This window comes from Homo sapiens, chromosome 8 (genome assembly GCF_000001405.40).
Source record: "Homo sapiens chromosome 8, GRCh38.p14 Primary Assembly".
Classification (NCBI taxonomy): Eukaryota; Metazoa; Chordata; class Mammalia; order Primates; family Hominidae; genus Homo; species Homo sapiens.
In genome coordinates, this window is record NC_000008.11 from 137,129,123 (window position 1) to 137,201,211 (window position 72,089).

A 72,089-nucleotide genomic window follows, 5' to 3' on the forward strand; every position below is an offset into this window, starting at 1 on the left:
GTCAAAAAACGAGAGTTTTTTTATTAAAAGAACTAGAGATAAAACCAAAAAATAAGTTTAAATGAGTACATTTAAAATTTTATAACCACAGTGTGGTTAAAAGAATTAAAATAGTTCATACACGTTACTGCAGTGCCAAAGAGTAAGCGCTCAATAAATGTTAATTTCTCTAGAACAAAAGGAATAAAAGAAACAAAAATATCTACTACCACAACCACCAGACCCATATCACTATAGGCAATATTTATTTGGATATCTGAATGCATATGAAGAATGATTGGCTCAGCATTGCTTTGTGATCCCATTTTCTTTGCTTGTGTTCAATTTTCTCCTGGTTTATGTTAATCTTCAATGTTCTTATTACCTAAAGACTCCTGCTTTTATTTTCCAGGTTTTAAGTATTCATTATTTCATCTTCAGGATTTGCCTTTACCCAGTGAAAATTCAATCCTAGAATTCTGGCTTCGAGCCCACGTCTTAACTGCTAGGATATAGTATTATAATTAAATACTAGTTAACATAGACAAGGATTACTAAATTCTCATGTTTGTAGTTGCCAGCGTGTTAAACAGTTAAAATTAGTTAAGTGGAAGAAGTGATAAATCAAATATCATTTGATTCCATTTATATGAAATATCTAGAACAGCAAAACATAGAGATGAAAAGATTAGTGGTTGTCCAAGGCTGGGGGTATGGGGTGGAGTGGTATAAGGGGGTGATGGTTAAGGAATATGGGGTTGCTTTTTGGAATAATGAAAATGTTCTATAATTGTTTGTGATCATAGAAACACAACTGTGAATATTCTAAGAGCCATTGACTCACACACTCCGAAAGGGTAATGTGTATGGTATGTGAATTAGAGCCAAATAAAGCTGTTCACATTTGTGCACAGCATTTGAAGCAAAAATTATATATACACATTACAGAATTTTAGAGAGAAAAAATTCCAGTAATCTTATAAAAGCTTGAAACTAACAAATTATAAGTAAAATTATCATTAAAATTAAATAATAAGGCAAAAAGTCTAGTATATATTTAATTTCAGTAACTCAAAACAGATTAAATTCCCTTGTTAAAACTCGAAATTTTCAGAAAAGCTTTAAAAAATCTAGCTATATTTTATTTGACATAGATATTAACAAAAAAACTTCACAAGACATTTGAATAGATGAAGAAATATTCTAGACAAATATTAAGCTAAATAAATTAACTATAACAATGGTATTATTATACTAATATAAATGAATACAGAAAGTATTAAGACAAGTCTATTATTTAATGATAAGTGGAAAAATCCATCCAGAGTATGTAATAGCTGCAAACTTTTATGCACTTCATTTTTTCTTGGGAAAGACAAAAAATAAATCAAAGTAATAAAATCAGGATAATAATTCTGATCAGATACTTATCATCATTATAATGAGATCCTAACCCCTAAACATTCCAGGAGAAAACAGTGGGATTGGTGAGCTTGAGGGACTTTATATAGTGTGTACTTGGAAGGCCTCTGATGAACTGCAATTAAGCTGAGATCCTAAAGAAATGTTGGGAGGGAACATAGCGATATCTAGTTCATAAACATTGGAACAAGTGCCCTGAGGAAGAAAAGAGCTGCTATGTTAAAGAGTGAAAGATAAGGTCGGTGTGGCTAGAGAAGAAGACATAATAAGGGGATCGATGAGACACGTGGTCAGAGCCAAGAGCAGGTCATGAAGGGCATTGTAGGCAAACAGTGTAAGAAATTTGAATATCATGCTATTTTCTGTGGTAAGTCATGAGAGCATGTTAAGTAGGATTTTAAGTATGCCATGATTAACTTGGAGTTCAGAAAAATCATAGTGGTTTACAAATATCGCGGATTGCAGGAGTAGTTTTAGCACAAGGATTTGGAGACAAATGCAAGAGATAACAGTGGCAGCCCTTCGGGATGGTTGCTAGGTAGGGAGATAATGGTAGGAGGCGGGATTCAGCACATACTGTGAAGATAGTGTCTATGGAATTTATTGATGTTTTGGTCATGACAAAGAGAGAAGTCAGAGGAGATTTTTCAGCCAATGTACTGTGTTCGGTCTCTGTCATGGGTATTGGGTGCTGATGAGAATTCCTCACTTGGCTCTGCAGAAGAGCACACTGAGCCTTGTCTTTTGCTTGAACTCCATGCATATCAAGCTTGTGTCCAGGGTCGCCCTGCTTAACATGGCATGGACTGCCAACTTCACTCTCTCATTTCTTTTCAATATCAGTCAACAGGAATATATGTAGACATACAGTTATTCTTGCCTGGTCTTCATCTGCTATGGTTTTCCTTTGGGAATCCTCCTCCCTAGAGAAGCAATGCAGCATCACGGATCTACACAGTCCTAGGCTTCGGGTCCTTATTGTAAAGTCCTCGTTTAATGAGAGAGCAATCCTGTAGGTTAATGAAGAGCATCGGCTATCTCTTAGAGGTAGACCGTGAGAAACAAGAAACTCCTCTGTTTACTGTGATATGAATCCTATGACTTTAGGGTATTGTAAGAGACTGAGGAAAGTGTTTACCTACCTTCCTCTAGTGTTACAGATTATTTCTATGCAGATATAAGATATGGTTACATACATGCATTTAATTATCCTTGATTCTGGCCATCAGTATTCTGTGCATTTCCTTTCATTTTTTAATGAAATATGCTTTCATTTTTAATCTCATGCATGTATTATATTGAGAAAATGAGAAATACTGAGTCAAAATCGGCACTGAGGTTTCTGTGGGAAAAAAAATCACACACACAGAAAAAGTTGATATTCAAAAAGTGGTATTCAACAATGAGCCTTATGTAGCATCTAAAATAAAGGCTGGCCTGATACAAAACAAACACAAAAAATAATTATTTGTTTCAATAAATGGTTTGGAGTCTGCTAAAATTATTATCTGCATTCATTATGAATCAACATACTAGCCAAATTTGGAAAGGACAACGAAGTTTAAAATACATTGCATTTCTTGATTTTTAATTAAAAATAATTATTCATTCGGTGCAGAGACAGACAAATACACAACCTATTTTTAATTAAGACCAACTCAAATGCATTTTTGTAAAAGTGGACTGGCTTTGGAAAAAGGACTGAATTTTAAATAGACAAACTAAATGAAACAGACTATTACTCTTCTGGTGATAAAATATAAAGTTTACTATAAGGAAACACATTTTTAAAAATATGTTTTTTTAGACTTCCATGGATATTTTGATTTGTAAATACTCTTTCCACAAGGAATATCTGATATTTGATATCTTGCTAGATTTTATGTTTTATTTGATGCAATCTTCTCTGTATCTTATCAGATTCTTACAACAATCTTGTGAATTACGTTAGAAATTCTATTTGTCTTCTTTAATGTAAAACTGATTGGTCCAAAGTTAACATAGCATGTGAGTGGCAGAGCCAGGATATTAATACTGTAACCCTGTTGGTTTCCCCCCCCTCTAATTTCTTTACACTTGGCATGATACAATAGCATAGGATGTACTCTGGATTTTTCAGGACATTGCCACTGTTCCCACTTGAATTATTCAATCATATGCATACTTGAAGTCACATTTTAAGTTGGAAACTGTGGTAATTATAATAAACTATTAACTCCATGGTTTTTTCAAAATCATAAATAACTACAAAGTTTCCTGCAATATTGAGCAATCAAAGATAGAGGGAACTCCGTTCTAAAACAAGAAAAATAGGGGAACTTATAAACAAATGTCATCCATCTTAGTTGATCATTGGCTTCTCATGTTTTACTTGGAGAAATGTTCTCTCTACATAATTCCTCAGAAAAGACTAAAATTTAACGTACCAGCAACTGGATGAGATAAGCTGTAAGCTTTGAGTAATCACCCTGTCGCCTAGCTCCTCGATTCTAGAAGGCTGGAAATATTAACAAAAATTTGATTTACACATCAAAGTTCTTGTTTGAAATAGTTTAATATTTCATTCTATTAATTCAAAAATATTAATATTTATAATAATCTGCTTTATCTTGAAATCCAGTACATTGTGTTCCAAGGACATTATAATTTGTATTTTAACATGCTCTGTGAAGGACACAGATTAAATTCCTGATGTGTGGCATTAAACATTATAAAAGTGGCCTATATTTCTGCGAAAGAAGAATCCTCAGTTACGATTTTATTAAAAGAATAGAAATTTACAAATGCAAATCTAATATCTGGAAAGACATGGAGTAAATGCATAGGATGTGGCTCCAAGTGAGCATTAGGTATAAAAACAGGCCACCTTTTGAACCTGTGCATGAAAAGCAAGGACTCTTACTGCTCATCCATTCTGTGGAGGGGAAGAGGAGGCCTAGTAATTGAGAGTGTAAGACCTCATGAGGCTTTGCAAAGTGGGGAGCCATTAGGAACAATGACTTGACATCAGTCTCTTGCTCTTTGTGACAATAACTCTCTGAATATCTCCACCAGGTCATCCCAGAATACTTACACTTCAGTATCTGTTTGGTTTCCTCCACTTACTTCTCTTGGAGATTCTCAGTATAGACAAAAAGTATTTGTCCATTTTTTAGGAGCTCAAAAGATATTTTTTGAATGTATGGCATCTGAGTGAGCAGATCAAACGTGCTAAGATCTTTTTAAGAGTAAAACTACTTTAAATATCCATTTCATCTCTATCACTGAATAGTAATCGAGAACACTATGAATTTAACCTTTCTGCACCTCAGTTTTCTCACCTGCCATGATTAAGGTAATAATAACTCACTCAGGGACTTATTCTAATTTTGAAAACATTGTCATTTACAAAAGTCCCTAGATCAGTGCCTGGAATATGTAAGATACACAATATGTATGAATTTCTCTTTTTCTTTCAAAGGACTACTGGAGCCAGTCCAGGCTCTGAGGGTATGAGGGTGGCAGAGAGAGTGAACCCAAAAAGTGAGGAGGAGATGGTGAAGCAAGCTCTGAGGGCAACTTGACTGCCTGCAGTTAAACCTGCAGTGTCTCTAGGCAGGAACTGATTGTGCCACGGCGAATCAGTGAAGAAGCTGTTTGAGTAAGAAAAATCTTGGGTTATAAAACTCAAACTTGAAAATCAGAGAATGCCAATTAACCCCTGGACTTCTGGTGATCATGGTCTATGGTAAATAATGTTATTAAACAAGACTGGAATAGCGTATTGATTTCACATTTTGAGAGGCCTTGGATGAATTATACAATTGTTTAATTTTATGTGGTCAATAATAGGGAACTGATGATATTTCTAAAAAGCACTGTGAAACAACTTGATAATGCAAAGGTTGATTTCATTTCAGTGTGGAAGTGATAAATTAGGGGTTGGAAAGATTAGAGTCAGGGAGGCCAATGATGACAATTGTTTAAAAAGATCAATCTCCCTACAAAATAACCTCTTCCTGAAATCACATCCCTGTCTAATATATGCAACACAAATCTCTTTTCTCTTGAACATAGTTTTGATTTGTAATTTAGATTAACTTGGAAAAAACATTGTGAACCCAACTAGTGACTGTATATTGCATGTCACTTCCTTGAGGATTTTCTTTATCTTTAAAAAAAAATTTCCCAGAATAGCTACCATATCTTGCAGTTATTCAAGTTATTTTTTCCTGATAACTTTTATCTTCCTTTGCCTATTGAGCTCATTTTATTTAATAAGTTATTGTTTGAAGTGTTATTTATTGAGCACTTCCCAAGTGGTAAGTACACTACTAAACATTTTGCATACATTACCACATTTAATCCTCACAACAAATCTCTGGGTACTGCTTCCCTGTTGGAGACAAGGATGCCAATACTGAAATGTTTAGTTAACTTAGCCAAGGTCAAAGAGATTCTACAAGCCATTGGCTAAAGGGTAAAACTCATATTCTGTGGAGAACAAAAATCTGTAGTATCTTCCTTCTTGAAGCCTGGCCTAACTCAGAAAAATAAAGAAAATTACCTTTGAAATCAGAAAGATTCAAGTTTGAATATGTGCGCTCTCTCTCTCTCTCTCTCTCTCTCTCTCACACACACACACACACACACAGTTTCTATCTATAAGATCATTTACCTAAACTATTGGCGCCCTTATTAGTAAAATGAAACGAATAGTATCTGCCTAAGAAAGCTCAGGTTGAACTTGACCTAAAATAGCATTTGTAGAACAACCAGCTGGATTGTTCAAAAATGGCAAGTTCCCTTCTCAGCTCTATACCTCCTTTTGCGCAAAATCCATCGTATTTTAGTGATTAGTTAACACTTCTTCTCTGGTCTGGTCAACTGTTCATACCGAGATGGCAAGAAAGTTTTCCCATTAATCCTTGTGTTCCCAGTCCTAATTCAATGCCTGGAATTTAGGAGCTTGGCAGTCATTTAATGAACCCTTAAGTAAGTAGGCAAAGGCATAAATCACTTCTCTTCAATCACTTCTCCTAAGTCACTTCTGCTTCAATCACTTCTCCTAAAGTCTGTTGGAAATAATAAGGCATCCAGTGTAGAAGTTTACAGAAGAGCCCTAATGTGTGTGTGTGTGTGTGTGTGTGTATGCACATGGGTGTGGCAAAGAGACCATGGGGAAACTATCTCCAGCCATGCTCTAATGTGATGCATAAACCAAATTAAAGAAAATGTAAATAGAAATTAGACCTGTGGAAAACAGAAAGAATGGAATATGATAACCAAGAGGACTAGTGAAGCACCAAATTAGTCTCTACACCTCCTGGTTACCGTGGCAAAGAGTAAAACACAGTAAGCAACGTAATTCTGATTAGCAGGAAGAAAGACGCCTACTTAAATTTTTCCTGGCATCTAATTATAAAAACATGTGATAAAAGGGGCTGTCAGAGGTTGAGCTCAGAGGAACATAACCTGTAGAGAAGTAAAGGCTCAGAGCATCACAGAACATCTGTGAGAACCACTGTATACCAAGTGCAGCCCTCTCTAATCCCCACATTAAACTTGTTTCTGGCACATGAAACATTTACCACATCCACCTCTTACTCACATGCACTTTCTATGGCATGGGATCCACTTAGATATTTTTTCCTTTCCTGTATTAACTTGGCAAGGGATTCGACCATGCCTGACCAGTGCTTCCAACTCAAATACCTAGCATTCCTGCCCTGCTCAGATTCTCTTAGTCCTTCTCTCGCCTGACTCAAGCACCTGGCTTCCTTCTTCTACCAGGAGAGTCTTCTCACATTTCCTGTTCGTAGACTGAAAATACTTGCTGGGTTTATTTGTTCCTATAGGTGCATCCTCTGCAAGACTGAAGATAGTGAGACAAAACCCTCATCCTCATATTCAGCTCTATGTACCCAAAACTCAACATAGTGCCTGTCACAGAGCAGGTGCTCAGGAAATGTAGAGAATGTTAAACTGGGGAGTGTCATCTTGTTAAATGGCTGAAATAGTGCAGGACCTCATAAAGGAGACATAGTACTATCTAATGGACAATATACTTCAGAATGAGTCATGATTTCGCTATCAAAGGATGAATGTAAACTTAGACTTCAACGAGCACATTAGTCCCAGTTCAAAAAAGGAAATTGCTCTGCTTCATGCTGCTAAAGAATAAACTTCAGTTCCTTAGCCCTGCAGTTAAATCCCTGCATGAGAATATTAATTTAAAGCCATGATCTCAATGGTATCCATATTTTAAGAATCACACTCCCGTATCCATAAAAGAATAGTTGGGCATGGATCACTAATATATGTATAACTATTTAATATTTACATACCAGAATCACCTTATTAATGTAGTTCCTGTGCCTTAATATGTTTTGTACCTAAAACATATTAATATGTTTTGTACCTAAAACATATTAATATGTTTTGTACCTAAAACATATTAATATGTTTTGTACCTAAAACATATTAATATGTTTTGTACCTAAAACATATTAATATGTTTTGTACTCTGTTTTGTCTCCTTTCACATTGTGTCTGTTCCAGCATCCACAACTCTAGACATAACAGATTGATTGCTAAGAAATTTTTATTCCTTTTTGTTTTTATACCATCTGTTCACACAGCCTTGAAAGATCTTTAGTATTTTTTTTTGTCCAGTATCTTGAAGACATTTAAAATGTCACCTCCTATGTGAAGACTTCCTTCATCTTTTGTTTTAATTAATAAGTCCTCTGGGCTTTCACAAGCATTTTGCTTAGTTTACATTCTTATTTCAATATGCTTGATTTGTTTGTCCTACTAGATTTAAAACTCTTAAACTGTTAGAGACAAAGACCAAGATTTTAAAAGAAAAAAGCTTCCTGGCTTCTTTGTGAGCTCAAATACACACACACACACACACACACACTCACACATACACACACGCTATACACACATTCACAAAAATATGTACATATATATGGTGATATATATTATATATACACATAATATATATAAACACACATATATATTATACAAACACATGAGTGAAGGGTATATTACGTATTATGTATACAATATATATTATATATAATGTATTATGTATATTATATATTATATATAATGTATATAATATACAACATATGAGCTTTCAAAGTTGAGCAGGCTGTCAGGGGAGCATCTCTCCAACTTTATGCTTCAACTGTATGCTTCAAACTTTGGACATTTAACTCACATCCATGCACACATAAATTTTGTAGCTAGCCACCGATAAAATAGGACACTATGTGGCCCAATAGGGCTCCAGCTTAAGACAAGATATGACATAAATATAATATACATTATATTATATATACATTATATACATTATATTATATAATATATACATTATATAATGTATATATGTATATATACATTATATAATGTATATATGTATATATACATATATATAATGTATATATGTATATATACATTATATATAATGTATATATGTATATATACATTATATATAATGTATACATTATATGTATATATACATATATACATTATGTTTAGGTCATTAATATATTATATATTATATACATTATATTTATGTCATACCTTGTCTTATATTATATATTATATATATTATATACATAATACATACACATACACACATATTTACACATAAAATAGATATACACATAGCTGCGCATATACACATGTATGTGCATACACATGTACCCATATAGGCATGTGCATGTGCACATATGTATTCATGTGGATATACACACACATATGCACACATAGATACTTATGAACACATATATTTAGTAACATCAAAGATGGTTTTGCAAATCTAGTAACACCTAATTTTCTATAGTTTGCAAGTGTTGTCAGATATATTATCTCATTTACTCAATTTGGATTAATATAATATATATTATTATATATATTAGGCCTTTCACCGATGTGTTTGTATAATATATAAATATATAATATATATGATGTAATATATGATATATCATATAATATATAAATATATAATATGTAATACATTATAACATTTATATATAATATATTATTACATATATTAAATATTATTACATATATTATATATTATAATATAGTTTTCTATGTAATATATAATAATGTATATAATACCCTTCACCCATGTGTATCTTTGAGTTTCCAATGTTACACTATCATAATTTCCAACCTAAATTCAATAGTAAATAATGCTCTTTTCTTCTGCAGTCTCTTGCATTGATGTAATTTTTGGTATATATATGCACTGAAACTATTTATTTAAAACTATTGGAGTGAAAGCTATGGTGTGTTTTCACATTATCTTGTTTGCTATTTACAGCAATCTTTTAAAGAAGTTGGAAGAGGTGAGAAACTCCATCTGATAAGAAAACAGAATCTTTAAGAAGTGGACTTGCTGATGGTCACAGGGCTAGCGAAAGGTGAGCCTGGTATAAACAACATTTAGTGGCATAAAATGTAGTTGTCCTGTGTGTGAAAGTTCTGTAGGGAAGTAGCTAAAGTGGGATATTTATTATCAATAAAAACAATGCAGCCTCCCAATGGAGATATATTCATCCATTGTTAAATTTTGGTCTTGAATAAACCATAAGCTGTGTTTAAATGACTGATGAAGATATTTTCTATGGCTAATTTTATGAGACTTAAGTAAGTTAGTGGTCCTGAGCTCTAAGAAAAATTGCAAATATGTTCTCTTTTCCTCACATTAATTATGAGAAGCAGTTGGCTTAAACTTAGAATAAATAATTGGACTGTGGTCTGAGATACTCTACTAACCTATTGTGTTATGTAAGGTAAATTACCGGACCTTTCTGCAATTGAGTTCCCTTGCTTGTTAAAAATGGAAAGTTGGAGAGGTGCTCCCCTGACAGCCTGTTCAACTTTGAAAGCTCATATAATTCCATTATTACATTCAGCTAATGAAGTATGTGTGTTAGCTGAGAAGTGACTTCTTTTTCTTCAAAATGACTCATTTTTCCCAATAAATGATTTATCCAATCCATTTCCTAGGAAGAATATTTATTTTAGTCTGATGATGTACAGTATGCATTTTACCAGTAATACAAGTTTCAGTGGTTAATGAGCCATGACTATGTCTAAGCATGATATATCTTCATCTTCCCTCAACTTCAATGGAAGAGCACCTTGCTGTAATAGACTTAAAAAGGAGGCTGCCCACCACTTTTCCTTTCAAGGAAAGTTTCTTAAGCCTCAAATTCTAATGGGATTTGGCTCAAAATCAGAGGTATTTGTAATTGTATGTGTCACTTTTGACTCATGTAGCTGATTCCAATATGAAACTGAGATTACGAAACCCTATTCCTACTTATGATAAATGATGAGAAACACTGTATGCTTCAAACTTTGGACCTTTAACTCACATCCATGCACACACAAATTTTGTAGCTAGCCACCCATAAAATAGGACACTATGTGGCCCAATAGGGCTCCAGCTTAAGACAAGACATGACATAAATAATCTTTCTCTAGCCTGGTTTTTTTTTTTTTTTTAACTGTTTCCTTCTCCATCTCTCTTATGATCGCTCTCTTTTTGGATAATGCTTTCCTTCTTTGCACCCAGTGACATATTTGACTTTTCTGGCACGATTATATGTCTTCATCCTAGAACAGATTTGTTTTCCTGTTCACTCCTTACAGCCTGTAATTGAAGTTGCCCTTGGCACTGGTCAGCTTGGCTAGCTTCATGCTAGCCATCATTCCATTATCATGGAATAAATCATAGGGATTTATTCCATATCCCTATGAAAGAGGATTTGGTGACTACAACACCAAGGGAGCTTAATCCAAATTGTCTGAGTAAATGAGATAATGTATCTGACAACACTTGAAAACTATAGAAAATTAGGTAAATGTTACCATATTTGCAAACCACCTTTGATGTTACTAAATATATGTATATATGTGTTCATAAGTATATATGTGTGCATATGTGTGTGTATATCCACATGAATACATATGTGCAACATGCACATGCATATATGGGTACATGTGTATGCACATATATGTGTATATGCCCAGCTATGTATATATCTATTTTTATGTGTAAATATGTGTGTATGTGTATGTATTAGGCATGCATTTGTATGTGTATGCTCTATGTATGTATTATATATGCATATTTGTATCTGTATATGCTATATCTGTATGTATTATGTGTGCACGTGTTTGTATGTGTTAGTTATATGTGTATGCCATAAATTTAAGTCAGATTGTTGGAGCTGTCCTTGCTGAACAGTATCTACTGCCCTGTTTAACCTTATTCTTGACTAACATTAGCACAGCTCTATTCCATTTTTGATTTCCTGTCTCAGCTTATTTCTTTCTTTAGAGCTGCAACTACCTGATTCCTTCACTGAGACATGACCGTTTCCTGCTTTCTAAGGTAAGCCTTGATAGAGGGCATGAAGGCTTTTTAAAGCACTCTGGTCTCATGCGCTGGGAGAGACCATTTGATGCCACTCATAACACTTGATTAGCTCCGTGCCCCATTTAGATTACCTGACTTTTGCCTTGTTACTGCATATGTACAAATCTTTAACTCAGTTCTCCCTAACATCAGAATATTCCCTTTGCTATCCCAACCCCTGCCTTTGGCTAGAGTCTAGCCCCTGTACAAGAACCATGCTTCTAGCAACTGCCTGCATTGCCCTGGGTATTATCAACTCAGGGTTTCCCAATTGATCTCCACCTACCTGTTGGAACACTGCATTGTTTAATGTTCAACTTTTTTGATACTGACAGTCATTTGTGATTTAACCCTTCAGATAGCAGTGACAAAAAAAGTGACTACGATTACTTTTGCACCAAAGCACAAATTTGTTTGCCCCCAGTGGATATATTTTAAGACTTTTTGCAAACAGCAAACAATAGCAAGAAAGGTGAAAATGTTGTTTGATATGATTTTCTTCTAACCCACAACCACACATAAGTGAGAAGATATCACTGTTGAGATCATTGTCATTCTTGGGTTAATCAAAAGAGTAAAAGAATTTAAAAATTGCGTAGGACGCAAAAATAGAAATTGCTTCAGGTATGGGTTAAAGATGTAAATTGTGTATTTACTTGAATATGTAAATAAGGGTGAAAATGTAATAATTTTGTATTTCTGTTTTTCTAGAAATGTCCACATTGTATCTTGGATATTTCTTTAGTCACCTTATTCTGCTACTTAACATACTTCCTTTTAGCCTTACCTGCTAAAGCCTGCAAACTGCAAGGGGTTGCCCTGCCTTAGAAAATCAGAGCAGATCCTCAGATATGACTGTTTACTTTTACTTTCAACAGTTTAGATGTGTTAAGCACAAGTGGCAACCAAGACGTTTCCTAAACCTGAAATTCCCCTGTGCTCTTCAGCAAAATCAGAAAAATAATGAACTCTTAATAACAAAAATGAGATATGAAACACAAAGATTCTGCATTGAAATGAAAGTCTGAAAACCTTACAAAATAATTTAAAATGTTTCGAAAAACAAGCATGCAATTCCAACATTATAATATTGTGAAAAGTATATTAACACCAGAATTTAAAGGGGTGCTTCTCCTTTGCATCTGAATTATTTGGCTAACCCAAGGCAATCCACAGAACCCCTCCAAACTTCAGTTGCCTCAACTAGACATTTGGAATTATCATAGATACCTTTTCTCCAGATAGGGGCTGTCTCAGCCAATCTTGTATACTTTCATATCTGATTATGCAATTTCTACCTAATCCTTGTAGGAAGAGCAAAAGCTGAAATAGAAAGATTAGAATAGTTGTTTTCTATAGAAATGCAAGTCAAACTCTGATATGCTCAATTAAGATGCACATATGCACATCTTTCTCATTGCCACAATCTGGGCACACTTAGCCGTAAGGCATATTGGAATCCAACCAAGCGCATTAGAAATAGAGAAGTAAATACAGGAAGTACAGAACCTGGTTTTTTCTCTATTTCACATTCAGGCTCCTCTTTAATATCTCATGTACTCACTTAGCCAATCTTCTCTTGTCCCCAACTCATCAACCCCAAACCCACTACATCCACGTGTTGTCATTTATTCTTGAGAAATAAAAATAAAATCCTAAGCCTCCCAAACAGAAGAAGAGACCCCCTCTTGGCCAAGGGGGACCCACAGAGAAGGTCTGACGTGCCTTGCTATACCAACTTCTTCACTAACCACCGTTGGACATTTTATCCTAAGGGTTAAACAGAAAGTAGTTTTTTTTGTTTTTGTTTTTGTTTAAGTTTTTCCATTCCCCCTTCCTTTTTTGTGGTTTCGACAAACATCTGTCAGCATTACTTTCTGATAAAAGACCATGAGCTGTGGACTAGTTCTGGCTGGTTTAAAGGGGCTGCACACATGGTGCCTCTGTATCCTCTGCTTCACCTTTTGACATATAAAACATAATTTTAATGCATTTAAATGTTAAGTCTCCAACCCAGAGTGAATATGGGACACATGTAATATCACTGTTGGTTTACTATGCACGTGTGCCCCTGCTTTGTGAATATCGTAGCTCCTCCTGTAAGCTGTGGAATATGTACACTTAGCCAACACATTCTATGTAAATTCCTGTCTCATCTTTTCTTTTTCAAAGTGCTTTCAGTTTCTACCAGAGGCTATGCCTCCCAGCCTGCAGGTTGGCCAGCTTGTAGGACACAACTTCTTGTAAGAAATAAAACTCTCCACTCCAAATTCATAAACCACCTGATTCTTCAGTTGACATTATTAATTCCCTGAACACAAAGTTTCTTTGCCTGGCTAAATTTTACACATTCGGGGGGTAGGTTGCCTTCTCTATATGGTCTCATAACAATATATATCTACCTCTACAATGTCCCTTAATCTATATTATTATATTCACTGGCATTTTGTTTTATCTCTATTAGTAAAATGTAAGCTGCTTATGGGCATAGCATATGTCCTGTTCACTATCTTAAGTGCCTTATACAGTAATATACCACTATGCTTTCATTGTTCCTGCCTAAACTTATGTTGAAGTTTGATCCCCAATTTGGTGGTGTTGGGAGATGGGGCCTAATGCGAGGTGTTGGAATTATGGGGGCAGATTTATCTTAAATAGATTAATGCTCTCCTGAGGGTTTCTCTCTTTTCCTTGCTCTCTCACCATGTGATTTCTTTGCACATGCCAACTCTCCTTCCACTTTCCACCATGAGTTCTTCCATTTTCTGCCATGAGTTGAATAATCCTGAGGACCTCGCTAGATGCAGATGCCCAATTTTGAACTTTCCAGCTACCAGAATTGTAAGCCAATAATCTTTTTTTATTAGACTACCCAGTGATGTGTATTCTGTTATAACAATACTTAATGGACTAAGACATACACACAGTAGGTATTAAATAGCTAACTTTTGACTGAATTAATGAACACACACACAGACAGACACACAGACTCAAACACATAGTTCACATGCAATATGCAAAGAAATTATAGAAGTTATAACCAGCTTTGCCTGGAATTCCTTCACTTGTTAGAAAATCATGAGGTCATATGAATCATCTTAATTTATGAACAGCTATAAATACAACAACTTTTATTTTTATGCTGGAAGCAAATATACCTCCCAGTAGCATTGACAAAATAGTTACAGTTCTAATATCTGGAGTCACACATGCAATGACTAGATCTTAGTCTTCAGGATAACAATGAACAAGTGTAACTACATAACCCTTTGTAATGTAAAAAATGTCTTTTACATATTATTATTTAATTACCCCAACAATTTTATGTGATAGACTTTATTCATATCAATATTATCAGTCAGGATCTAATGGGGTGATAGAAATCATGCCAGTTATTTTAAAAGAGAAAAAATATATATAATTATTGTTAACCAGGTTTTGAATATTTGGAATGAAAAAAAACAGGAGCAAAAATAAAAAGTTGAAATTATTAAAACTTAGAAACTCAGAGGAGGAAGGTCATAGATCTGGGAATGAGACAGCTGGTGAGGTATACTGGCCAGCTAGTGCTGGTATCTCTAAGGGTAGGTAATGTGGCTTGTTTCATGAGTGTTAGAAACACTGCAAATTTGAATAAACTGCTCACCTCTTCATGAAGAACCATTGCACCAGTGACACTCACAAGCACAAGAAGCAAAAACAGGCATATAGAGCAAACAGGAAGGGATACACCTCCATTTTCTCCCCTTTCTTTTGGTCTTCCTCCAGAAGTCTCTATTGGCAGATGATTAAAAAGAAGCCAATTTTCAAAACAGAAGTTTAGTTGAGCAAGTCATAGCCCCAGCACCACAAAGCAGAGTATAAAATGATGAGTCTGCTGTCCAGAGACAACATGATAATCACTGGCACACAAATATGGTGTTTCAGACCATTGGAGATCAGAGAGGTTCACCCCAAATTTTGCAATAAACTTGCAATCAGCAATGTACAACATAGACTTAGAGTTCCATATTTTTTCTACACACAGAGTGCAAAATAATTAGAACATTCCTTATTCACCCTCACATCAAGGAAAGTGTGGTGTGTGTGTGTCTGTGTGTGAGCAAACTATGGTTTGTATTTGCTGACAGTATCTAACACTGACTAACAAAGAGAAGTCTAGAAAGTTCCATTACCTTTCTAAGCCTCAATTTCGGCATCTGCAGATGCACATAATGGGTTTACTATTGAGTAAGATTGTTTAGTGAATAAATATTGAGTATCCACAATATGTAGGACACTGTGCTATGTGCTATGAATAAAATGATAAAAAGAACAATCAAGGCCACCCTCTCCAGAGGTTAGAATCTTGTAGGTGCAGCAGGCATTAATTAACCACTCAAAGGACATGGAATAAATAGAGTATGTGACTGCAACTGAGATAATTGCTGTGGTGGAAAATCCTAGGCAAAAAGAATCATGCAGAGCAAAGGAAACTGATTTGTTGGGAGGTCAAGGAAAACTTCCTGGGGAAGGAAAGTTTGAAGTAAAATCGGTAGAGTAAGTATGAGGTGCCTAGATGAAAGGGTTGGGGAAAATGCAGGGGGGTGGGGGTGGGAGACTTCCATGTGGAAGGAGCAGCAAAATTCCTGTGGAAGAGAAAAAATGGCTCATTCAAGGACCTGAAAGAGGAACCATGGGGCTGGGGTCATGCCTTGGGAGCAAGTGAGTGATAAAGAGAGGAGAATGGTACAAGAGGAGCCTGGAGAGAGAAGCAGCAGTCAGAACCTTGAGTTAATAAAGGTGAGAGCTTTGTAAACTGCTAAGTGCTAATAAAATGTCTATATGATTATGGCTCCTGGGATAAAAAATACTGGAATTTTTACTCTTTGCCATTTAGAAAGTGGGTTACTGGAACCAGAAGGAAAGATTGAAACTGATATCAGAATTATGAAAATTTTCAAAATCCATGTGTATCTCCCCCAAATCAAAGTTGCTTCCCACCCTGTGCATTAAGGGAGCCAAGGCTGCGCAGAGGGAAAAGAACACCAACACCTTACTGTATATGTACTTTCATCAGTATTTAAAATGTAATAATATTGTGAGCTTAAAAGATTTGATTGCTTGATCACAGCAGCTTGTTAATTAAAGGTGCAAAGAGGAGAATGATTAGAGAGGGGAAGTTTGCACCTGAGGGAGAAATAGGATTAGTCTGCCTGAGAAATCAGATTAGCGTTCCTGGCAGCAGGCCAATTGCAAAGAAAGAGTACAGAAGCTGCAGAGAAATGAAATCTGTGTCTTTCCAAGCCCTCCGTGGGAGGACAGGCCTCCCCTCTACATGTCCAAAAGCAGGAAAAAACAAAGTCTTGCAGACAGCTCACCCCTGACATTGACTTGCTTCCCCAATATTAAATGTGTGTCTTGCTAATTGCTCTTGGTGGAGATAACTGTGTTTGGAATTTATTTGGCTCTGAAGTATGTGAGGTTGTGGAATCGCTGACATCACATGATTAATGAGGAAGGTTGGTTTCCACATCCTCTGTTGCAGAGATTGGAGCCTCATCTCATCGTTAGGGCCCCCTGGGTCTGCCTCACATCACAGTGGCCTGTGTTTCATTAAACGGAGCAGCTTGGTTTCCAGAGGGGTGATTAGGAGAGAGATGAAAAGGTGGGACAGCCTGGGAAGTCCGGAGTGCAATGATAAAATATAACGTGTGTACAATAGCCAAGAGGCAGTGTGGTAAAATGAAAAAGTGGGGCTTGGAAGCCAAACACGCCTGAGTTAGAACCTTGCCTTCTACAGGTAGAAGTCCTGTGACCTTGGGCAAATTAGCTTAACCTCTTTGAGCCTCAGATTGCCTATTGTAAAATGAGAATCATAAAACCTACCTTGAGGGGTCTCTAGAGAATTTTTAGAAAAAAAAGGGCAAGCCATTCCTGGTGTGGTGCTCTTGTTCAATAAGAAAAAGCTGTTGTTATCATAACAAAGTGTTTTCCCACATAGTCTTTAACCCTGCCTGAGACTGGCCCAGAAATCCCAGTCACGAAGGAATTTATAATCCTTGTTGAAATACTCTAACCACACAGTGGGCATTCTGCCACCAGTGTGTTCAGTAGGGCCACCTCCCAGAAAGACAGGGGACAGTCTCGGTTTCAGCTTTGGTGATTTCATTCAATATTCCGTTATCTCAGCCGTCAGTTGACACCCTCTGGACTCAGTCATTCACCTCCTAAGTCAATCCCCACTCCCCACACCGGTACCCAGCTTACCGCTCAGGCGTGGTGCATACTACTTGGCCCAGCGTGGCTCTTCAGCAAATGCAGTCGGCACATACACATTTTTTATACCATTTGCCCATGACCTTGTTCTTTTTTCTCCCTACACAGAATATTGGATCAAGAGCATACCTTGCCTTCCTTTCCCAGTTACTTCACTGTTAATGTTCTTATAACTCTCAGAAAGTCACACACAGATTCTGTGAAGAAGGTACAATTGTCTATTTTTGCCTTTCTCAATTCATTGTCAGAAAAAGCTGAAGCTCAGCCATGGCAAATCGCTTTCCTATGGCCAATGAGCTTATAAATAGTGATTGAGAGTTAAGTTTCAATACCTGAAACTACTTTAATGTGATGATTCCAGGATGCCTATACCATGGACTCCAAAAAGACTAATGCCACTGCTCACATCTTCATTGATCTGCTATCATTCATTCATTCAGTAATTCAGGCCAATAGTTAATTTGATTTCTTCTTTTCTCTTGTTCCTTACACCTGAACCATAAACCAACTTTGTCATTTCTACCTTCCCAATTGTGTGTATCCCAAAGTCAAACCCTTTTTATCACTTCCATCTCTACCTGGTCCCCATCACCTGCCACCTGGCTATAGCATTAACCAGTTAAGGGCCTAATGCCTCCCACTCCCACATGGCCCCTTATTGTCTATTCTGCAGAGTACACAAGGAAATTTGATGTTGCCAAATGTCTTAGTCCATTCTCCCACTGCCATAAAGAAATACCTGAGACTGGGTAAGTTATAAAATAAAGAGGTGTACTTGGCTCACGGTTCCACAAGTTGAACGGAAAGCATGGCTGGGGAGGCCTCAGGAAACTTACAATCGTGGTAGAAGGCAAAGGGTCGACAGGTACCTCTTACAAGCCTGGAGCAGGAGAAAGAGAGAGGGAGAAAGAAATGCTACACACTTTTAAACAACCAGGTCTTATGATAACTCTATCACTAGAACAGCAAAGGGAAATCCACCCCCATGATCCAATCACCTCTCACCATACCCCACTTCCAACACTGGGATTACACCTTGACTTGAGATTTGGGTGAAGACACAGATCCAAACTATATTACTAAATATTTGCCCAGAAGACTCAGTGGCTTCTTATGGTACTTGGAATAAACCCCAAAGTTCATATCACAGTCTATAAATGCTTCTATGATCTGGCCCCTGCCTCCCTTTCTCTCCACCTTCACATGGCCTTTCTTGCTGGCTCTACCCAAGCCTTATACTGGCCGCCTTGCTGTTCTATAAGCATTTTGTCTCTTTTAGTCATCACTGTATCTGTACTACTTACAGCATTGGCTGATGAGAAGTGCTCAATAACTCAATAAATCTTGTATTAGTACATTTGTAAAATAATATTAAAATGAATAAAGTAAGATTTCTGCCCATCAATTTTCAAGGAATTTACAGTCAGGTGGCGCAAGTAGGATACAACAAATTAAAATACAGCAATGTACACCGTGATACTATCTATAGAGGTTACCAGATGAAGGGCATAGAGCCCATGGTGGTCAAAAGAAAACCCTGGAGTGTGACACATGAGTCACAACTGCAATATTTACTACATGTTCAAGCTTTGGCAAGATGGTAAACCTCTGAGTAACTATATTTTGTAATCAGAAAATAAAATAGTACTTTCATTATTGCGTGGTTTAGAGGATTAAATTAGTTAATGAAGCACTAAGAACAGTGACTGTCACATAGTGAATACTTGATAGAATTAACTAGAAGTACTAGTTGCAGTGGGAGAAGTAAAATTATTATTATCCTCAAAGCATATGCCAGGGAACAGGGTCTGAGATTTCATAAAAATGAGTTTAAAGGTTTTGATCATCACTAACATCAGGTGCTCTCATAGCCTATGTCTGCCAACCGGGCCAGAGTATATGACAAAGAAAGCTGCTAAAAGACCCACATATTCATAGCCCATTGGACATCTGTTTCCCACATGCAGTGCTTCCTGTTTTGCAGGCTTCAGGCTGGTTGCCAGAGTTAGGGCAGCCTGGGGCGGTGGAGGAGTGGGGGGCTGTCCCAGGAAATGCAACTCTATAAGGGCAAAGCTTGATAAGAGAGTGAAAAAAGCCTCCATCCCCCTTTCTGACCCACCTTTCTCTCTAGCCACCCATACGATTCCTACATGTAAGAATCCAAACAGAAAGTGAATGCACAGGGTCAGTTTCTTTACATTAACTAGTGAAAATGACCCTGCCAACCTTGCAGGGTGATTATGAGAATCTCACTAAAGCTTGCTAACTCTAATGTTTTAAAAACGAGGCTGCTGTGGAGGAGGATGAGTGTCTGTTATGGAGAAATCATGAAAAGTAGTGCTGTGTAATAAATAATTTGATTGGCTCTTTTCCCTGTTTTCTCAAAGGGAGACTAAATCCTTGGAATTTCCTGAGTAATAAGAGCTGTTTTGTTATTCATGAGTACTGTGAGCCACACCTGAATTTATGATAAGAGGATGAATCAGGATAAGAACCTACCATTAAAAAGACTAACCATGCCATTAGAGGATTAGGGATTTGACCCAGTCTAACTGCCATAGAGGGTAGGACAACTGGAGAATTAGTTCAATTGTATGACAGGTTATACAACCAAGTATGCCTATTTAATGAAACCCCAATAAAACTCTGGATACTAAGACTTAGTGGAGCTTCTTGGCTGGTGAACACATTGATATGCTAGCAGGGTGATGCAAACTAATTCCATGGGGAGAGGGCACAGAAGCTCTGTATTCAGGACCCTCTCAGACCCCACTCTATATACCTCTTCATTTGGTTCATCCTGATTTGTATCCTTTACAGTAATCTAATCATAAGTATAGCACTTTCCATTCTAGTGGGTTACTGTACCAGTGTGAACACCCTGGATTTATGTTTCGTTGTCCTGATGATCCTACTTGTGGTTCACATGTAAAGTGGGGGCAGTCTCATTGGGGACTGCGCCTTTATACCTGTAAATATGAGGCTAACTCAGGGTAGCTAGCATCCAAATTCAATTCCAATACACAAGTTAGTATCAGAGTAAGTTGGAAGAGCACCGCTTTCAAGGTAGTCTACACTGGCCAAAACCTGTATACTTGTTTGCTGTGTGGACTTGCACCAATTATTTACCCTATCTGAGTCTCAGTTCTACAACTGGTCAGCCTGGAATAATGATGCCTACTTGCTGAGCTGTGGGCCATAGGAAAGAACATAAGGTAACAAACATAAAGTACTATACACAGTGCACTGAGTATAATAAATGCTTAATAAATGTTACTTTTGGTTATGACCATTGGATCTATCACACTGTATTACTCCAAGTTTCCATCACTGTGCTTACATCTTTGTGGCTACGTAAGAGATCAGTTGAGGGCCTAAGACATTAGGCAGTTTGCCATTGGGGCACAGAGCCCATCACTGCTGTTGCTAGTGGTGGCCTTTAATATAAATGGGTCAATGGGAAGATACACAGAGTTAAGACAGAAACAGTGGCAGACACAGTTTGGCTTTGGCCTTGGTGTTTTCTGTGAGGCAGGGTCAGCAGCATCCTCTCGTCTCTTCTACAGTAGCTTGCTCTGGCATCAGAAAACAAGCAAAACAAAAGGAGACAAAATGTTCTTTTTATTTTTTTTTTGTACACTCAATAGTTTTAACAAAGTTAAACTTCTTTTATCTTCATCTCTTCATGTGGCGAGTTGATGCAAAGACTTGATGCAACGATGTATTGCAAAAGGGCTTAGATTAAATGTGAAACCAGATCAGTTTCAATAACAATGTCAGTTATTATTATTGTAGGCTGATGCAGTGACCTGAATTTTTATTCTATAATCAGATACTAAAAGTCCAGATTAGTGGACAATGAGGTACTAAGACCCAGTTGGTGGGAAGACACCATTCCCCATTTCACTGCCCTTAGCACAGTTTCTGGCACATTGCAGGAACTGAATAAAAATTATGAATTGTTAATATATTTTAATCTTGCAAATGCACAGCTCAAATAGACTGCATAAATACCCACAATGATACCCTGAAAATAATACAATTTATTCTGTTTCTACGGGCCTTGAGAGGTTTTATGTTAGTACTGACAATTATAATATAAATCATATTTATCTGTCACATTATGAGCTATTAACAACATTTCTTGGAAGAAAATGAAAACTTCAGAAAATATGAATAAGCCTGCTTTCCATTTTTTCAGATTGACAGCAGGAATTTTACGCCTGGTTCTGTTCATTCATCTTGGGCTTATTACATTTATTTCCTAAGGGAAAGAGACCTAAAAAATATCAGGTTTCCTCAATACTATACTTTCCTACATTTCTTATGAGTCCAGTGAGAAACTAACTGGGGAAAGATCTCTTATTGGAAACAAGGTAATATGTACCTTTAATACTGCTTCATGGGAAAAAAATATACAAGCATTATTCATTCAGTCTCCTTCCAAGTGACATGCGCTGAGAGATAAGACTAAATGTAGATTTGTATGATGATAATAATAATTATTATACTGTTTTTCTGTCATCGTTGTGTTATACTAACAGAATAGGGGCAATCGTCCGTCTTATGTTAAAAGAAAACACAAAATGGAAGAGCAGAAAGAAAGAAGGACTTGGAGAATAAAAACTTGGCCTAAGGCCCTGATATTTTAACTCTTTTAGTCAATATTGAATAATCTATACAATAGGTAACTATGATAGACAAATAGTTTAAATACAACCATTATGGAAAGCAATATGGGGGTTCCTCAGAAAACTAAAAATAGAACTACTTTCTAATCCTGCAGTCCTACTGGGTATGTATCCAAAGGAAGTAAAATTAACATGTTTAAGAGGGTTCTGGACTCCCCTGTTCATTATTCCATATTCACAATAGCTAAGATATGGCAGCAACCTCAATGTTCACCATTAGATGAATGAATAAACAAAATGTGATGTATTGACACAATGGAATACTATTCAGCTTTAAAACGACAGGGGGGATCCTGTTATTTGTGACATCATAGATCAACCTGGAGGACGTTGTACTAAGTGAAATAAGACAGTCACAGAAAGACAAATACCACATGATCTCACTTTTCTGTGGAATTTTAAAGAGTTGAGCTCATAGAAGTACAGAGTAAAATACTCGTTACTAGAGGCTGCATGAGACAGGTGGAAGGAGAAAAGGGAGATGTTGATCCAAGGGTACAAAGGTTTAGTTAAACAGGAGAAATAAGTTTTATCTATCTGTTTCACAGAATAGTGACTATGACAAATAATGCATTGTATATGTCTAATTGCCAAAAGAGTCGATTTTAAATGTTTTACCACAAAAGAATGTATGAGGTGATCAATTTATTAATCACACTGATGTAACCATTCCACATTGTAAGTATATATTAAAGTATTGCATTGTGTCTCATAAACATATATAATTGTTATCTGTCAATTACAATTTAAATTTAAAAAATAAAAATAAATACATAAGTTTATATATGCGAAAATACGTTTTTTGAACCAAAGTAACCTGTATTACTAATGCACCAGTGGGTGGGAATGATTTCCCCAGCATCTCATAGGTTCATAAGATTGTTATTTCTTATTGACTCCTTTAGCACTACGTAATGTCTCCTTTTTTTTGTTTTATCATTTTCCTTCTTCAAAAACATGGTTTGTGTGAAATTAATATAGCTACTATAGCTTTATTTTGATTAATGTTAGCCTGGTATATCTTTATTCTTCTCTTTACTTTTAATCAATCTGTGTGTTTGTAGTTAAAGTGGGATTCTTTTAGACAACATATTGGTGTCATTTGTTTATTTCATCTACTCTGACAATGCCTGTTTTTAATCAATATCATTTCCAAATAAAATGAGTATTGATATAATTGGATTAATATCTTCTATATTTGTAATGTTTTCCATTTATTAAATGTGTATTTTGGCCCTCCCCTTTTTCTGATTTCTATGATTTTGATTGAGCATTTCTTACCATTTAGTTTTATCTTAGCATAGATAAGCCATACTACTTAAAAAATGTTAGGTGTTACCCTGAAGTTTTCAATGTACATATTTTACTAATTTAATTTTACCATCAAATAACACTGTACCACTTCACATTAGTGAAGTGCCATGAAAGAGAACAGTTTCAGTGCCTCCCTCCCATATCTTATGACGCTGCTACCATTTATTTTACTTACCTGTATGCTGAAATCACCCAATGCAATCATGTTATTATTACTTTAAAAAAAGTATCTTTTAGTTATATTTATTGGACAAATTAAATACTTTGTGCCTTCATTTTTTAATTTTAAGTCAATGTATACTTCTTTTTTAATTTTTGTGGATACATAGTAGATGTATATATTAGTGAAATACATGAGAAATTTTGATATAGGCATACAATGCATAATTACCACATCAGGGTAAATGGCATACCCATCACCTGAAGCATTTATCCTTTCTTTATGTTACAAAAAAAAATCCAATTACACTGTTTAAGTTGTTTAAAATTTATAATAAATTATTGTTTACTCTAGTCACCCTGTTGTACTGCCCAATACTATATCTTATTCATTCTACTTTCTTTTGTACCCATTTACCAACCCAGCCTCTGGTAACCATTCTTCTGCCCTCTATCTCCGTAAGTATAATTGTTTTAATTTTTAGCTCCCATAAATAAGTGAGAACATGCAATGATTGCTTTTCTGTGCCTGGCTTATGTTGCTTCACACAGTGATCCCCAGTTCCATCTGTGTTGTTGCAAATGGCAGGACCTTATTCTCTTTTATGGCTCAGATGGAGATGGGGAACTTGTTGGGAACTGGAGCAAAGGTCACTCTTGCTATGCAAAGAGACTGGTGGCATTTTGCCCCTGTCCTAGAGATCTGTGGAACTTTGAACTTGAGAGAGATAACGTAGGGTATGTGGCAGAAGAAATTTCTAAGCAGCAAAGTGTTCAAGAGGAAGCAGAGCATAAATGTTTGAAAAATGTATAGCCTAACAATGCAGTAGAAAAGAAAAATCCATTTTCTGGGGAGAAATTTAAGCTGCCCACAGAAATTTGCACAAGTAATGAGGAGCCAATGTTAATCACCAAGACAACAGGCAAAATGTCTCCAGGGCATATCAGAGATCTTCAAGGCAGCTTCTCCCATCATAGGCCCAGAGGCCTAGGAGAAAGAAAATAGTTTTGTGGGCAAGGCCCAAGGACTCTCTGCTGTGTGTAGCCTAGGGACTTGGTGCCCTGCATCCCAGCTGCTCCAGCCATGGCTAAAATGGGCCAGGATACAGCTTAGTCCTGGCTTCAGAGGGTGTAAGACCCAAGCCTTGGCAACTTCCATGTGGTGTTGAGCCTCAGGGTGCACAGAAATCAAGAATTGACATTTGGGAACCTCTGCCTAGATTTCAGAGGATGTATAAAATGCCTGAACGTCCAGGCAGAGGTTTGCTGCAGGTGCAGGGCCCTCAGGGAGAACCTTGGCTAGGCCAGTGCAGAAGGAAAATGTTGGGTTGGAGCTACCACACAAAGTTCCCACTGGGGCACTTCCTAGTGGAGCTGTGAGAAGAGGGCCACCATCCTTCAGACCTCAGAATGGTAGATTCACCAACAGCTTGCACTATGCACCTGAAAAAGCTGCAGACACTCAATGCCAGCCCATGAAAACAGCCGGGAGGGAGGCTTGACCCTGCAAAGTCACAGGGTGGAGCTGCCCAAGGCTATGGGAGCCCACCTCTTGCATCGGAGTGACCTGGATGTGAGACATGGAGTCAAAGGAGATTATTTTGGAGCTTTAAGATTTGACTGCCCTGCTACATGTCAGACTTGCATGGGGCCTGTCTTTAAGTTTACTAATTCTTTGTTCTTCTTGATACATTTTGCTGGTAAGAGACTCTGATGTATTCTTCAGTATATCAATTGCATATTTCAACTCATGAGTTTCTGCTGGATTCTTTTCAATTATTTCAATCTCTTTGTTAAATGTGTCTGATAAAATTCTGAATTCCTTATTTAGTTCATTTGGTGAAGTCATATTTTCCTGGATGATCTTGAAGCCTGTGGATGTTTGCAAGGTTCTGGGCATTGAAAAGTTAAGCGTGAATTGTAGTCTTCACAGTCTGGCCTTGTTTGTACCCATCCTTCTTGGGAAGGGTTTCCAGGTATTTCAATGGACTTGGGTGTTGTAATCTAAAAATTTTTGGTTTATGAAGTCATATCTGCATTAGGAGGCACCCCAAGCCCAGTGATGCTGTAGCTCTTACAGACATGTAGAGATCCTACTTTAGTGATCTTTTATAACAGCCGAAAGAATACTCTGAATTAGCATGCAGTGATTTGCTCTCTTATTTCACTTTCTTCCAAACAAATAAAATCTCTCTTTCTGTGCTGAACTGGCTGGAGCTAGGGCAAGAGTGACATAACCACACCTGTGTCCACCACCACAGGGATTATGCTGGGTCGGACCTGAAGCCAGCACAGTACTGGGTCTCACTCAAGGCCCACAGTAACCACTTCCTGGCTACCACCTATGTTCGCCCAAGACGCTAGTGCTCTACAATCAGCAGGTGGCAAAGTCAGGCAGGCTTTTATCCTTCCCTTCTGGTGGTTGAGTTCTCCTTGGCGCCAGTTAAGTCCATAGATGATATCCTGGAACCACTGCCTACCTAGAGATGGAAATCTTAGAAATCTAGCTAGTAGGCTATTCTGTTGCAGCTAAGCTGGCATGAAGCCACAAGACAAAGTCTTTTCCACTCTTCCCTCCCTTTCCACAAGCAGAGGAGTCTCTTTTTATGGCCATTACCACCCCATGCCTATGGAAAGTACTGCCTGGCTACCACTGATGTTGACTCAACATCCAAGGGCTTTTCAGTCAGGTTGTGGTGAATGCTGCCAGGCCTAAGACTCTTCCTTAAGGCCAGGGGACTTTCTTTCAGCCAAGGCAGGTCCAGAAATGCCATCCAAGAACCAAAGCCTGGAAGTAGGGATGCCAACAGCCCACTTGGTGGTCTACTCAATATGTCCAAGCTGATACCTAAGTTGTAAGACAAAGTCCCCTTTACTCTTCCCTCTCCTTTTCTCAAGCCTAAGGAGTTTCTCCCTGTAACCACTATATCTGGGAATTTGCTGAGTCACACCTAAAGCCGTATAGTCTCTGAGTGTCACCCAGGGCCCACGGCAAGTATTGCCTGGGTGTTTCTGCTGATTATTCAGGGGACAAGCGCTCTTTAATCAGCAGATAATGAATACTGCCATGATTGTGTCTTTCTCCTTAAAGTAGTAGGTTCCCTTCTAGCCCAGGATGTTTCTAGAAATGTCATCTTGGAGCTGGGGCCTGGAATGCAGGCCTCTTGACTCTATCTGGTGCCCTAGCCAAGCTGGTATCCAAGTTGCAAGACAAAGTCTTCTTTACTATATCCTCTCCTTTCCTCAAGAAAAGGAAAGCAGTATCTCCCAGATCTGTGAGCTGCTCTGCCTAAGGTTGGGAAAGGGGTGGTGCAGGCACTCCTGTGGTCACTCAAGCTGATGTCTCATAGGGTCACATGCCCTCCATGTTCACTGGCTTTAAGCCCAGCATAGCACCAGAACTTGCTCAAGAATTGCAGTTCTTGTGGCCAAGGCTGCCTTTCAAATTTACTTAGAACCTTAGAGGACTTTAGCCTGTGGTGGCAAGGCTTGCCGGAACTCAAGTTTCAGCTGCTGAGTTGAGTGGTTTCCCTCTTGCTAGGGCTGGTCTAAATACTTCTCAATGGGTACCAGCTGAGTTCTGCTGCTGTGGCTTTCCACTGTGACAGGGCAGCACTGAGTTCCAATACAAAGTCCACCCATCACCATGTTCTTTCTTTCTGAAGCTCACAGATTCTCTTTCTACACCACATACTTGCTGCTGGGGAATGAGGGCTGCAAATAAAGACTTTCCTTCCTATCACTTCAGTGCTTCTTTCTGTGATATGACGTTAAATCTAGGTCCTGTGATTACAAACCTGATTTTTGGTTCCTATGAAGGTGCTTTTCTTGTGTGGATAATGGTTCAATTTGGTGTGCCTGAGTGGAGGGTGATCAGTGAAGGCTTCTATTCAGCCATCTTGCTCTGCCTGCAGAGCAAGCTCCTATCTTTATTTTTTTCTTTCTCTGATACTCTTCCTTTATACAGATTTGTGTTTCTGACCTACATAATTTTCCTTTTCCTCGAAGAACTTTTTCTTCTTTCTTGAAGAGAAGATCTTTCAGCAACGAATTCTCTTAAAATTGTCCACAAAAGTCTTTATTTCTCATTCACTTTTCACTAATTTTACTGAATGTAAAATTATAGATTGCTGGGTTTTTCTTTTTCTAACAACAATATAAATATTTAATGAAGTGTCTTTTTGCTTGCATCATTTGTGAAAACAAGCCCTCTGTAATTCTAATTCTTGTTCCTCTACAGGTAAGTTGTGCCTCCACTGTAACCCCTGGATTCCCCTGGTTCCTTTCAATTGTACTCTTTGTCTTTGCTTTTTTTATTGAGATGGAGTCTCGTTCTGCCACCCAGTCTAGAGTGCAGTGGTACCATCTCGGCTAACTTCAACCTCTGCCTCCCAAGTTCAAGCAATTCTCCTGCCTTAGCCTCCAGAGTAGCTGGGATTATACGCATTTGCTACCAGGCCCAACTAATTTTTTTTTGTATTTTTAGTAGAAATGAGGTTTCATCATGTTGGCCAGGCTGGTCTTAAAGTCCTGACCTCAAGTGATTTGTCCACCTCAGCCTCCCAAAGTGCTGGGATTACAGGCATGAGCCATCATGCCTGGTTGCCTTTGCTTTTCTGCAGTTTGAATATAATATACCGTGGTATAATTTTTTTGCTATCTCTGCTGCTTGGTATTCTCTCAGTTCTCTCAATCTCTCTCTCTCTCTCTCTCTCTCTCTGTGTGTGTGTATGTGTGTGCATGTGTGTATGTGTGTGTGTGAATGTGTGTGTGTTTTACATTTTCAAATGTTCTTGGTCATCTTTGCTTCAAACATTTATTCTGTTCACTATCTTCGTCAGGCATTTCAATTAGACATATGTTATACCTTTTAAAATTTCCACACAGTTCTTGGATGTTCTGTTCTGTTTTGTGTTATGTTTTCTTTCTTACCGTTTGCCTTTTAATTTGGTGGTTTCTACCAACCTGTTTCAAGTTTACTAAGTCTTTCTTTGGTGATGTTCAGTCTACAGATGAACGCATTGAAAACATTCTTCACTTATGATACAGTGGGTTTTTTTTATTTCTAACATTTTCTTTTAATTATTTCTTAATTTTTAAATTTCTGCTAACATTACCAAACTGTTACTTTATGTTGTCTACCTTTACTGATAAGCCTTAGCACACTAATTAGAGTTGTTTTTAATATTCTGTCTGATAATTCCAACATCTGTGTCAGATCGAAGTTTGGTTCTGACAATTGCTTTGTCACTTCATACATGTTATTGTTTTTCTTGTCATTTGGCATGACTTTTGACTTTTTATTGAAAGCAAACATGACATACCAGCTATTAGGAACCAAAGTTAATTGGCCCTTAGTGTGAGGATTTATGGCTAAGAATTGAACTATGTTTAATTTTTATTTTATTTGAGGTATTAGAGCCTTCTAATTCCTCTAGTGTTCTTGTTTTTGTCTCTCTTCTTGATGTTGGGTTTCCCTAAATACTTTTCCTCAGAGAGTGTGTGTCTTGAAGCTCTTTCAGCTGGTTTATCCCCTGTGAATATACTGAAGTCCTATTGGTGTGGTGGTAAACTGGAGAGAAGAAGGGTTCTATAATCTTTTGATTAACTAATTGTTTTAGTAAGCCAATTTTCCTGGCCTGTGACCTTTACACATGTTTCTTAACTTTTGTTTTCATCCTGATATGAGATAGGATGTCTTGAGGGATCTGGAGCAGGAGACATGCTCTATGTTTAGGTGAGATAAGGTTTTGGTAAAGTTTTATAACCTAGAAATGGGCGTTTGTTATGGATAATACTCTGGACAATTCCCAAGAATTGGCCTTCGTCTGCCCATCCTAGAGTCACAAGCGAGTTTGTTTGGCTTCTTCACTATGAGAACCTGGCTGCATTCCTGTTGTCAGAACTTACAAAAGTGTGGTGATCTTCCTGAGTCAGTAACCCTCAATAATTTCTCATTGTCACAATTGTCTAAACTTGGACATCAGCAATTCTTCAAAATTACTATTTAAGTGTTTTTTTAAACAGCTTATGGCTCCAGCATCTTCTGTTCTAGGTAAGCAAATCTCAGGTATCCCTCTTTAAATTTACCTGTCTATATGCATTCCAGGGTGGCGGTTTGTCATGCAACCCCAGTTCTCTGATAAGTCCAGCAAAAGTTGTTTAATATCAGTTTTTCAGTTTTTTCTTTTAAGAATATGAATAATGAATTCCAAGCTCTTAACATGTTGAAATTGTGCAGTATATGAATTACATCTCAATAAGACTATTCTTGAAACAAACTAACAAACAAATATGATGAACAGAAAACAGTTACAAATATGGTGGATCATTCTAATTATATCAATAATCTTAAATGATAACAGTTGTTGTTTTCATTATGTTTATTAATTTTTTAACAAGTATTTCATGGCAGTCATACTGATTTTCCATTCACAGTGATAAGATGAAGTTTATACTCTTTTAATAAAAAACACTTAACTAAGATGTCAGTAAAGTAAGGAGGAATATAATTTAGGTAGCATCATAAAGACTGTGCATACATTACTAAGTTTGGGACACCCTAATTCACATCAAAGCAGCCTCCTCCCGTTAGACTGGCCTTGAAATATGGCCATTCTGGAACATTTCCCATAATCCTGTCCACTTAGAACAGCTACTCAGAAACCAGGACAGTCCAGTTGGAATATATAGCCTCCTCTGAGCTGACAAGGCAGTTCCATAATTCATCCAGTGTTAGAGCACTGTTGTCTCATTCCTGCCAAAGTTGCCAGGGCTTCCTGTGGCAACTAGGCCTGGAGGTTGCTTCTGGGGACATGAAAGCATAGGTTAATAAGACTGAGGCTTCCTTTGCTTTTCCCCATCAAAGTTCCCCAGTCTCATGCCTGAAGGTTGAAGCCATCAGCAGGAGCATAATTTCCAAAGCTTGACTTTAAAGTCCCAGTGCTAGATAGGAATGTCTTAGTGCACTAAAATCTCACCAGTAATTTCTCAGAACAGAAGATACTTTTTGGCGTTTTGAATATTGTGTTCTGCCACATACAAAGTGGGAAATAATGTAGGGTGCAGTAAGAGGTATGAGTCTAACAAGCTGAGATATGTTTATGTAGAACTTTATATTTTGTTAATGAGAAATGTGATATTAAATTTGGCAGTCTTTGTTTTACATTAATAAAAACTGAAGTACTTAGAAACTGATCATATTAGAAATATGGATGTCAAAGGTGTAGCATTCCAGGAGAGCATGATGTTCAGACAATATCACTACATTGAAGGAATTCCACAATTAGGAACTGAACAAGGCCGTGGTAGGACTGGGTAAGTAATTTCTCCCAGGATGCATCAATTCAAGGGCCTGGGAGAATTGTGCACTGAGCCCCGATCTAAGTCTGAGGAAATTTTGGTTGTAATGGGAGTGTCAAACCTGAAGACCTGGGACCGGTGGAGAAATTGCTGACTGAAGAAGCTTGGTTGCGACTCAATGGGTTGCATCTGGGCAGCTGGATGAAGGAGGAGCTGCAAAGAGTTGAAGAGTGGCAGGCAATGACAAGCAACAGGTCATGTGGGGAATTTCTATGGTAGTGTATTGCAGGCTCTGGAAATACAAGGTTTAAAATCCAGCAGGAAAGCACAGATCTGAATCTTGGTTTTACCTTCTTACAGGGGTCTAAAGTTAAACACTCCCAGAAAGGGAAACTAAGTCAATGTCACTGAAGTTACTGGGCATGTTGGCTTTCACTACCAGTTTTTGTTTGTTTGTTTGTTTGTTTCCATGAGACCTTCATTCATGGGAGCTAGACCCCACCCAAGTCTGCTTTACCCAAACCTCTATCCCTCTTGTGAGTCACTTTCTCAAAATCTCCTATGTCTAAATGGACCTTGAGTTTTATGACTTAGAGCAGAAGTCAGACAAGAGGGGCCCACCTGAAAAAGACAGCTATTCTCCAGCTCTGTTGCCCCTACCTTTAACCTCTGTCACCTTTACTGTAAGGAGAAAAATATGATATTCCGGTTATCCTCAGACCCAAACACATTTTTCAGCACAGTTTACCCAGAAATGCAAACCTTCAAGAATACACATATTTAAAATAAAATTTGACTTTACCTACTCTTATTCTTTGGAATGTTTGCAGGGAAGAAAATAAATTTCCCTAACTCATGAACAATTCCCATCTGTATTTTCTGAATATATTATAAAGGTGAAGATAAGCTACCATTTGCTAAGAATGTACTACATAACATACATAGTTTTCTGTGAATCACATGTATTTTCTCATATAAACTTCGTAACTCTTGAGGCAGATTCAGAGACATGAAGCACCTTGCTCAGTTACACAGCCAGTAAATGATAGAGGCAACAGTGCAACCTACACAGTTTAGCCAGAGACAGGATAATTTCCTTGTGCTGCCTCTCTGTAACCAGAGGCATCGGTTGTTGAAATGCACTACTGTTTGTATTGGAAAGGCTCCCTGTCCATGCTGCCAGAAGAGGACCACTCAATTACACTTCCAGTCCAACTGCCATAAGCTGCTTTGCCATACAAACTGAGGAACAGCCAGGTGCTCAAGAATTACAGAAGGTAGTCATTTCACCAATAGCTTTGACCACCTCCCAACAAAGCATTTATCTTCCTCTCCTCAAGTGCCAAATGTACACCCCATTTATTTTTTGTAACTTGTCTCCACATTATTGCTTCCCGAGCAGAGAGACAGGACAGAGGCTCACATTTGTGCAAATAACAGATGTGTAAGGAATCCCAGCATATCTTGGGATCTACAAGTAACCCTGCATTACTGGAGCAAAGAGTAATGCTTGTTTGATTATTAAATTATTTTAACATTATCTTGACTTCACCACCACCTGCTGAATAAAAGCTCCACGAGATTAGGCACCTTGTCTACGTATTTAGGGCTACGCTCTGCCCACCCTGCTTTCTGACCTAGAATAAAGCTTGCTACATAAAAAGTGTTCAATCAAACCACACAATAAATGAACATAAGCACCAGGACAATGGTGGGCAACATAGTGGATGGCGATAAAGACTGTAGTCCGTAGAGTTTTAATAACAAAAACATGATACTAAGATAAGGAATTTAGGTGGATTCTTCTATAAACAAGTAAGCAGTCACTGAAAACTGAAGGAAAGTGGGGTAGGATGATGTGTGATGATTCTCTAAGGCAAAAACTAGGGTAGTCTAAAATACATCTCCTAGAACATTCTTCCCAGTCAGATGGGGCCACAACAGAGGTTCTCGCCAGTTTTGCTACTGATCTGCTGACTCACTTCACTGGCATGAAGCAGTATTTTGGCTTGCAATTGTTCTACCTTCCCTGGATTCTCATTCAGCTTTTCTGGCTCCTATCTATGTGTGTTTACCTCCATGATGATGAGACCCTGGTTTCTTCAGGATACCCATGTGCCAAGACCAGTGGCAACAAGAATAGATACAAATTTCAGTCTATTTGTGTGCTGTCCAGTTTATGCTCAAAGGGTTTCATCCTGCTCAACATATTCCCTTCCTGCCTGCCTGCCTGTGGACTTTAAGCTGTAGGAAAACTGCTCATAGAGATTACTTAACTAGACCCACAATAGCATAAGCCAAATTCTCTGTAACAAATAAGTGTGTGTGTGTGTGTGTGTGTGTGTGTGTGTGTCTTAGTGTAGTGGTTTTGCTTCTCTGTTTGACGCCTGACTGATAAGGATTATTAGTTTAAGTATCAGACAAAGAGTTTTACAGCAATGTAAGATACATACGGGAGAGGGAGGTAATTCTAGAAGGTGAGATCTCAGGAGCCACGTAAGAATTTTGAACTGAGAAATGAATTGATTCACTTCAGCTTGACTGGGTATTATGTTCAGCCCTGGAGATAAGTCAGTGAATACAACATGGTCATGTTTTGGCATTGGTGAATGTGATCAATGGGAAGGAAGTGTCATGTGTAACACAGAACATGCCAGGTAACTATTGATAGAGTAAAAGCTGAGTTAAAATGCCCAGAAAAAGGGCCACAGAATCAAAAGCTAAAAGATAATGAAATATAGAAAACAAAACATAGCGAGCTTTCTTTTTCTCATAGTAAATTAAGGAGGAATGTGTGATATTCTAGAACATGTATACCCCTGTCTTATATAAAATATTGAGGTGCAAGAAAGACATATTTTATATCTTTTCCAGATGCTTACAGTACTACCCTGTCATCTTCAGTGGGGTCCCTGGATCATTAAGGAAGAGTTACATTCTTTGGAGATGCGCCTGATAATTATCAGTCAGAAAAGGCAGGTAGAGGGCCGTGGAAATGAATTAGCACCTCCTGTCACTAGGTGGCCACTTTGCAGTGATTCTCTATATTGAGGCCACCTCTATATGCCAGGGATTCAGTGGTTTGGAAATTAGACTTATTAGGCTATTCTGCAATGACATGGTATAATCTGGCCCACAGACAATCATAAACTACTGTGAGAAAAGACTTTTTTTTTTCTTTGTTTTTGGCAGAGTCTCACTCTCTCACCTAGGCTGGAGTGCAATGGCACAATCTTGGGTCACTGCAACATTTGCCTCCTGGGTTCAAGCAATTCTTATGCCTCGGCCTTCTGAATAGCTGAAATCACAGGTGTGCACCACCATGCCCAGCTAATTTTGGCATTTTTAGTAGAGACAAGGTTTTGCCGTGTTGCCCAGGCTGGTCTCAAACTCCTGGTCTCAAGTGATCCGTCCACCTCAGCCTTCCAAAGTGCCGAGATTACAGGCATGAGTCACTGAACCCAGCCAGAAAAGATATTTTTTAATTTGTCTAGATTCAGTAAACAAAAGGAGAGGTGTTCTTCTTCCAATTGTTCCTCTCTGGAAGACTCAGACATCTCATGGCCCATGGTAAACACATAACATATTTTAGCTGTAATTGTTGTTGTGATTATAATTAAAACTTTATTTAAGGAACGGAAAGTTAGCATTTTTCACAAACATTCTAAAAATAAAAGCAGTGTAATAGAGTGGAAAGAATTTGGGTTTTGAAATTTGAAAGAGAATATGGTTCAAATCTTTGCTCTACGTGACTCTGAGCCATCAGGTCTTTCCTCAGTGTGAAGGGAATGCCACTGACGCTGTTGCAAAGACTTCAAGCGCTATGGAACCTCCATGCATTGTGGAACCTCCACACTTCCTGTGGAGTTAACATTAAACATATTTTTTTTTCCTTTTAAATCTTGATCTTCCCCCCACATCCCTATTCATTTCCCCTTTGGAAAAGTCACCTCTCTGGGAGGCAAATTCTCATCTATAAAATGCTTACATGAAGAAGTTTTAAGGACTAAATGGGCTAATATATTCATATATAAATGATCCACAAGCACTTAATTATATGGCTCTGGGTCAGTTATTGAAGCAAGTATCTCATCCTTTAGGAAGAAGGAAAGCATTATCTTCTTATTTGCACAGATGGGAATATTCAATATGTAGGTGCATTTACTCCAAGAATAATGGCTCAATGGCCTTCTTTGATGAATTAAGGAGGTCAGTGGAAGAGGTAGCAGTATAAAGTAAAATTGTTCCCAAAATGTCATCACAATGCAATAGTGAGTTTTATCAACTTGTTGAAAATTTCATGTAATTTGGGATGAAACAGATAGCCTGCTAAGAAAAACAAAGTTAATATAATTGTAGATATGGGAAAAAATGAATATCTCTTTTAATATTTAATGGTTTCTAATCTGAGGAGGAGAGTCCTTTTAAATTAGTCATCAGCACAGCCTTAGAAATAACAATGCATTGAACCACAGTTTTAACATCATCTGGGATATGGAAATGAACATTGATGTGCCATCCAGATCCTTCTTTCAGGAATGACAGGATTAGTCCCTCAGCTTCTGGGAGTGCTGTCCGTGGAAAGCTATGTGTTGTCAGCCCCCTGTGGGAATTGTCTCAGATGGAGAACACAAGCTTTCTCAAAATCACGCCACCTTCCTTGGCCATACCATATTTAATGACTGATGGAGTGAAGATAAAAGTAACAGCTCCCCCAATCCCAAATCAGAACAACTCTGAAGGGTCATCAAAGCATCAGAATCTCCCTTAGATTGAGACCTCCAATGAGATTACTTCATAAATTCACATTTCCTTTTACCCAGTCCTGCTTTCTCAGTTACCATGAGTGTAGTTCATCCCAGAAATACTACCTAATAATCTTTCTGCATGCTAATGTCTATGTAACAGTCTACTTCTGAAGAAATCCACAACTGGCGCTGGAAATGATCTGAGAAAGCTGATCCTGGGATAAGAGTTGGAGCTGTAGCACCTACCCTCTGCTGACAATGAGGATCCCATCACAAATCAGGACTTTACAAAAAGTAGCAGTGCATTTATTAAAGGTTTTGTTGGTGTTGAAGTGGAATGGCATGCCATTAGAAAGCAATTCATTATCTGGTACAATAAATATGTTATTTGAAAAAATATGGGGAAAATAGCCACTATGAAAACAGTGAAATTGGGAATCTATAGCTAAGCCCAAGTCTTGCTTAAAAAAATAAATAATAAGAAGTTGAGATTGTTTGATCAGCAAGTAAGAGCTTAATTTGAAAACCAGAGGGTCTCTTTGGAACACATAGAGAGGATCTCATCTCCTGCAGCTGTATGGCAGAGAAAGCTGCGGACATGGTTAATTGCTTAATTGTAGGAGTAGTCAAACTCCAAAAATAAGCTCCCAACTAGGAACATCTTTTATGCCATTCCAGAATCCTGGTTATGAAAGAATGAGATTCTGATACATCTTAGCTGATGCATGAAAAAGTTTTGAATCTGTATGTTCCCCTGAATCTTCTGATCCTGCAGAAGTACCTACTGTCCTATTGCTTGAAGATGATAAGAAACTTCTTCCTAGAAGGACAACATGTCCTCCATGTAGATCTTCCCTCAACTCCTCTCCTGGATGTTAGGCCAATAACTAGGGTTAAGTCACAACATATTCTGATGGGACAAATTGGTCCTTGTAAAGGAAGAAAGGGGCTATGCATCAAATAAACTGTAGGACCTAACGAACACCCGCTGACAGCAGTTGGCAAAGGTCACATGGGTTTGGATTCTGAGGGTGCTATAAAAAGATAGGGTGCAGAATTTAAGATTAAATAGAGGGGAATTTACCAGTTTGGGAAGACTCTTCCAAGTCATAGAGTTTAATATCTTGGCAAAGTCCCCAGCAGATAGTGCAAACATGCTACAAGGGTAGTTCTAGATGCATGGTAAAATTGGTGGCTCATATAAGTATCTTGAAATGCCTGAATTGCATTGCAGATGGTTCTAGATAGGATAAAAAGGATGATACAAGTAGGCATCATTAAGAACATGTATTGTGTAATATTGGAACCACCATTGCTCCCTGACCCCTAACAGATGATTATGTTCCACAGAAGAGCCTGGAAGACGTATCATTTACCAAAATAATAAAGAATGCACAAATAGGAAGTACATCACCACCCTGAGCATTTCAGTAATGGCTTTCCTCTTTATGTCAGGCACATGCTACAAAAAGGGCATTGAAGAATGAAACTCACTCCTAGAGATGGGGTTAATAGTATCGTGATACAAATGAGGCCAGGTTGTAGTATTTAACCTTCAGATATCACGTTGTTATGTGAAGTCAAGATTTTTTTTCAAGAATGAAGGACTTAATTCCTCAACTTCAAGTCCAAAGATATATTTCCTTCCCAAAGTGACCTGCCTCCAGTGAGTTTTAGATATGGAAGTATAGTGGCTGAGCCTCCTTACCTCATCTTGGAACAACTCTAAATGATCATTTGAGGTTTAAGATTTCCATGGGGCTGGCTGAGGAATGCACTGAAACTGCACTGAAGTTCAACTTCTCCTCCTGCCTGAACATACTTTTTAAATCTTTATCTCACAGTCATTAATTCCATAATCATAAGAATTCCTTAATATAAAGCTCACTCATGGAAATCTCTCTGTCCCCCAGGGAAGCCATTTGGTAACAAGTGTCACTTAAATCTACATTGATGGGGCTGTCTTATCTTACACGTGTGTTTTTGTCTTAGTTTTTCAACTCTCTAAAGAACATTTGTACCTCTGTGTCTCTAAAGACTTATTTTTTAAAAATTTATAAACAATGTAAATACGGTGCCATTCTTAACTCTTTTCTTCATGTTGATTTTATCCGTTTATTTTTTACTATAGTAATAATAAAGTTTAATATTTGATGAATTATCATTTTATGCAGGGTACTATGCCAAAATGAAAAAAACTTGCCTTGGGTCCTCATGCATCCCCACTATTTATAGAGCTTGAGCATTCAGGTATATTACAACCTCTCTGAGTTTCTGTGTATTTAACTTTAATTTAACAGAGAATGCCTCCCTCACAATAATGGAGGGTTTACATTTATATAGCAAGAAACTAGGTACCTTTTTAAATGGTACAAGGGACACCAAAGAACTGTCAGTGTCATAGGCATCGGTTACTCATGAAAGCAACATCAGATCCCTGGGCAAAACAACAAATACAAGAAGGCATTCATATTAGTAATAATCCATAGAATTATTTTAAGTCATTTCTCATCCATAGCTAGGATATGAGCTTTGGAATCTGGAAAAAGTTAGATTTGACTTCTACCTCTACCATTAATTTCTGGGTGAATTTGGAAAAATTTAGGTTGACCCTTTTGTGACTGATTTTTTAAACCTATAAATCTATAAATAAATGCTATTTATTTCACAACATTTTTGTAAGGACTGAATGAGGTAATATATGCAAAGTACTTAACTAGCACTTACACATATGTATGCTAAGCACTAAAGGAATGAGAACAATTATTGGTTTTATTTTACTGATTGCTACTATTTCCATAAATCTTTACTCCATACCTATGAGATAGATGGGAATGAGATTATTAGTCCCATTTAGGACAAAGAACAAGAAATAAAATAAGTTTCCAGTCATATAGCTAGAAAGTGGTGAAGCTGGGTTTTCAGCCAAACTCCTTCATATTCCTATATGTGTCATGTTCATTCCATTAGGCCTGGTCCTATAACAGACTTGGGATCTAAACGATACTACTGAATAGGAGTTCAGGTTATGTTGAGTGTTAAGGCGTTGGGTGACAAAGGTGTAAAGAGTCTTAGCTCTTAACTTTCGGAGAAAATTTTAGTTTCTCAGGATTCTCTATCATCCAGCCCAGTGTTTTGTTTAATGCCTCAATCCCTTAAGCCATAACCTGACTTCTGATTCCACAGGAGTTTCTTACATCAACCTTTTTTCTAACTGAGCAATTGCTCTCTTGTTGATGCCTTTTGAGGAATATCTTTTATATAGAGTTGTTTGGTATGACCTGACCTGGGAAACAAAACTCCCTTCCCAACCAAAAGAGGAAATAAGGAAACAATAACACGTCTTTGATTGCAGTTTACATGACAGGGGTTATGATAATGATGGTTAATATAAACACCGTGTGTTAGAGAGGAAGGAAGGGAGGGAGGGAGGGAGGGAAGGAGGGAGGGAGGGAGGACAACATACAAAGGCCTAGAGTGGGAAATAAACAAACAGTTTAAAAATCCTTTCTTAATGCCTGTTATTTATTTTCCATCATTTAATGAAATGTCATGGCATTAAATCTTATAAACAGGCTGTTTATAAGATTTCATATGCTCCAACCTGCTTAAGAGAGGTCTGCTTATGCCTCTTATCCTAGTATAATTATTAAGAATGACCCTTTTCACTCTCACAAAGGTCCTCTATTGGTCTAAAAGTTCTATGTTAACTCCATATATCCTTGACCAATTGTGTACTATGTTTGGTAGTATACAATTGATCAAGAAGATATGAAATAATTAAAACAACAGATTTCAGCCTTCCTGAGTCCTTCATACTAGTGCAGCACTTCTTAAATAGCATCCCTTTTAATTAAGACACAAGTAAGGGCAATATAATGCTTGTTATCTGGATTGTTTTTGGCTGTGCGCCTGGACACCAACTGCTGTTGCTGCTGCAAACCTTCATGTCCACAGCAGAAAGGAACCTGCCAACTCACCTAAATGTGGCAAGCCTGGAGGTCTGCAATGTACAACCAAGAGTCCCAGGACATTGATATTTTTCCTCCTACCAAAGGCTGTGTTTGTGGAACGAGGTTGGAGGAAGGATGTAGTAGGACTAGCTCTCTAAAGTCAAACTCAGAAAATGTCTCAGTCACTCTGCTTAAGTCTGTGATTTAGAACTCCAACTGCCTTCCTCCAGATGCTATTTTGGAGAGTTCAGCCTGATCATCAAAGGTTGCTTCAAAATTTAAATATGATTGCCTCCTTTAGTTTCACAAGCTAGTCTTCAAATGGTTGACCTGAGGTGAATCTTGTTTTGCCTTCTTTCTACAGAAGATGGTAGAGAAAAACCACAATGGAAGCCATGGGCTTTATTTAGGTTTTATCCACTATGAAATGTAACTGCTGAGGGCCAGGCATAGTGGCTCATGCCTATAGTTTAGCACTTTGGGAGGCCGAGGCAGGTGGATCACTTGAGGTCGGGAGTTTGAGACCAGCTTAGCCTACAAGACGAAACCTCATCTCTCAAAAAAAAAAAAAAAATGCTGGACATAGTGGTGCACACCTGTAATTCCAGCTACTTGGGAGGCTGAGGCAGGAGAATCGCTTGAACTCAGGAGGTGGAGGTTGCAGTGAACAGAGATCACACTGCTGCACTCCAGCCTGGTTGACAGAGCGAGAATCTGACCAAAAAAAAAAAAAAGAAAAAAGATAAAAGTAAGTGCTGGCTCTCTAATCTATCTTTTCTGCTTCCAGCCCTTAGTAATATTCATTCATGTTCATATTCTCTTCTGTGGTTGAGCAAATATTTTCTGATTTCAAAGAGGATTGAAGGGAACTGAGATAAAGACACTTGCACTGCTCCCCACACCCAGCTGCTTAATCTTGGATATGCTATTCCTTTAGCATTTAGATAAGTTTCCCTTATTTAGTCCCACAGTCAAAGCCTAGCTCTCCAGGTTTTTCAAGTAAAGTTATCCCACAGGCTTCTTTGAGTCCTCCTGAGTGCAAGCTATCCCTTCCATTACATCCATCAAGCAGCCTGCAGGGGCAACATCTCCAGTAAATGTGTCCAACACCTCTCCTGCTTAAACCCTGCAGTGGCTCTCCACTGTTTGTGGTGTGAAGCAGGGACTTAGTCTGGCACCCCAGGCCTTTGAGCCACTAAGACTATTGCCATTTCTGTGCTGATATCTACCTCCTCTTGACATGGGCTTCATGCTCTGGCCCACTCATTTTTCAGTGTTCCTTTCCCTAAATACACACTGGGGCTTATTCCTCCACTTTTCTGAAGATGTCAGTCAATGGGAAGTATAGACTAAGAGCAGACGTGATGGCAGGGGAAAAGGGCAAAACATCCAGGTTAGGCAGGAGAAGTTACATGAGTAAATTCAGGAAAATCATGTATATAAAGAAGACCTTGGGGGTGAAAGTTAGAGAAGGAAGGAGGGCTGTCATCCCTCTTGTGAATTCTTGTCAAGGTCACTGGTCAGTAATGAATCCATGTTGACTCCCTCCACCTGTGCTTTTGTGTCGTTGCTACACAGAGGCTTGGAGAAATCATCCACCCTCTCCTGGAGCCATGTGATAGGAGCTCAGAGCATTGTGACTGTCTGAGTCTAGAATTGCTCTGCCTCAACAGTGTTGGGACAGTCTAAAAGTGGGACATAAACCAGGAGTCAAAGCTTTCTACTTCCCCTGGCTGAGAAAACCTCTTGCTCCCCACTAAGGGACAGATCCTTCTCATTCTCTTAGACTGCATTTCTTCCTTTCTCTGAGAAGGCTTCTTTGATTCATCTTTCAGCAAAAACTGCACATTTCCTTTGAAATGTCTTTTGCACATTTAATACAACAGTATTCACACTCAATTGCAAAATAGCTTTACATTTCTCCTTTTCTGCTGGAGCATTCAGGCAGTAGAGGATCAACTCACTGCCTTTTTTCAGTGCCTAACATAATGTCTGGCTGATACGGTTTGGCTGTGTCCCCACTCAAATCTCATCTTGAATTGTAACTCCCATAATTCCCACGTGTTGTGGGAGGGACCCGGTAAAAGTTAACTAAATCATGGGGGCAGTTCCCAGTTCTTGCGGTAGTGAATAAGTATCATGAGATCTGACGGTTTTTATAAGGGGTTTTGCCTTTCACTTGGCTCTCATTCTCTCTTGTCTATCCTCATGTAAGACATGCCTTTCACCTTACTGTGAGTCCATTAAACCTCTTTTTCTTTATAAATTACCCAGCCTTGGGTATGTCTCTATCAGCAGCATAAAAACAGACTAATTCACTGGCAAACTTGGTGCCAATTTAGTGCTAACTATATGAGTACACACACACACGCACACACACACACAGAATTTAAACCGAGGTCTTAAGTTATCTAAAGCATAAACCTTTATTCTGTATTGTATTTCATTATTTTCACTGCTATTTTAGGTATATATATTCAAGTGGAGGAAATAGAACACACATGCGAGAGAATCACTTTCTGAGAGAGCTGAAGACTATTTGATGGACCACCATAAATTTCATCAAAGGAAACAGAGCAGAGAATTGACCAATAACAAACAGCTGGAAATGAAAGAACTGTGGGCAAGGTAATGACGAAGTAATTACCCTGGGTTTAACTCAAGGTCTAAACTTTTCTAGTTTATCTTAATGAAACACTATGCTCTGCCTACGTAAATCATATATTTCTATTATATGATTAGTAATAAAATGACTATTTATATAGCTGAAAAAAATGTCTGGCAGCAAGTACGTGCTGATGGGGATAGTTTGGGGTCCAGACAGATTATCTGCATTAACAGAGGAAGAGAATCTGCAGCATTTTAATGAAAATTTGAAATGAAACTAAATTAGGTATTAAAATGAAGTATAATTTCTCAAGCTAAGAATAGGAAAATAATATATTGAGTGGAGCTCTTTATAGCTTAGAGACATAAGAATAAAAGTTTAACACAATTAAGTTATTCTTGATGTTACTCTTGAGCTAGAGATATCATCTCTTTCTTATCCTAATTGAGTTTCTCTATCTCACTTCCATTAATAACGGTTAGACTGAGATACTGGTCAAGTGGAAAAATGACCATAAATGTTCTCTTATTCTGTAGAGGATTAGGCACTTCCAATATGTACAGAACGATGATAATATGACCCTTGTTGACCTAGTCTTAAAGAAGAAGATGAATAGAAGGAAAAAATTTAAAAAATAATATGTTCTAACTCTTTAAGTTTTAGATACAAAGCCAGCCTATTGAGAAACCTTTTATTAAGCATTATTATGTGTGAGATATTTTGCAAGTGCTGTGAACAAAAATCAGTGAAAAACGAATAAGCAAAATACAATAAAATGTTGTCTCTACCCACCCACCTAAAAACAGCAAAGTAGGAAGAAAGACACATAAAACAGGGAAGAAATGATACAAGTGCTATATGTTGTACAAGTCTAATCAAAATGTGTAAGATGTTCTGGAGAATCCCAAATTTAGAAGTATCCAGCTTTTCCAAGGTGTAAAGTGAAAGAAGGGTGGCGTTGGAACAGATACCTTAAAGGATAACCAAGTATTTGAAGGGACAGTATATACCACCCAGAGTATCTTCTGACAATTCTAAGAAAATATGCGTAGTGGGTAACAAAGCAACATATGTCTTGGGTATGTTCGAGGAATCTAAATGTCATGGTGAGTCTAGAGTCATGATGAGAGTGGGTGTGGAAGGGGCAGTGCAGTGACTCATCACATCCTGTGTCACTTCTCTATTTTGGGTATGTGGACAACCACTTCCCAGTCTCCTTGCAATCCGATAGAACCACATGACTATTTCTAACCCATAAAATCTGAGCAGGAGTAATGTGTGCTCTACCTGAACTGTGACTTTGAAAAGCCCCTTTTCCATATGTGTCTCCAGTACATTTCTTCCCTTAAGGCAGTGAGCATGGGAGCCTTCAAAATGAGGGTATCAAAAGGTTAAGGCAGGTTGGTTTTGAGTCACCACTTGAAGGACTGTTGCAAAGAGAGTCATCTACAACAGAATTCATGTAAACTGTGTTGTTAGGTGGTGCTTTGTGTTAAGCCATTGAGACTGAGGAATTGTTTGTCACTAAAGCATAAAGTTGTCCTATCCTGACTAATAGCAAGGGTGGTGGTGAGAGTTGGACCCAAAAAGAAAGGCAAATGATATATCATGTAACAATTCAATAAACTCTCCTTTGACTTCTTAATGAGAACTAATTATTTTATCTGATGCTTCCCAAGCATCTCATTGGTTTTCTATTCAGCACTTATTTCCTTCTGCAGGCCCTATTGTTCCTTGTTGGTCTATTTTTCTCATTATGTTATACAATAACATCATTCAAGTTATGTCTAGTGTAATAAAAATTCCCTGAATAACAAATACACTAAAATTTGAATACCATTCCCTAAGAATATATAAATATGGAGCATGACAAGAACTTTTCTGGATTGCAAAAAAGGAAGGTGGAACAAAGTAGCACCAACCCTACGGTCTCTGCAATTGGAAGATTCAACAAGGATTTCTACTTTTAAGTGAAAATTTAACTTCTCAAGACAGGTGTCTTTTTTTTTTTTCATAGCTGTATTCAGGTATAATAGGTATAACAAAAACTGCATATAACTAATGTACACAATTTGGTGAGTGTGGGCGTAGGTACACATTCAATATAACCAAAATCCAGGTAACAAACATATTTATCACTTCCAAAAGTTTCCATGTGTAGCTTTGTAAAGTTTTTCTTTTTTTTTGTCTTTTTTGTTTATTTAATTTTTATTTTTGTAAAAGTTAACATGAAATCCACCCTCTTAACAATTTTTTTAAGCATCCTATACTTTCTTGTTAACTATAGGCTCTATGTTGTTCAGCAGATGTCTGGAACTTACTTACCTTGTGTAACTGCAACTTTATACCTACTAAACAACAACCCTCCATATTCCCTTCCCCCATCCCATGGTAAACAACATTCTATTGTGTATTCCTACAACTTTGACTATAGTAGATGTCTTACATAAGAGTAATCCAATGATTTTTGTCATTCATTGACTAGCATTTTGGTGTCTTTCAGTGTGTTTGTATTTCTTCTTTTAGCAGTTATCATAGTCTCTGTACTAGGATCAGGGTCTATAGAGGAGTTGAAGGTACAATGGCCCTACTCTACAGAAGTTTGAATTCCCAGACTCCAAAGTACGGTTTCTAAAGCACAGATGCAGTCTCTGTTACTTCCACAAGTAGTATTTTAGCCTAATGTGGATCAGATTGAAACACAGAAGCAGCCATGTCCTGCAATGTATCAGATGACCCCATCAAAGTTCCACAGATGGTCTTTAGGAGGCCAGCCATACAATTATTTGCTAAATTAGATGTTCGTGTGTATAGGCATGTATATTTGGAAAAGATATTCAAAGCTTTAATTGGGTATTCCAAAGAATGGTCCACTTTGCCATATTTTTAAAGAACTGCTGATGCAGCGGGAGGCAGACATATATATAAACTTCTTTCAATTTAATGTAGTAAGTGTAACAATAAATATAAAGGCATTTCTGTAGTTTTATAGTGGAGTGAGTGAGGGCTTGAATTACTGTGTAATCAAAGTTTATTTTGGGGGGTCTGACTATGTTTTATATGTGACGGTTCCCTTATTTTATTAATGTACAAAAATTTGAATGATAGTTAATTATATCTTTTGACAGTTGGGCAGATTTGCAAATAATTAATTTTTAATTTATTTAGGAAGCCTAGTGATTATTAGACTTCTTATCAATTGACAAGCCAAAGTTCTTACAGGGAGAGCTCTGCTCTGTAAGCAGTGAACTCCCATTGCCCAAAACATTCACAAAACATTGTCAAGCTTCAACTAAAGATGTGATTGTTTTGACTTTTTGATAGTGATAGATCACCATACCAAATCAGACTTATTCTCTGCTTTGTGTATCAGGTTTTTCTGAATGCAAATAGAACATAAAAGAATTGATCAGTTAATTATCAACATTTTGTATGTCAGAACAGGGGAGGAAAAGCCATGTATGGCTTCCCACACCTCAATTGATAGCATGTTCATTCCAGTCATTTTCTCTCTCTCTTTCTTGGGTGCCTCATGTTCAGTTTATCAGGAAATTATCTTGTTTTTACCTTCAAAATATAGCCAGAATCTGACCAATACTCAATATAATCAAACAAAAACCTACAAGTTTTCCTTGATCTTCTATTCCTTTCCCCACCTCCACCCCACCCATCAAAACCTGTGTTCTGAATCTGCTACTTTTAAGGATATGCCAGAGTTACCAACTCCATCCATGTGTCCTTTTTTCCACTTCTATCATCCTGATCCTGGCCACCATGACCTGTCACGTCCATATTTAAAACTGACTATTGTCCATTGCATATAGACATGAATAGAAACACATCATGTGAAATGTCTGATATAGTTTGCCTGTGTCCTCACCCAAATCTCATCTAGAACTGTAGCGTCCATAATTCCCATGTGTTGTGGGAGGGACCTGGTGAAAGATAATTATATCAGGGAGGCAGTTTCTCCCCATACTCTTCTCATGGTAGTGAATAAGTCTCATGAAATCCAATGGTTTTATAAGGGGAAACTCCTTTCACCTGGCTCTCTCATTTTCTCTTGTTTGCTGCCATGTAAGATGTGCCTTTCACCTTCTGCCATGATTGTGAGGTCGCTCCAGCCACGTGGAACTGAGTCCATTAAACCTCTTTTTCTTTATAAATTGCCCAGACTCAGGAATGTCTTTACCTGCAGCATGAAAATTGATTAATACAATGTATATCTACTTCAATGACATTCCAAATGACTTATAATAAAATCCAAAGTACTGCCATAAACTTCAGGGCTTGCCTTGATCTGTACCATTATGTCTCCTCTTCAGGTGCATGTCATGGCAGACCCTGTTGTGCTCAATGGATTTCAGTCATGGTGGTGTTTCCTGTGTTTTTGAATCATTGAACATGTTCTAACCTTAGGGCTCTTGTACTTGGGATTCATTCCCCCTGGAAGGCTCTTCCTATATATTATACCATAGCTCACAACTTTTCAGTTCTCAGTGGACTGCACTATTGAAAATACTTCTTCACAGACTGTCCAGCCTAAATTATTTCTGCTTTCACCTGATCACCCGCTCTCATATTAGTCTGCTGTTTTATAAACATTATTGCTCTGAAAAACTTGTTTATTTATTTCCTACTGTATTCATTGTCAAATGAAATTTAGGTCCCATGAGAACAAGGACTTTGTCAGCTTTGTGCTGCTGAATTACTAGACAGTAAATGCCATACATGTAGCACAAAAATTGTTGCATGAAAAAATGAGTTACGTTGAAGGGTAAAGTATGGGGGTAAGAAAGGAATTAAAAATACTTAAGGGGATCTTTTGGGTTTTAGTTCTGACAGATAAAGATCTTGGAAGTCATTCCACCTGTTCTCATAACAAGAAAAACAAAATGAACAAAGTGAAAATGAATGAATTTTCTTAGATTCATCAGAAAATTGAGATCACTGGGCAAACAACCACCCTAAATCTAATGAGGCAGATGGATACACAGAATAACAGCTAAGATCAACTTACCTATAACAGTAGCTTCTCGTCCTAGTAACTGCTAAGTATATGTAAAGGCAATTTTTACAAATGTCTACACCTAAGTGTGGACTAGTTGGAGAATTAAAAACTGCTGGGGAACCAATCTTAGGGAGGCTTAACTACATATCCCAGATTTTACCTTCAGAAGCCCTACCAGATTTTCATGACGATGATGATCAGAAAAACAGCCTCTTTCTTTTTGGGGCAGAAAAAGGAATAAACAAAAAATACAAAAAAAAAAACTGAAGCCTCAGGCATCTATAGCTACAGCAAACATTAAACACAGCCCAACTTCTAGCCAGATTAACATAAAAACTTATACTAAAAATCTAATTACCTCAGGTCCTGAGGGAAGGATCGATATAGGTGGTGCAGAGAATTTTTAGGGCAGGGAAAGGACTCTGTATGACACTTTTAGGGATATGTGCCATTACACATTTGTCAAAACCCATTGAACTGTGTAACACAAAGAGTGAAACTTAAACTGTAGACTTTAGTTAATAATAATGCATCACTATTGGTTCATTAATTTTAACAAATGTAGCACACTTATGCAAGTTATTAATAAAAGGGAAAACTGGTTGTGGGGGGTTGTATATGGGAACTCTCTGTACAATTTTCTTAGATTTTCTGTAAAACTACAACTGTCCTAAAAAATAATGCTCACTTATTAAAACCAAAAAAAGACTCCCCAGGATTTGGGTCTGTAAAACTGAGGAAAAAATGGTGAAATAATTTTGGCACTCACAGAAAGAGTCATAGAAGGAAGGAGAATGCATACATTTATTTACAGACCCTTTTCTGCACTGGATGCTTCAAGAATCAGAGCACCAGTGATTTCAGATCTAACAGTTAAATTGCCAAGATGATGTAATAGTACTATAACTCCTTTTAAGTTATTAATCCTGGAATTTCACATATTTTTGTGAGTATAAATGCACTTGCTCTCCATTTAGTGCGGATGTTTATAACATATTCTGGAAATCTCAGTGAATGGAGAGTGGTAGACTTTTTTAATGGAACATGACTAGCAAAAGCTGGAAGGTTGTGTAACTTGAGGGGGACACGATCCAGGAAGCTATAATAAAAACAGCTGGAGATAGTTGTAGAGGAGAGGAGGCCAGGAAGAAATAATCCCACTCAATGAAGAGGTACAGCACTGTGGTTTGGGGGTGAGGGCAGCAGAAGGGAAGGAGCAGCAGTCGGTTCCCCAGCACGAAGATGTTACATTCTCTATCACAGAGATGTTGATTTCTATTGTACTAAAATAGGTGCAATTATCTAAGGCCACAGCAGCCTCCTCGCTCAGATATTCAGGAGATTTGGAGCGGGGAGGTCATCTATTGATATCATGGCCCCATTGTGCAGCTGTCTGTCTATGCAGACAACTCTGGCTATGAACAGCTACAGGTGCAAGTGCTGGTGGAGATTGTCGGAGGTGATCCCTGAGGAGCTGTGCATAATTTACTCTGCCTCAGAAGGCACAAGCTAATTTTGAACAAACCCCTGTGCTGTCATCTACTATAACAGACCCAATTTAGATTAATCCTTGAACTGGGATTCCACGTGCATAAGACAGTCTCCAAAACAAAGAAAGGCAAACCAGAGACATTAATAGTATCCAGATGATTGCTTAGGTTTAATGCGAAGCTCTTTTTAAAATGTCCAATTTTTAATCTCAACTGTGCAAACAAAGCCTCCATCAAAGGATTAAGAGCCTTAAAGAGGCTTCTCCCAGCAAAAAGAGGGCCTGTATTTTAAACAAGGGGTGCCCATCCTTCTTGCCTGTTTTGACCAGATGATTTGGCTGCTAATTATACTTTAATTAGAAAGAAAAAAACAATTCAGTGTGTTTTTCTTCAAAAGGCAGGGAGAAAATAAACCTCAGATAACTGTATTATCATGGTTTTCTAAATAATGGACCAATGGCTGCTTCTTGAATTCACTTATGATTACAGAATTACATTTAAATTAAATAGGACTTCAGTTTGCCCAATTTATCCCCAGATGTATCTCACTCAGTTGTTATGTTCCATTTACTGTATTATGATAGTTAATATCAGGGGTTTGAGATTATTACATTTCTTAGTTCCAGCTCCAGATTGTGACTTTGGATAAAATATTTCATAGTTCTGAGTCTATACAATGAAAATTATGATATAATTTATTTCATAAAGTTTGTGGGAAGATTGAATGTAATATGCATGAAAGGCATTTATTGCTAATCCTGTACATATACACTTAGGAACTCCTCAGGAAACCTGCTGCGTGGTAAATGTCTTGATAATATGGTAATGTAAAAGAATAACCTTTTCAGAGGTCGTGGACTGGAAACTAGAAAGACCTAGGTACAGGCCACATCCTGGGGTTCCCATCCATGAGAAAATGGCCTCATTGCTATCCTGTTCTGACATGCTGTCCTCTGTACTTTCCTCTCTGGTTTTTCTCATTGGTTGCTTCCTCAAATTCTTGACACTTTGAAACCCAGAAATGTAATTATTAAACAAGTATTTATTGAGTGTTTATGACGTATCAGGCCAGGTGTTTGTCATTGGTGATACAGTACTAGAAATGATAGATATTAGTACCCTCTTGTGAGGCTTACAATATGTTAACAGAAAAAGCAATCATTTCTTGATGTCAATGCAGCTTGTGTTTTATGGCAAGAACTTTACATGTGTTATTAATTCAACTCATTCTCAGGCAGACATTGCTGTAATCATCTCACTGTTGAAGAGACTAAAATGTAAGTAACTTACTCAAAGCTACAGCCTGTAGATAACAGAGACTTAGACCTCCATTGCTTTGATGACCTAATAGGTTTGGAGAATACATCAAGTCTTCAGGTTTTGATATAATGAGTTTTAGATGCCTATTGGACATTTAGTTGAAAGCTTCAAACAAGTAGGTGGGTATATATACCTGAACCTCAGAAAAGAAAGCTGGAAATACAGCTATAAGTTATCAGCTCAAAGGAGGAATTTGGAGATATGGGAATGAATGACTTCACCTACAGCTGAACAGCAAATAAGGGACTTATGCAAAATATCAAACGTCCTTCTCCATCTCCAGATATTTTTAGTTCATTGGTTTACAGTGGGAATGGGAAATGAATTAACAATTTTTAAAATTTTTCGTGTCATTTGAATAGAGGTAGGATTGAATGCTACTGACTTAGAAACACAATGAAAAAAAATGAAAAAAAAAATAAGGCTCAAAACAGTCCAGAGTCTCAACTCCAACATGAAAATTAATGTAGAAAGAAAAAGGGCATCAAAGAGACAGATGAGCAGTGGGAGGAGGTAGACAGAATGCCAATGATGAGAGTGGGAATTCGAATAGTAACATTTAGAAGTACAGAATATGGCACTGAGTGGAAATTTGGGGAAAAGAGAAAAAGGCATTCCAATTGTAATGAACTTCATGAACCATAAAGAAAAGATTGAGAATGTATAGGAAAGGCCTATTCAGATCAATCGGTCACTCAACACGCTTAGGTCTTGACAGCCACTGCCCGCAGACAGACTTCAGCCCATCTCCTGTTGGCCATATCTCAAGGTCACACCAGGTTTCCACCCATAACGCAGAACCAGGTGACAGTTAATTTAGGTCATTGGATACTGTCTGGGAGGTTGAGATCCATCTACTTTTTCCAATCATCAGTTTAAAGAAGCTGACATCACTGTAAATGTCTTGCAACGCGCTGCCACTGATTGAGTGGTCGTTCAATAGAATTCTCCAGATTGATGATTGGAATAACTCAAGAAGATCTCACCCTGAATGCCTATGGAGAGATGTGCGGGATCAAAGTTGTTTAGGGAAAGGGCAATTTTTGATTCTTCTGTTTATCTGTTGCACTGCATAGAGTGTTGTGCTTTGTATTTTTTTATCATATTTGAAGTCACAATTTTTTTCATAAGATAGGTGTTCCCTAAAAAGGCAGAGTTAAAATGTGCTGATTATATAGGTAATGAACACAGTATGTACAAATAACCACGATTTAAATCCCAGTTATATCACTCACTGGTTCTGTTATTTGGGGCACATTACACATATTCAAATGCTCAGTTTTCTGATGTGAAAAATAGTGGTACCAGTAGAACAAATATTACAAGGGTGTCAAGAATTCCTGGCATGAATTAGGGCTCAATCAATGTCTATACTATTATAATACTATTGTTGTCAATAATGTTTCTCTTTTACCTTAGTTACCAGGAAGTTTGGGATCAACTATGTTTTCTACTATGTATGCAACCCTGAGTTGTGACAGAAATATCAAGTGTAGAAGATGAAAGGTCTCTGCCCTAGAGGAACATATACGCTGGTGAAAGGTGCAAACCTACAAAGAGATAACTCTACATTGCTGGTGCTGAGTACAACACAGAGTTGCCAGGCTCTATAAGAACATTTATTTACTCATCACAAAAATAATTTTCAGTGCTTCTCGTGTGTTAATGCCCCAAGTACCCAGCACATAGTAGGTACTCAATATGCAGCCTATGTACTGAATGAGCGGTTAAATCTCTATCCTAAATTATTCCTTTAGGGTATGTAAAAATCCTACATAGAGCACAGCTTCTATGTCCTATGCCACATTATATCTAATGAATTAACATTGAAAGTGCAGCTTTAGAATAGAAAATTTCTCACTCTAATTTGTGTCAACACTTTCCATTTCATAAGCGTAATCCATTGATTTGATCAAGTAAGATATCTCAGGAGGTGCCAGCTGTAGAACTCCTTCATCAATTTTTTTGTCTTAACATGAAAATAATATGGAAAATTAAACCATAGAAGAAAAAAATACTCTGTCTCTCATTTTTCATTTGAGCTCATTCTGCTCAAGTGAGATAATTCCCTGTGTCTGGAAGGCACACTTCTCAATCTGACTAAACCAAAATGCCACCATTCTTCTTCCCATCAACTTCTGAGTCCTCATTTTTTCTCTTGTCCTCCAACCAGAGCAAGGATTTTTCCCCTTCATTTAATTATTCTGAGTGTCATCTTGTCAGTAGCAGTGTGGAGATTCCCCTCCTTTGAAATGTTGGCAATTATTACTAACAGCATCACCTATGATTACCATTATTAATTGGTGGGAGTCAATAGAGCCAGTGACATGAACATAAGACCAAGAGTTGAGGCTTGACATGCAGGCTGACTCTCAACATAAACTCTAATGACTTGTCTGGACCCCAGTCCCAGAAATTCCTAGAGTTTACGAGCACACTTCACCTGGGTGCATGAACACAAATCCAGACCTGGACTCCAGGTCCCTTTGCTGCTTTGCTAGGTTTTGGTTTCCGTGATCTAGTCTTCCCTTGTTTGGCAAAAAGGTGGAGAAACATAATTGTCATAGACTCTTGCAGAATGGGAAGCAAACTGGCCTAGCAGGGGTTGCAGCCCAAGGAACAGAACAGTGAGGGGAGAATTGGAATGACACTTACCGGTGGAGATACATTAAGGGATAGTTATGGTGGAAACCCTGGGAGCCCAGCACCTCACCCTTGGATGTCTCCAAACTTTCAAGAAATAGTCAGTATCATTAAATAATCAAGTTTAACTAGATTTCTTACAGGTTCCTCCGCTGTAAAATGGGATAATAAGATCCGCAATTAAGTGTTCCATATATCTCACAGGGAGATGATAAGAATGCCATCAGATGAAGATTCATAAACAATTTATAAGCGTAATGTGTAATTCCTGATTACTCTTATCCCTGCTGCAATTGACTATATCATATAGTTTACGAGTTTGGGTGTGTACTATCAGGGGCATGTGTGTGTTGCGTGTGGAGGACTAGTTGGGATTAAACATTCTGTGGAGTTCAGTTAAACTCCGCAGAGACTTAGGCAAGGGGCATCTATGCTAATTGTCATCTTTACCCCCACTGGAGCCTTCTTCAGCCAGAGAAGGGGCCCTCCCTTTAACAGAGCAGCCCAGCTGATGGCTCCGATCTTGCAATCCAGTTAGAGGTAGTGGGCAGGAATTAGTGCTAATCAGTCTGTCTCTATTTGCTGAGCTTTTACAAAAGGGCGGGCACTGTACTAGCTCTATGTTGTGCCTAAAACACTGTCAATCCACAAGCTGATGAATGCTGACCCCCCCAAATGAAGTACCCATTCCTGCTTCACAGTTTTTCAGGGGATTTCAAGGCCAGGGGGGAGGCAGGAAGCAGCAGTTACCACAAAAATGGCTTAAGACTATCTCAAAGCTAAATAATAATGTTATATTTATTTATCAGGGTCACACATTTACTCACAATTTACTCAAATGTATAAATAAATAAAAACAAATTTATTTTGTATTTAATCTGATCTTCACAAGGCTTATCATCTGAATAGTAGAGAAATACTTAGATTTCTTATATTTTGATAAAAATGAATCAAATTTTATCATTTAATCATTTTTTTAAAAAAAGTTTATCAAAAATCCAACCCCTTCTCCCTGCCCATCCTTTGATGGTGGCTTCTTCTTGTGATGGAGCAAAGAAGAAGCCTGCTGATCTCTGGTGCTTCCGCGGGATCCCAGCTTTTGTCTGATGTGGAATGGCTGCTCTGGGCTCCTCTGTGGACTGATGGAAGATGAGGTGTGCTGTTGGCTCTTTGTGATGGTGTTCTAACACCCAGGACTGGTGTTCATAGAACTAGCCATATGCCTTGATCTTAAAGTCTTGTTACACTGTAGCCTCTTCACTTGGACCTCAGCCCGTCAGTTTTCAACACCTCCTTCAACACCTCCAACTCTTCCCTGGCTTTTCTGAAAACCTGATGTACATGCATGCATTGTCAGTCATTCGAGGCATCCAGGAAAACTGCTTCAGCCACTCCAGTCATCACTTCCATTGTTCCCACACCATGCTGGGCACCATGCCCAGGTAAAGGTGAACGTTCTCCAAGAGCCATCAAGGGAGCGTGTGGAAGGAAACAGAAGGGATGAAGGCCCTAGCCACTAACTTTCTTGCTGTCCTCTGTCTTCTCTTCCACACCATCCCCTGAGGTTGGGAAATGCCCATTTTTCCATTATGTTCTCTTCTTTCCTAACCAAGACTTCACCTAAAATGTGAAAGTCAAATAGACTGATTTTGAAAAATTATATAGTATCCATACTAATTTATGTAAATTAAGTATAAAACATATCAATGGTATTGACGGAGTCAAAAGCTTATTATTTTGAGTTTTTTTTAAAAAAAGGCTAAAATTTGGTTTCAAATCTTTATGTGGTCCCAGAGGAGATTATTACAGGAAAAGCAGCATGAGAAAAGAAACTGGGATAAAAGGAAGTCCTGATATTGAGTATGGTATATTCGAGTTAGTTCTAGGAAGTGGTATGGTTTAGTGGAAAGTGTTTAGTCTTGCATCAGACAGATCTATCTGTAACTGGAGCCCTGACCCCTCCAAGCTGAGTGACTTTGAACAAGTCCTTAACCTCTCTGAGCTTCACTCTAACATTTTGCAGTAAAACCCACCTTTTAGAATTGTTGTGACCATTGCATAGCGCTTAGTCCAAGCCCTGGCACATACATTATTCTCTGTTGTTTTTGCTATTCTTAGTAATGAATAGAAAATGATAGAGAGATAGATAAGTGATTATGGGAAACCACTAACAAGAGCTATTCGCTTACCCTCTTGTAACATTTAGAAAATTAATGCTGCCTTTTTATAAGTGCCTGTTCTAGCATAGAAATCAGAGGCTTAAAGAAACTGGTGATTTCAATGCAAAGTTACCATCCACTTCCCTAAGCATACCAAGTGCACTTCTAAAAATTACTCCCAGTGAATGCTCTTCCGTGTCGGAGTTTCTAATTGTGGGCTTATTTTGGAAAGCAAGTCAAGGACATTCGTTAATGATATTTCAACTGCACAAGCACCCTGATGACATGTGACAAATCAATTAGAAAAATTATCCTGGAAATGCCTTGCCTGGGGTGGTTACCATGGCTTTTGGGAAGGAGCATGTGGCATGTGGCTTGGAGTAACAGCATTCTGACTCATCCTGGGCACTAAATTCTGTATCTTTCCACTGTGGATGTGCTTACCATCCTATTTTCTGGTGTTGTAAAAATTAAGGAAGGGAATTACATGAGTCTCATTTGTGAAGTTTGCAAATTTCTATATAAATATAGAAGTACTAAGCCCATGCATTAAACTTTCTTTTTAATGCTAAAGACATTGGCCAACACTTATTAGATATTTATTGTCAACCATAATACTATTTACAGATTTGTAAAAAATTACTCTGGTTGCAATTTGTAAAAAATAATGGTAACAAGATTAGAAATAGAATGACTAGATGGGAAGAAAGATTCATTAGTGTTTTAAACAGGGTAGAAAGTATTGGAAATATGATGGGATGAGGGACATAGGCACTGAAAGAGTTGAAAGAGGGAAGAGAAAGTAAAGGGACGTTCCGTGCATTCTATTATGTGAGCAACACAAAGAAGAAAGTACATGCACAATTGGCCCTGAGATTAATGAGATCAGTCTAATTGAAGTAGTTGTTTTCCAGGTGGTGCTGAGATAATGGAGAATTGTGAGATTGAGACTAGTTACAGCAGAGCAAAACTCCCAGAGACATTTTTCCCCACAATAAACAGCTTAGGGGCTGGGCACGGTGGCTCACGCCTGTAATTCCAACACTTTGGGAGGCCAAGCTGGGCAGATCACTTGAGGTCAGGAGTCCAAGACCAGCCTGGCCAACATGGTGAAACCCCATCTATACTTAAAAAAAAAAAAAAATATATATATATATATATATATACATATATATATACACACACACACACACACACACAAATTAGCCTGGCGTGGTGGCGGGTGCCTGTAATCCCAGCTACTGGTGAGGCTGAGGCATGAGAATCACTTGGACCCGGGAGGTGGAGGTTGCAGTGAGCCGAAATCGCGCCACTGCACTCCAGCCTGGGAGACAAAGCGAGACTCAGTCTCAAAAAAAAATAAAAATAAAAAAATAAATAGCTTAAGGACTAAGGAGCAATGAGGAGTTATTGACTGTTAATAAGGTAGTTAATGACAATATTAAATTGAGCTTTGGAGTAATAAAATAGAAAGCATTTTGGAGTCAAAATTTCTGGATGCGATCCTCAGCATACTCCTACAACCCAGCCACGTTGCCAGAAAGAGAAGTCTCCCAGCAATTGCACTCAGTGAGCTCCACATTGACAAGTAAAGCACAAAAAACACAGAGGTGGATCATCTGGGGTCAAGTTGTGTTTCCGGAATTGGTGATGAAAGCAGAATCTTAACACGTGGATAGGAGTTCTTTGAGCAAAGAAAAGGAGAGGCATTTGATTCTGATTACGCATTCCAACACATTTTGCTCAGGAAAGCAAGTGTGAAAGTCAGGACGTGGTATTCAAGTTACAAGGAACAAAAAGAAGGTGGTAATCTCAGAAGCCTCCAGGTTTATCAGCACTGGTCCACGTGGCAGGAGAATCACTGGTGGACCAGGCCAAAGAAGGTGTTATACTAACTGAAATGATGCCTGAAGATTTGTCCTAGACATTTTGTCCACTCGGGCCCTCCTCCCATATCAAGGTCAATTTCTCTAACTTTGTTCTAATTTTCCAAAGCAGGATATTCAGCAATGATTTCAAACTTCATGCAAATCTGCTTTCTGTCCCTCCTGCCTGAACTGTCACAAACCCACTATGAAACCTGATTTGTTATATTCGGAGTATTTTTTTCTTAAGGCAATACTGACTGCTCTGGAAAAGTAATGACTAAAAGGAATCTTTCCCCAAAATCTCTTGTCAATTGAAGGAAAAAAAAATAGAAAGAGAGAAAAAATACCTGCCTGGCACAGATATTGTAAATGGAGCCATCAAAACTCACTGTGGGTTTTTATGATAAATATACACACAAGGCAGGTATTTGGGTGAGAAACTATTTCTATTTTAATGCAAGACAGACAGACCAATACATCAGCCTCCTGCCTGTTAATTCTCATAATATGTTGTCTCAATTTTCCCACTTTCCTCCTGGCTATGGGACAAACTTTTAAAATACGTTAGTGACACGCACTTGGTCCAATTAGACGTTAGTTCAAGGTAAAACCCTACAGCGTGGTTTCCCTGAAATACCCAAAATCAGCCCATCATCGTCATCAACAACAACAACAACAAAATGCTGCTCTTCTGCTCTCTGCTCTCCTGGTAAATTTATAATCTGAGAAGCCCTATGTCAGAATTGACTTTTGTGCCACCCTTGGAATTCCCAAAACTGATATCTTTGTTTGGAAATCCTAAAAGGCAGAGTCTCAGTATGACTATTCTCCTTGGAATTTCTAGAATTTCCTGAGTCTGAATGCACAAGTGATTAATGTCACATCTCCTGAAAAAGACAAATTATGCCAAAGTTATTGAGAAGTCTATGATTAACAAAGGCAGAAGCAAATGGATACTTTAGAAGGTAAAATGTTTCCTGTTGGTTACTTTATTGACTCTGAGGACAGAACTGGAGAGAAGTAGGGGAAAGGGAAATTGCATATGATGTCCTTTTGTCCACTTGCATCCTTCATTTATGGCAAGATGAATGCCCACAGGTGACAGTGTAGCCTGATCAGCATTTGATATCTTGGAGGAGATGAGCAGGTGGTCAGGCCGCTCTTCAGAGATTTCTAAAGAGAAGTTATTACAGAAAAATAGTTCACCTTGCAGGACCTTGCTCAGAGACTTCAATACACTCGGGAGGTATTGAGGTTGTTGACACAGCACCAAACATCACGTTCTCAGACAACAGCATGTAAGATAAGAGTAGGTAGACATAATGGGGCTAAACCTTCATGTGCCATTCTTTTTATTAGGAGGGAAACTGTCCCATGAACACCTCCTCAGATGTCTCCTCAGGTCTCTTTGCCAGAATTGTGTCACATGCCCATAAAATAGCTGGAAAGGAGGTTATTTTTTTTTTTTTTTTTTTTTTTTTGAGACGGAGTCTCGCTCTGTCGCCCAGGCTGGAGTGCAGTGGCGGGACCTCGGCTCACTGCAAGCTCCGCCTCCCGGGTTCACGCCATTCTCCTGCCTCAGCCTCCCAAGTAGCTGGGACTACAGGCGCCCGCCACTACGCCCGGCTAATTTTTTGTATTTTTAGTAGAGACGGGGTTTCACCGTTTTAGCCGGGATGGTCTCGATCGGAAAGGAGGTTATTAATGCAAACCTACGGCATTTTAACTCCATGGTGGGAGGTGGGAATGGTCAGTTTGGAGGAATGGGGAGAAATTGTGGAGTAGTCAGCCAACAGTGCTATGTGACTTATTCCTAACTTTTGTTGATCATGGCTCCAATCAGACACCACCACCTCTGAGCTTTCCACGAAACCTCATTTCCCAGGTGGGATCAGTGCCACTCAGCTTTGCTCTCATCAAAACCTTTGCCTGTCATCAATGCATCTCTGTGACACTGCATTGAAATTGCGTGTTTTTCTATCCCTCCTTACAAAGGGTGAGCTCCTTGAAGTCAATGAATATATCTAGCTCATGATTATATAAGCACCACCTGGTGTACTGCTTGGCATACAACAGATAGTTAAAAATATATAGCATTTAATTGAATGTTTTCAAGACACATTTCATTTCTAATTTGACAGCATTTGGATTACATACTGAGGGAAAACTTGTCTACAGGTTTTGATTTTCCAACGTGTGTTTGAAAGAAAAATAATATAAAATATGAAACTCAAGGAATAATTTCTTCTGAGGCCTGGCATTTAATCATTTCATTAGTCTCACTAAAGGGATAAATTAAGTGCGGTCTCAGAGAGAGACCTGCTTTAGCAATCTGGGCTCACTGTAGGGAACAGAAACCCCTCTAAGTATTTTAAATAAAATGTAAATTAACATAAGGAATTATGTGTTTATGGAATCTTGGAAGGACTGGAGGAGCTTGCAACAGTTAAGCTTAGAATACATTCTGCCATAGGTGCTGGGGAACCCAGAAGTGGCTGATACAGCTGCCATCACCACTGCAGCAACCGCAACTGCTTCTTGGTAGCCACATGGCTAAAACTTGACATTCTGCCAGAAATTACAGCAGGAAGACTGCCTCATCTTCACTCCTCTCTTCTAAATCACTTAAGTGAATGTAATTGGTACAGCCAAATTTGTGTCAGAAGCCTGGTTGCAATAGAGCCAAGAAAGGTTGACTTTGCTTTCCAGCCTTTATTATATTAAAAACAGCAGAGCAAGATGACAACGTGGATGCTGTCAATTGAACATATCCAATGTACTTCCTGAGAGTCATTCAATGAGTAATTGGTAGGCAAGGACCTGACCTTCTAACCTATAGTCATAGGTAATATTGATGGTATCCAAGGAGTTAGCACTGTGGTAGCTCTCAATTACTGTGAGAGAGCAGGAAGATTTCTAAGATAGACGAATTGCACAGTAAAACCAGTCTCAGTTTCTCCAGGGTATCCACTTACAGCATTCTTGACCCATAAATATTTGCTTTTCTCTTTTCAGTGTGTGGCTTTGCTGCTCCAACGGGATTATCACGACACACATGGGCTTAGTCAGGAACTTTAAAGTTGGATGCTACGGCCTATTTATTGTTACCATGCAAGGTAGAAAATATGTATTTTAAAAATCCAACTCATACTTTTAGATTTAAAAAGCGATCTATGTTAATTTAGCATTTTAGAAAAGCTTCAGAAAGGAAATAAAAATCACTTTCTAACTGAGACTCAAGCAGATGATAAGCCTTCTCAGATACCTGGGCTGATACCGTCACTATGCTTGTATAATCTGCTTAGATCTCCACTTGGAGATGACACCCAGTCTAGAGGAAGATTCCACTTCAAGTTTTCCTTAATTCTGAAGTCTTACCACCATGAGCTGTGGGCAACTAGGAGGAAAAATACATTCGGGCACCTGATTTGTCAAGAGTCTGATTTGACATTATAATTGAGAACACAGAAGTGATGCTTGAGAGTGCCCTGGCATTCCGTTCATGGCCGTAAGTCTTAAATCTGTCATCACGTCCTTCTGATCTGTCTTTGAAATGCTGCTCGTGTCTGCACACACTTAGATAGGCTCCAATGTATCTAAGGATACGTCAGACATGGGATATATCATCTAAGATGACATCTTGTTTGTTCAATTGTTCATTTATTCATTTACTATTTTAAAATCAGATGATTTAGTACAGAAAAAATCTTTATGCCAGGCTATCCATTCTTTATATCAAACAATCTATTCTCTATATTAATTTCAGAGTTTTCTTCTTAAAGCAGGGGTCTAATATTTCAATATTTTTTCAATTATTTGTGTCAGAAACGATGCTAGTGACTACAGTCTAAAAATCAGATAAGCAAAGCCCTTGCCCTGAAGAAATTCATAGCCAAATGAGGCAACACATAATAGCAGTTAAACAGATGGGCTTGGCCAGGCGCGGTGGCTCACGCCTGTAATCTCAGCACTTTGGGAGGCCGAAGCTGATCATGAGGTCAGGAGATCAAGACCATCCTGGCCAACATGGTGAAACTCTGTCTGTACTAAAAATACAAAAATTAGCTGGGCATGGTGGTGTGGTGGTTTGTGCCTGTAATCCCAGCTATTCAGGAGGCTGAGGCAGGAGAATCGCTTAAACCTGGGAGTCAGAGGTTGCAGTGAGCCAAGATTGCGCCACTGCTCTCCAGCCTGGTGACAGAGTGAGACTCTGTCTCAAAATAAATATGGATCAAGTGCATGTGCTTATATGCCCAGCTTGATGGAAAATGCTTTGGTATTGGTGACCTTTTTAATGCCATCCACGCAAGATTATCATGCAAATAAAATTATCCCTCATTTTTAAGTGAGAAAACTAAGTCTCAAAGTTGTATAAACTAGACAGGAAGAAAATATAACTTAGTGGTTATGATTATACCTTTGTTAAATAGTCAGCAAACATTAAAATCTTGGCTCCAAAACTTATCAGTATTACTATAGGTAAGAGCTTCAGCTTCCTGTGCTTATCTCACCTGTCAAATCTCAATAAAAATAGTGCATGACTCATAGAGTGGATACAAGGACAAAACAAAAAGGTTTATGGCATTTCTTAGGAGAGTGCTTGGTGATTAGTAAGCTTTCTAATGTCAGTTACTATAATCATATCACTTGTCAAAAATCCTTGATGTTAAGATGTTACAGAGCTGGGATTTGCTCCCAGATTGATCTCATTCCTGAACTCATTCTTTTTACAACATTGCATTAACACACCTCCAACAGCATTTTGTTGTTCAGTAAGGAGAGTAATTAGCAACACTACCCAGGTCAAACGTGCAGTCAGATATGTACCTTAGATGAAAGCTACTACTGCACATTTGAAAAGATTAAAATCTTGGAAAGACCTAAAGAAGCCAGGACCCTCCTATAGATGCTATTGTGGACTAGACTGTCACTAAATAGGTACAGACACAGTGAACTCCAATGTGAAAATTACATTTTTAATTACTGACTGTAGAAACCTGCTAAATAAGTGCAAATGAGTAAGTGAATCAGTATTGAGAATACGGTCTGAATGGTGCTATTTTGTCATGGCCAGAAACTTACTTCCCTTAATGAGTAATTTGTTTATTCAGGATTTCATTGCCTCCTTCAGTGAAATTTCTAACTTTTAGAAAAAATTTCATTCCACTTAAGTTATAAAATAAATTTTTGTGATGTTTTCATGGATAATTTTTTTGTTTAAATTTCAACTCTATAAATAATTATCTCATTTTCTTTATTCCTATTGGGGTTTTTAAAGGTTTTATTGAAATATATGTACAGAAAAGAGTTCAAATAGAGAGCTCAAAGCATGATCACAAAGTGAACACATCTGGTGACTAGTACCCAGTAAAACATCACCAATGCCTCAGAGTTGATTTTGTGCCCCTCCCAAATACTAATCTTTCTCTGCTTCTCAAGGTAACCATTATCTTGAGTTCAAACACCAAAATTATTGTGGCCTTTTTTTTTGGTCTACTTTAACATACATTGAACTAAATATCACTTAGTTTTGCCATTTTATCTCTTTTAGGTTATTTTTATGAATTTTGTGTGGCAAATATTTGTTTGATTCATGTTTCTTTGAGGAAGCACTGTTTATTGGTCCTTTGGATTTCCTCTTTTGATAGAGGCCTGCTTATGGCTTTACCCACCTCCTATTTTTAATTGTTGGAGTTATTTTTCTCTTATTGATTTCTAAGTGTTCTTTACATATCTTCTGGTTATGGAACTTTCATTGATTATAGGTGTTCATAAATGTCTCCTCCAACTTTGTGGCTTTAGTTATCACTTTGTAATAATATATTTTGATGAATAGAAGTTACTGATTTTAGTAGAGACTAATTTATCGATATTTTACCTTGTGGCTGCTGTTTTTTCTTCCACTTAAATTTTTTTTCTTTATTAATATCTGAAAGATAATCCATTTTATCTTTCACATTTAGATGTAGAATCAGGCCACATTTTATAATTCCCTTTAGTATGAGTTGGGGGTCTATTGTAATATTTTATGATGTTTATATCCACTTGTCTCAGCAACATATATGAAAACACTCGTCCTTTCCTACAGTACCATAATACCACCTTCACAATAAACTATATATCTTTTATAAGCGGGACTAATTTTTAATTCTCTTATCAGTTATGTTTATATTAACCATCTGCTACATTAAGAGTCTATGCTTGTGCCGATAGCACACTGTCCTCATTACTACAACTTTCTAAAATGTCTTCACATCGAGAGAAGTAAAATATTTTGTTTTGCTGTTCTTCAATTTTGTATAGACTATCCTTGCTCCTTGCATTCCCACACACAATTTAAAATTGAGTGAAAAAAACACCCGTACCTGGAGTTTTCTTGTGAGAAGATTTTAAACTACAAATTAATGTATTTAGATATATAAGACTATTTAGATTTTTTTACTTCTGTCAGTGTTAATAACCTGTTTTCTTTTCAAGGAACATATTTTTTATCTAGATATCCACATGTACTAACGTGAAGTTATTCATTATACTCTAATATTTTTGATGATAATTGATCTGTAATAAAGTTCTCTTTTTTTATTCCTGATACTTACCTGTTTAATCTCTCTCTCTCAAGTTTGGCATAAACTTAACATGTTTTAGGGAAATTTTAAATAAAATAAGATGCACATGTAGTCCCAGCACTTTGGAAGGCCAAGGTGGGTGGATCACGAGGTCAGGAGATTGAGACCATCCTGTTTAACATGGTGAAACCCCATCTCTACTAAAAATACAAAAAATTGGCTGGGCGTGGCGGCGGGCACCTGTGCTCCCAGCTACTTGGGAGGCTGAGGCAGGAGAATGGCGTGAACCTGGGAGGCAGAGCTTGCAGTGAGCCGAGGTCGCACCACTGCACTCCAGCCTGGGCGACAGAGCGAGACTCCGTCTCAAAACAAACAAACAAACAAACAAACAAACAAAAACATTCACAAATGTAAAGTACCCAGTTCATTGAATTTTTATAATTTTATTCACTCATGAAACCACTACTCCAAAAGGACAGATAAAGTTTTTTTCTCAAAAAAAAAAAAGTTTTCTTTTAAAGAGTTGGGGAATTCAACCCCAACTCTGACGGCAAAGAAAATTTCCCCAGACCACTTTCTTCTATCAAATTCCCCACACTGGCAACCTTTTACTGATTTATGTCAACATCAATTATTTTTGCTTGACCTTGGTGTGATTCCATTTATGTGACACTAAGGTCAAGCAAAAATAATCTATGTCTTCAGTGTCTACTTCCTTCACCCAACATACAGTGTTTTGTGATTTATTTGTGTAATTTTTATATAGCATTCCTTTCTTTCTTATTGCTGAGTAATATCCCATTATATAAATGTATCATAAATTGCTTATTAATTGCCCTGTTGATAGACTTTGGGTTGTTTCTAGATTTGAGCAATTATAAATAAGTCCATTATGATTATGAACTTTCTTGTATAAATTACTTATTGAATCTGTGTTTATATTTCAGGTAATGCCCTTAGACATAGATGCACTGCAGCAAAATGCAGATACAAGTTCACACGCACACACAGACACACACCCACACACACAGACATGCACATACATTTACTAAACAGCTTTTCCTAGTTATAATGACATTTAAAGTTTCCACCTGGAGACTCTCGGTTTATGTGTGATGCAGAGAGCTGGAAAAAACATTGCTCCACCCTTACAACAACAGAAACTGACTACAAATTTATGACTTGTGTGAATCTGTGAGAAATAAGGTCATAGAAATATGATGCATCCAAAATCTAAGGGGACAGGTGCCTATTTATTGTTGCAATTCTCTGAAATTCTTGTTTCGTATTCAGAAAACAGAAGCAAAAAACTTGATATATGAAAGAAATTGAAAGAAGTGGGAATTCTGCAGAAATCAAATTCTGCTGTCAAGAAACTAAACGCACAGAGGGCCCGGAATAGAAAGGAATTGACTGAAGATCCAGGAGGAAGGGTAAACAGTGGCAGGCTCAAGTTCAGCTTTGCACTCCAATGAATCAGTAAATCAGCAACAATGCATGTTTGCTACAAAATGGATACTGCCTCCCTCTCACCTTTCAACCACTGGGAGAGAATCTCTGAAAACTGAAATAATACTAGAAAAGGAATTCTGGAGAGTGTAGTTCAGCCTAGGCAAGTTGACACATCAAAAATTCACCAGAGCCAACTCCATGAAAATGCATTAATTATCAAAATACAAAAAATTCAAATAAACATTGTGTGGTCTAAATCTAATAAATAATTCACTTACACTAGGAAAAACACCTGCCATGTTAAAATGTTTATTTTCAATTTTATATTGTTTTAAATTAAGCTATGCCTTCAGTCTTCCAATGATGAATATAGTTCACTGATGAAATTGTTAGTGTCATCTTTATATTATATTAGTAAAAGAGAATTTTCAGGCCTAATAGCTCTTTTAGAAAAGATATATAATTGTCCCATGAAGGGTTACATTTCACGAAAGAAGAGAGAGGAAAGAAAGAAAGAAAGAAAGAAAGAAAGAAAGAAAGAAAGAAAGAAAGAAAGAAAGAAAGAAAGAAAGAAAGAAAGAAAGAGGAATGAAGGAAGGAAAGAGACAGAGAGAGGAGAGAAGAAAGAAAGGAAGAAAGGAAGAAAAAAGGAAAGAAAGAAAGAAAAAAGAAAGAGGAGGAGGGAGGGAGGGAGGGAGACAGAGCGGGAGGGAGGGAGACAGAGCGGGAAGGAGGGAGGCAGGGAGGGAGGGAGGGAGGGAGGGAGGAAGGAAGGAAGGAAGGAAGGAAGGAAGGAAGGATGGATGAAAGGAAGGAGGGAAGGAAAGCAGGCAAAGAAAGTCGACACATATTTAGTGCCAAAAAGTGCTAGTGACTATTCTGTGAATCATGACGTGCAGTTGAATGTTCACAACTAGTCCCTCTATCATAGGGTCTCCAGATAAAATACTAGAAATGCATATAAACAGCAGAGTCTGTTGTTGTTAGTATAAGTAAGTCCCAAGTATTGTATGTCTAATGCCACAATATTTCAGATAAACAACACACACACACACACACACACGCACAAACTATCCTAAATATTGCAGAAGATGTATTTATTTATAGTAAAAATTTTTGAGGTTAATCTAGAATTCAAATTTAACTGTGCATCCTGCTTTTTTTTTTTTTTTTTTTTTTTTTTTTTGAGACGGAGTCTCACTCTGTCCCCCAGGCTGGATTGCAGTGGCGCGATCTCGGCTCACTGCAAGCTCCGCCTCCCGGGTTCACGCCATTCTCCTGCCTCGGCCTCCCAAGTAGCTGGGAATACAGGTGCCCGCCGCCACGTCCGGCTAATTTTTTTGTATTTTTAACAGAGACGGGGTTTCACTGTGTTAGCCAGGATGATCTCGATCTCCTGACCTCGTGATCCACCTGCCTCGGCCTCCCAAAGTGCTGGGATTACAGGCGTGAGTCACCACGTCTGGCCCATCCTACATTTTTATTTGCTGAATCTGGCCACCATGTTTGGGGGTGAAAAAGCCCAGCTGTTTTGATTTTCCAGTTTCTGTGATGTAAATACACCTGCGGTATAAATACCCTTAACAATACTCTGTGACCAAAGTTTATATCCATTTTATAGATGAATAAAGTCTTAAAATAGAAGTTTGGTTAAGAAACATGTTTAAGTTGACATAACTAGTGTGACAGAGGGAATTCAACCCCAACTCTGATGACAAAGCTATATTCTTTTCAGAACTGTGACTTGCTTTTCCTGGTTGATCCATCTGTGCTGACATTATGCAGACTTTACCACAAGAGGAGAGGATGCATAACTAGGAACTGTTTTGTGAATACGTATCAAGGTTAGAAAACAGTATGTTTTACCTCCTGAAAAGAGCCAACTGTGCTTCAAGTATAATAGGTGAGAAAAAGTACAGTTAGAAGACAAATTGGGAGACACCAGCCAGTCACACCAGGGATTAGCTGTATGACTTTAGACTAGCTTCTTGGCATTTCTGAATCTCAATTTTTGTCCAATTAGATAGTAGGTTCTGTAGGAGTGAAGACTAATGCTAAACAGTCCCTCAGTAACAATGCCAAAAACAAAAACAATTCAGTAATTAAGAAGCAACAAGAAAGTGGAAAATCATAGTCAAAATTTATTTCATAAACATGCCCAATCCAGACTTATTTATAATGGTAAAATAATGAGAATGACTTAATATCTCTTAAAAAAAAGAATTGGTAAAATAAATTACACTATAATCACAGAAAATAATTATTCTGTCATTAAAGTGATGTTTATCTAATCCTATTAGTTATCTATACTATACCTTTAAAAACATGTTAATTGAATAAATACTAGACACCAAATTGCACGTACAATATCATTTCAATCATCCCTACCAGTCCTGACATACAGTAATCACATCACAAGTATTTGTCAAGTGAAAACTGTAAGATAAATAGAAAAAAGACTATAAAAAATTAGATATTAAATGAGATTGCCTTTGCTTTTTGATCTATATATATTTTGTCTTGCTTCTTTTGTTTTTTATATATGTCTTCGTTTTCTCAATTGAGTACATATTGAGTTCATTGTAAAACATAAGTTACAACAATCTAAAAACAAACTAAAAATACTGCTGATTAATCCACTGTATAGGGATCTCACATGCAGGGAGATTGACTAAAGGATCTGATAGTCCAATCGTAATTTCATGCCCAAGTTATTCTCTGATGCCTACATCCTCATATAAGATGTCCACATCCTTGGAATTTCTCATGGGCCTGACAAGTTCCCAGGACTCTGGACTGTGTTATCCATGGGTTTGGATCAGTGGTGTGGATGGTCCACGTTTGAACAGAGTTTGGTGCTGGGTCCTTTTTTTTCCACTTCTCTTATTCTCTCTGGAGGGCTCTGACATCTGCATATTTTTCTGTCTTCTCAGTCCTTCCTTTCTATTTCCCTCTTTCCCAGCTTTATCTGGCCATTGAGATCAATATCATTTGATCATCAAGAAGAATAAAAATCTTTGTTTCTCCTTAAAGCTACTCAGGGGGTGCTCAAAGGGATACCAGTGGAAGGATAGTAGTAGCAGAGAGAAACAGAAAGACTAAGAAAATAAGCACAGTCATAACTTGAGATATAAATCTGACCTCAGACCACAACAAAAACCTAGAGAAAAAAAAATGATCGTATAGGTAGTAAACCTTGCACATTCGTTCTACTTCTGTAATTCCATGGTCTTATGAATCACAGAGGTAGCATTTGAGCTACATATTGAAAGATATTATTCACTGTTTATAGTAAGAAGGAGAAAACATCATAAAACGCCACATAGTTAAATAACCTGAAAATTTCAAAAGAGGAATAAGAAAATCCTATATAGTATCTGAAATTTTCATAGACAAAATATTGACACTGTTCATTTGTTTTGGTCTTTGTTGTTTATATAGTTCAACTCAGGAAAAGAAAAATCCATCCTGTATCAAAAAGTAAATAGAAAAATATGTTGTTCAGGGTTAAAGTAGCCATGGTGCTTTTGAAAACGAAAACCAATAATGCTATGTGTCTCCTTTTTATATTGATTCCCTCCCCCTTGTCCCACAGAGGTGACATTTTACAATTCATTTGCTTTATAAAAATTATGAGACTTTTTTAAAGCCTTCGATTTAACTTGAATTTCTTTTTATTCAATTTCCAGTGACGGAGGTGAGAGAAGATTGAAGATACTTTAAATCAAATATTTTAATATATAGACAACCAGGTTTTTCTGTTTGAGCACAGAATTTGATTTCACTGTAAGAGTACACGTTTTGAATCCTGCTTAAACAAGAAAACAAACAAGACCCTCACATTTTATTGAGTACTTCCTATATGTTAAAATGTATACTGGCTTTTTTTCCTTATGTCATTTTATTTAACACTTTCAAGAGTTCTGAAAAGTAGACTCTTTTCTCCGAGTTTACAGATACAAATAATTGAAATGATTGTTTTATGACAGAGGTAAAATATATAGATAAAAGTAAACAAAGAAAGTCTCAGGGGTAATCCACATAGATTTTTATTCAGAATATTCATTGTACTGTACTATGAAGTATAAATGTGGTTGTTATATGGTAATATTTAGAAGTTACTGGGAGATCCTATCCTCCTATTGCACTCCTCCTTATTGTTAAAGGATTAGTGACTTTCCTCCAAATGACAGTGTTTTTAGTGAGGAAAAAGAATAATAAGATTTTATTACCTTAAAGTTGTTTACTAGATTAATTAAAAAAAATTAATTGACCTTCCCAATTATATTCAAAGGCCTCCTCTAAAGGATTATATGCTTATATAGGCAATTATTTCTTATCTGTTCTCAACAGAATAGCCAGCAAGATAGTTTTACTCATTAGTCAGGTATATTAAGGTTCTCCAGAGAAACAGGGCCAATAGAAAATCTATCTATGCACCTATCATCTGTCTATCTCAAGATATTTATTATGAGAAATTGGCCTAAGAAATAGCAGAACAGATGGTGTTAGCCTTAGGCTAAGAATGGGAGAAGACAGATGTCTGGGAATAAGCAATTAGGCAGGGGGAGCAAATTCTCCCTTCCTCCACTTTTTGTTCTACTTGGGCCCTCGGTTGATGGGATGATGCTCCCCTACATTGGTGAAGACAGCTTTTTTTTACTCAGTCTACTGATTCAAATGTTAACCTCTTCCAGAAACATCCTCGCAGACACACCCAGAAATATATTTTATCAGCTCTCCAAGCATCCTTCAGCCCAGTCAAGTTGACACAGACATTTAACCATCCCAGGGGGATTTGGGATATAGGCCCTATCACGTCTTCCCTGGAACTCATGGCAGTAGAGGACTGCTGTGGTACAACACGAGACCTGGGTTCGAATCTGCTCACTCTCCTTCTAGCTGTGCCACCATGGACAAACCACTTACCCTCTCTGAGCACACTGCTCATCATCAGGAAAACAGGAATAACAGTAACCTGTCTTTCAGAGGCTGCCCTTCACTATCCAATTTAAAACTTTAACAGCCCTTAACATTTGCTGTCTTTCTCCACATTATTTTCTCATTAGTATTTATCATTGTTTTGCATTTTTATTTTTGTAATGATTTTCTAAAGTAGAATATAAGCTATAGGATAACAAGGTAGATGCAGTCTCTACCCTCAGAACCTATATTCCTTCAAGGAAGATGTATAACTAAACTGGTAATGACAGGAACGTACACTGGTATGACAGAAGCTCATGGTGCTCTGGGAATCCAGAAAAAGGGCCACTGGTCCAGGCTTGTTTACAGAGCTAATGAAGAATCTTAGGATATTTACCATTATTCACTGTCCCTTAGATGATATAGTCTCTTTATGCTAAAGGGATAGTAGAGTCAGAGGTCCCCAGGATCTGATCTGAGCTGGTTATGATTGACTACTCATAACCAGTGTCAGAGAAATGTTCATACTGCCAGGATCCATTCAGATATATGGAAACAGATGTTGCCTGAGGACATGATGTGAGGTTCAGAGAAGTGAATCATTTTGCACGTGGCCAACAGACAATTGTGTGCTATAAATTACAGTCATTGTGACCAGATTCAAGGGTTTTACTCCAGCAATTTTGTTCATCTTTTGTCACAGGGTAACATGAGAAAAGAAATCACAAATATAGATGGCATCAAAATATTCTCAAGAAACTAGTGGACTGCACAGCATAGGTCAGAATAGAAAGTTCATCTCAAAGAAGCATATTGTGGCTTTTCTGAAAATGGATTGCACACACCCCTTCTGCAAAACACGTATCAGAATATACCTTTGACGCTTGTATTTCTGGGACCTTATCTCTTTCAGGGCATTCACTGCATCTTTGCAGCTCCCCTATCTCTATTTTACATAGCTCATACCTCCCTTGATTTTCTAGAATTCAGGCAGGTTATTCATTTCGGAAGATCACAGATATTTTTTAAAAAAGTATATACCACGAATATTGGAGTTTCTATAGGAGAGTCATAAAATAAAATAAATATGGGGATAGGATCCATATATTTATTTTGAAACAAATAGCTAGGAAATTGAGGAATTAGGAAGTATTTATGCCAATGACTGGCCTTAAGACTATGCTGCCTTAAGATAACAGTAAGTCCATTGCTAGTAGTAAGTGAGAGAAGAAGGTTAATGCTGTGCAAATATTAAAACATTGTAACACTAAGATTCTCTGTCTTCAATATGTGTTAATTACTAGAATAGGCCTTTCGGGGAAATTAGTGTTTGGCTGGTACCCAACAGCATGGCAATTTTTTAGCTACTTATCTGCTGAGCAGGCGTCCTTCCTGCCATTTTCTCCCCATATATTCAACCTCTTCCCAACTCTGAATGGTGTCCAATATGGGATGCTTTGCCTAAAATGTAGTGACTAAGTCTTGATAATTATGAAAATGTGTCAATTATTAAAATGCTGTTAAAACATGCAAATAGGATCATATGCTAAAGAGAGGGGAAAAGGAATAATTACCCCAATTACAGGTTATGAGGGAGTTAGATGAGGAATTTCTGAACAGAGAACAGTTTCCACCACTTACAAGAAACAATCTCTCTATTATTGCAATGTCTCCTTACCCTTTACAGGACACTAGGGCTCATGGATACCTGTTCCTGAGAAGCGCAAGGGAAACTCACGCCAATGCTGTTATATTGGAAGTCCCTTTGAGATCCTTAGCACAAATCTGTAAGGG

The 72,089-nt window shown here is 37.8% G+C and overlaps 1 long non-coding RNA gene across 1 annotated transcript; it reads left to right on the forward strand.

The window, feature by feature from the left end:
- Positions 1 to 9,730: 9,730 nt before the first annotated feature.
- LOC107986905 (uncharacterized) lies at positions 9,731 to 42,877 on the forward strand. Its single transcript, XR_001745742.1, has 5 exons — positions 9,731 to 9,824; positions 11,736 to 11,806; positions 14,584 to 14,671; positions 18,197 to 18,296; positions 42,723 to 42,877. It is a non-coding gene; the product is annotated as an uncharacterized LOC107986905 (long non-coding RNA).
- The last annotated feature ends 29,212 nt before the right edge of the window (positions 42,878 to 72,089 follow it).